Here is a 72089-nt window from a genome sequence, read left to right as displayed (position 1 = left end):
TAGTGAAGGACTCTTTCCTCAAAGAAAGATTGCATGTAAAGGAATGAAAATGCAACTATGAGCAGAAAACCCCAAAATAAAAATTGTGTATCTATGTTTTAGCTCCAAGTTGTGGGTTAAAATAGTCTCTCCTAAGATTTTGTAATGAAGGTCTATATCACTTGAGGTTTTAATTTGTAGTATCCACAAGGTTAGAAGACCTCTATCTAAGAATTAAATTATCTAAGAATTAAAATATCTAAGAATCAAATTAAAATGTTATTTGGTACACATAGAGAAAAGATTAAATATTTTCTGATGAAAACTTCTTCAAATAAAGATCCTTGAGCTAATGCTTATGCAAAATGAAATCGAATACAAGAATTAAAAACATATAAAAAATCAATATGAGTGAATACAGAAAAAAACTTGAGAATTTTGGAAAAAATATAAAAGATAAAAGAAAATTAATTATAAATGAATTTAAAAATAAGTAATGAACTTGAAATAAAATAGTTATGAATTAAAAGGCCCCCTACCATTTCCCAGAGGAAATGTTACTTGGAAAAACTGCTGATTTGAAAGAGAAAAAAGGATTACTTCGTTCTTTGTGACTTTTCGAAATAGAAAATATTCCTTCTCTTTTTGCAGAGTGTGTATTTGTGTCCAAGATGCATAAAGTGTTCATGTCTGAATTTCAGTCCTTTGTATTTTGACCATAGTGTCTGCTTACAGGCAGTCTGCCCATGTCACTCTGTGCTGCCCACGTGCCTGGCCACACACAGCCCAGCATACACTGAGCCCACAGTCAGGTGATTCAGGGAAGGGGCTTCTTGGCAAAATAACTTTTCAAACTACAGAGAATACTCCACCATTTACCTACACCTATCAACTCATAGGGATAGGTAATGCATAGAGTATTGACAGTAAAAACGTACCAGCAATCTTTTAAAAACACCTGATGAATGAAACAGATGTGCAGAAATGACCAAAAAGAATGTTATTTTGAAAGAAACAGTTTATTGATTAGATGAAAATACAAGAATAATTAGGAACCATAGAGAACTGTGATGATCATTGCATCCATCAAACAACAGAAAGCTAATAAAAAAGCTTTCTGCTTTTCATGAATTGCTTATTCATTTTCTTAATCTCTGCGAATTTTGTATTAAATATCATAATATTTCATTTTGAGTGGGGAAATGATTCACATATTCTCTTTAATGGGTTGCCTTCTTTTTACTGAATTGTAAGAGCTCATTTTATGTTCTAAATACAAGCCCCATTGACAGGCATAGGTTTTAGGAGTATTTACTCCTGGTGTGGCTTGCTGTTTGTATTTCATGATAGTGACTGTGGAAGACTAAAACTGCACATTTTGATGAAATCCAATTTACTAAATGCTTCCTTTTAAAGTTTTTCTTTTTGTGTCCTATTTAAATTCTCTTTGCCAAACCCAATGTCATAAGACTTTCTCCTATGTTTTCTTCTACAAGATTTACAGTTAGGCCCTTACGATAGGTCTATTCGAATTATTTCTTACATATGGTATGAGATACATTGTGTAGTATCTCATTGTAGTTTTACTTTATAAAATAATATTATTTTTCCTGTGCTTTACGTGAACTCATATCTGTCTCTTTCTCCTACTCTTGCTCTTTTTTTAAATGCCTATCAAATCTTTTGCCCACTATTTTTTTTTCAATTCAGTGGTTTATATTATTATTGAGTTGTAGAGCTCCTTATAAATTCAGGAGACAAGATTTTGGTCATATACTTGCTTTATGAATGTTTTTTCCAGCTGTGGCTTGCATATTTGTTTTCTTTCATAATTAATTAATTAATACTTTCTTTGAGACAAGGTCTCACTCTATACCCCAGGTTGGAGTGCAGTGGTGCGATCACAGCTCACTGCTGCCTTGACTTCCTGGGCTCAAGTGATTCTCCTGCCTCAGTCTCCTCAGTAGCTCGGACTACAGGTATGTACCAGCACACCTGACTAATTTTTAAAAATAGTAATTTTTTAATTGACAAATAAAAGTTGTATATATTTATTGTGTACAACATGATGTTTTGAAATATGGATACATTGTGGAATGGCTAAATCAAGCTAATTAGTATATGCATCATCTCGAATACTTATTTTTTGTGTGTGGTGAGAACACTTAAAATCTACTCTCTTGAACAGTTTTCAGGTATACAATACATTTTTATTAACTACAGTCATCATGTTGTAAAATAGATCTCTTGAACTTAGTCCTTATGTCTAACTGAAACGTTTTATCCTTTGACCAATCTTCCTTAACTCCCACCCCACTTCCAGTGCCTGGTAACCGCCACTCTCTGTTTCTATGAGTTCAGCATTTTTAGATTTCATATATAAGTGAGAATATGCCATACTGTGTTTGTCTTATTTCACTTAACATAACGTTCTCCAGGCTTATCCATGTTGTTACAAGTGACAGAATTTCCTTCTTTCTTAGGTCTGAATAGTATTCCATTGTGTAAATATATATTTTCTTTATTCATTCATCTGTTGATGGACACTTAGGTTGGTTCCATATCTTAGCTGTTATGAATATTGCTGAAATCAACATCAGAGGGCAGATATCCTTTGACATAGTGATTTCATTTCCTTTGTATATATACCCAGTAGTGGAATTGCTGGATCATATGGTAATTCTATTTTTAATTTTTCAAGGAACTTCCATACTATTTTTATTAATACCTATACTAATTTTCATTCCTACCAACAGGGCGTAAGTGTTCTATTTTATCTACATCCTCAAAAACACTTGTCTTTTTTTTTGATCAAAGCCATTTCAACAGGTATGAAATATCTCATTGTTGTCTTAATTTGTGTTTCCCTGATGACCAGTGATGTTGAACCTTTTTTCATATATCTCTTGGCTATTTGTATGTCTTTTTTTGAGAAATATGTGTTCAGGTCCTTCACCTATTTTTTAAAGTGGCTTATTTTTATTCTTACAATGCAGTTGAGTTCTTTATATATTTTGGATATTAATGCCTTATCGGATGTATGTAAATATTTTTCCTGTTCTGTAGGTTGTCTCTTCACTCTGCTGATTGTTTTCTTTGCTCTCCAGCACTTACACGTTGATTTTATGATATTTTTAATGAGTACATTTTTTTGACAAAGTGATTTATTATCATATATATTATTCAAAAGTTATTGCTTTCTGCGAATTGGTGAAAAAGCTTGCCTCCCAAGTCATAAAAAATATTTCCTTCTTCTTTTCTCTAAAAGTCCTATACTCATTGCTTTTATCTTTTAGTGTACATTCTATATCTAAACAATTGATTTGCTTAATGTAAGGTAAGAGTCAAACTTCTCTTTTTCTTGTTTCCCCATGACTATACATTTTTCTATAGCACAACATGTTGAAAGAAAAACCTTTTCTTTCTCCCTTTAGTTAATTTGATTGTCTGTTCATAAGTCAAATGATACTATATAAATATTTATCTATGTATGACATAGATAATTTATCTATTTATTTATCTATAAATGCGTATGTATGTTTTAACTTTATATTTTGTTACATCAAACTTTTGTGCCAATACTTATGCCTCTATTGCATTGTCTTAATTGGTGTAGCTTTATATTACCTCATGATGTCATAAGGTAATCTCCCAATTTTGGTTTATTTTTCAAGATAGCTTTGGTTATTTTAGATCTTGCATTTCCACATAAAGCATAGATTTAGCTTGTCAATTTCTATAAAAACTCTTCTAGCATTTGGATTTATATTGAATTTGTATTGAATATATGGATCAGTTTGTGTAAAGTTGATGTTTTACCAATACTGAGTTTTCCATCCCATGAATCTTGTAAAACTCATTCTTTAGATACTTACATAGATGGCCTTTAATTTAGTGCAGCAATGTTTTGTATGTTTTAATGCAGAAGTTTTGCATATCTATTATTAAATTTATTCAAAAACATTTTATGTGTAAGGACAGTATTTTAAATGGCATTTTCTTCATTTTGTTTGCTGGTGCTATATATTAACCTTGTATCATGCAACCTCATTAAATAAATATATTAGTTCCATAGTTTTGTTGTAGATTACTCAAGATTTGCTATGTAACTAATCATGACATTTGCAAATATAAATGGTTTGCTTCTTCCTTTTATATCTTTATTGTTTTTAAATCTATCTGTTTTTATTTTCCTTTCCTGATTTCACTGGAGAAGAGCTCCAGTGCAGTGCAGAATAGAAGTGGTAGAAATGTACATCACTTCCTTTTTCAATATTCAAATATTTATTATTTAGCTGTAGGCCTTTTGTAGCTGCCTTATATTAGGTTGAGGAAGTCTCCTTTTATTTTTTAGTTTGCTGAGAGTTTGTATCTGTTAAATTTTGTTATATGCATTTTTAGCATCTATTGAAATGAGAACAGTTTTTGTCTTTTATTCTCTTTTTATGGTAAAATGCAATGGTTGATTTTCAAATGTAAAACCAATCCCAAATTACTCAGATTAATGTTGATTGTTCACAGTATACTAAAATTTTTAATACTACTGTATTTGTTGGCTAGTATCTGCGAAGTAATTTTGTGTCTATATTAATTTAGAGATATTGGTGTATGTTTTAAACTCCATCTTTGGTATATTTTGGTACAGGTTGAGTATCCCTACTTTGAAATGCTTGCAACCAGAAGTGTTTTGACTTTCAAATGTTTTCAGATTTTGGAATATTTGCATTATCCTTGGGTTAAGCATCCTTACTCCAAAAATCTGAAATCCAAAATGTTCCAATGAACAGCTCCTTTGAGCATCATGTTGGTGCTCAAAAAGATTAAAATTTTGGAGAATTTTGGAGTTTGGATTTTCAAATTAGGATACTCAACCTCTATTAGGGTGATGCTGATTTCATAAAATGATTCTAGGAGGGCTCCTTCCTCTTCAGTTTCTTGGAATAGTTCACGTGATATTGGTATTTTCTTCTTGAATGTTTGGCAGAGATATTATTGAAGCCATAAGGACATGACATTTGCTTTATTTTAATTTTATGTTTTCAAATATACGTTTCAGTTTTTCATTGATACATAATATTTGCACAGATTTATGAGGTACATGTGATATTTTGTTACATGCATATAATGTGTAATGATCAAGTCAGGGTCCTTCGGGTATTCATCACTTTGAATTTCATTTCCACATGTTGGGAACATTTCAAGTCCTCTCTTTTAGCTATTTTAAAATATACAAGATATAGGTGTTAACTATAGTTCCCTCCTCTGATATTGAACATTAAAATATATTTTATCTAACTCTATGCTTGTACCCATTAACCAACCTCTATTCACCTCCGCTCCAGAAACTCACACATCCTCGTCAACCTCTAGTATCTATCATTTTACTATCTACCTTTATAAGACCAACTTTTTCTAGCTCCTATATATGAGTGAGAATATGTGATACTTGTTTTTCTATGCCTGGCTTATTTCACTTAACATAATGACTTCCAGTTTCATTCATGTTGCTGCAAATGACATAATTTTAGTCTTTTTTGTGGACACTGTGTGTATATACCACACTTTCTTCAACACTTAGGTTGAATCTATGTATTTGCTATTATGAATTGTGTTGCAATAAACATGAGGATGGAATTATCTTTTTGAAATATTCATTACTCTTTTTTGGATAAATACCCAATAGCGGGATTGCTGGATTATATGAAAGTTCTATGAATAGTTTCTGAGAAATCTGCATACTGCTTTCTTTAGTGGATGTACTAATTTACGTTCCCACCAACAGTGTATAAGAGTTCCTTTTTCTGCACATCCTCACTGGCACCCATTATTTTTGTCTTTTAAGTAATAGCCATTCTAACTGGGATAATACAATATCTTATTATGGTTTTGATTTGCATTTCCCTAATAATTACCGATGTTGAATATTTTTTATATACCTGTTGGCCATTTGTATGTCTTCTTTTAAGAAATGCCTGTTCATGTCCTTTACCCATTTCTGATGAGATAACTTCTTTTTTCTGTTGAGTTGTTGGGTCCCTTTTATACTCTGAATATTAGTCCTATGTTGGATGAATAGTTTGCAAATATTTTCTTCCATTCAACAGGTTGTCTCTCCACTCTGTTGATTGTTTTCTTAGCTGTGTAGAAGTTTTTTACTTTAATATAGTCTGTATATTTGTATGATTTTGGATTTTTGCCTGTGCTTTTGATGTTTTAGCCATAGAATCTTTGCCTAGACCAATGTCATAAAGTGTTTCCTCTTATTTCCTCTAGTGGTTTTATATAATTCAGATCTTATGTTTAAGTCTTTAATCCATCTTGAGTTGATTTTTGTATATAGTGAGATATATGGGTCTAATTTCTTTCTTCTGCATGTGGATATCTCATTTTCCCACATTTACTAAAGAGGGTATCCTTTCCGTACTGTATGTTTTTGGCACTTTTGTCAAAAATCAGTTCACTGTAAATATGTGAATTTATTTTTGGTTTCTCTGTTCTGTTACAGTCTATGTGTCTGTTTTTATGTGAACACTAAGCTTTTTTGGTTACTATAGATCTGTAATATATTTTGAAGTCAATAAGATCCTTCCAGCTTTGTTCTTTTTGGTCAGGATTTCTTTGGCTACTTGGACTCTTTTTTTTTTTTTTGGTTCCATACAAATTTCAAGGTAGTTCTTTCTATTTCTGGGAAAAATGACATTGGTATTTTGATATGGAGTGTACTAAATCTGTAGCTTTCATTGTTAGTATTGTCATTTTAATAACGTTAATTCCTCTGATCCATGAGTACAGGGTGTCTTTGCATTTGTGTCCTCTTCAACTTTTTTTTATTTTTCAGACTTTTGCAGTTTTTCTTATAGAGACCTTTCACTCCTTTAGTTAAATTTATTCCTAGGTATTTGTATATGTGTGTCGATTGTAAATGGAATTGCTTTCTTGATATTTTTTCTCAGCTATTTCATTAAGGTATATAGAAACAATACTAAATTTTGTTTAAGCTTCTTTTTTATTTTATTTTATTTTATTTTTAGCTTGTAAGTTCAGGGGTATATGTGCACGTTTGTTGCATAGGTAAACTTGTGTCATGGGAGTTTTTTGTACAGATTATTTCATTATCCAGGTATTAAGCCTAGCATCCATTAGTTATTTTTCCTGATCCTCTCCTTCCTCCCACCCTTCGCCCTCTGACAGGCCCCAGTGTGTGTTGCTCCCCTCTATGAGAAACAGTATTGAGTTTTCTATGTTGATTTTTGTATCATGAAACCTTACCAAATTTGTTTATCAAATCTAGGAGTTTTTTGGTGGAGTCTTTAGATTTTTCTAGGTATGAGATTTTTGTCACCTGCAAAGAGGGACAATTTGACTTCCCATTTTCCAATTCAGATGCCTTTTGTTTTCTTGCCTGATTGCTCCAGCTAGGATTTTCAGTGCTGTGTTGAGTGGAAGTGGTGAAAATGGGCATCTTTATCTTGTTTGAGTTCTGAAGTGAGAGACTTTCAGCTGGCTGGGCGCGGTGGCTCATGCCTGGAATCCCAGCACTTTGGGAGGCCGAGGAGGGCTGATCACGAGGTCAGGAGATCAAGACCATCCTAGCTAACACGGTGAAACCCCATCTCTACTACAAAATACAAAAAAGTAGCCAGGCGTGGTGGCGGGCGCCTGTAGTCCCAGCTACTCAGGAGGCTGAGGCAGGAGAATGGCGTGAACCCGGGAGGCGGAGATTGCAGTGAGCCAAGATCGCACCACTGCACTCCAGCCTGGGTGACAGAGTGAGACTCGGTCTAAAAAAAAAAAAAAAAAAAAAAAAAAGAAAAGAAAAAGAGACTTTCAGCTTTTCCCCATTCAGTATGATGTTAGCAGTGGATTTATCATATACAGTCTTAATTATGTTGAAGTATGTTTCTTCTAGTTTCTTGATAGTTTTTAATGTGAAAGGATGTTAAATTTTGTCAAATGCTTTCTCTGGGCATGTTGATATGTTCATATGATTTATGTCCTTCATTCTGTTGTTGTGATGTATCATGTTTATTGATTTACATGGGTCGAACCATCCTTGTATCCCTGGGATAAATTCTGCGTGATCATATTGTGCTATCTTTTTGATGTGCTGCTGGATTTGGCTTTCTCATATTTTATTGAGGATTTTCGTGTCTATATTGATCCAGGAATATTAGCCTGTAATTTTTGTTGTTGTTGTATTTTTGTCTGGTTTTGGTATCAGGGTAATGCTGGCCTCTTAGAATAAGTTAGGGAGAATTCCATCCTCTATACGTTTTCAAAAATACTTTGAGGAGAATTGGTGTTAGTTTTTCTTTGAAAGTTTGGTAGAATTTGGCAATGAAGCCATTCGATCCTGGACTTTTATTTGTCAGAGCACTTTTATAGCTGATTCAATATCATTACTCATAATTCTGTCCAGGTTTTCTGTTTCTTCTTGCTTTAATCTTGGTAGGTTGTATATATCCAGGAATTTATCAATTTCCTATAGCTTTTTCAGTTTGTTAATGTGTAGTTGTTCATAATAGTCCCTGATAATCTTTTGTATTTCTGTGGCATCAGTTATAATGTTTCATTTTTCATTTCTGATATTGTTTATTTGAGTCTTTAGTTTTGGTTAGTATAGCTAGCAGTTTATTGACTTTATGTAATTTTTTTAAAAACCCCAACTTTTCATTTGTTGATAATTTGTGTTGTTTCTTAGTCTCTATTGCATTTAGTTCTGCTCTCGTCTTTACTATTTCTTTCCTTCTTTTAACTTTGACTTTGTTGTTTTCTTGTTTTGTAGTTTCTTGAGAAGAACTGTAAGATTATGTAAAACCTTTCTACTTTTTTGATGTAGGCATTTATTGCTATAAGCATTACTGTAACTGCTACTTTTTGCTGTATCGTATTGGGTTTGGTATGTTGTATTTTGGGTTTTCATTTGTTTCAAAAATGTTTTAAAAATTTTCTCCCTAATTTCTTCCTTGACCCAATGGTCATGTAGGAAGACGTTGTTTAATTTCCATATACTCATACAGTTTCCAAAGTTTCCCTTGTCATTGATGTCTTGTTATTGATGTCCTCTTGTTATTGATGTTTTATTATATTGTGGTCTGAAAAGATACTTGTGATTTTGATTTTTAAAAATTTGTTAAGACTTGTTTTGTCTTCTAAAATGTAAACTATCTGAAGAATATTCCATGTGATGATGAGAATAACATGTATTATGTAGCTGTTAAACGAAGTGCTCTGTATCTGTTAGATCCTTTGGGGCAGTTTAAATCCAATATTTCTTTGTTAATTTTCGGTCTAAATGATCTGTCTAATGCTGAGAGTTGTGTGGTGAAGCCCCCAAATACATACAGTATGAGAGTCTATCACTCCCTTTAGATCTAATATTTGCTTTACATATCTGGGTGCTCCAGTGTTGGGTTCACGTATGGTTAGAATTGTATCCTCTTGCTGAACTGATGTCTTTAACATTATATATGATCTTCTTTGTCTCTTTTTACTGTTTTTGACTTAAAGTCTGTTTTGTCTGATATAAGTGTAGCTACTCCTACTCACTTTTGGTTTCTCTTAGCATGGAATATCTTTCTTCATTCCTTTAATTTTATTCTACATGTGTCTTTGCAGGCATGATGAGTGTCTTATAGGCAGCATACAGTTGGGTCATATTATTTTCTTTTATCCATTCAGCCAGTCTATATCTTCAAAGTGGGCAGTTTAATCCATTTACATTCAAGGTTCTTATTGATATGTGAAGGCTTATTCTTATCATTTCATTAATTGATACCTGGTTGTTTTCTTCACCCCTGGTTGTTTGTCCTTTTGTTCCTTTCTGTTTTATTGTGTTTTTTTTTTTTTTGGTGTGGTGTTTTTCTGTGCTGGTAACATTTGAGACCTTTCTCTTCCTCATTTGTGTGTTTTTTTCTACCAGTGGGGTTTTATACTTTCATGTGTTTTTGTGATACAGATATACTCCTTTTACTTCCACATGTACAGATCCCTCAAGCATTTCTTGTGGGTCAAGTCCAGTGGTGATGAATTACTTCAGCTTTTGCTTGTCAGAGAAAAACTTTATTTGTCCTTCATTTATAAAAAGTAGCTTTGCTGGGGCTAGTATCCCTTGCTGGCAGTTTTCTTCTTTCAGCACTTTGAATATATTATTTAATTCTCCCCTGGCCTATAAAGTTTCTACTGAGAAACTCACTTAGTCTGATGGGGGTTCCATTACAAGCGACTATATACTTTTTCTGGTAGAATTTACAAAAGAATTCTCGCTTTGTCTTTCACTTTTGATAGTTTGACTACAATGTGTTGTAAATAACAACTTTTTATATTATTATCAGTTTGGGGATCTCTGAGCTTCCTGTATCTGAATGTCTAAATCTCTTGTTAGACTTGAGAAATGTTAAAATTAATGTTTTCTCCAACTTTTGTTTCCTTTCTGCCTTCTGGGACTCTGAAAATTTAAATATTTGGTTACTTTATGTTGTTCCTTATGTCACATAGACACTGTTTCTCCTTTTTTATTCCTTCTAATATTTGTCTAATTCAGTTATTTCAAAAGAATGTGTGCTCCTTCTCTGGAGTAATGCTGTTGCACAGTCTTCAGGCAGTGCTCCATCTTAATTTCAAAACCTATGTGGATCATAAGTTGAGGAGATCTTCCATGGCTAGGATTGCAGGGTTCTGTGGTGGGAATGTAGACTGTCATGGGAGTCACTCATTTATCCTTTCTGCACACTGGTGAGTCTTTTCAGTCTCCCAGCCAATGCAGCTAGAGTAGACTGGCTCATTTCCCTCTCCTTTTTCACCTTAGGTGTTTCCTGTCATTCCTTTGTTGAATTCCAGCATTTTTTTTAGGTGATGTATTCAAAGTGTTATTATCTATTCATTATTTGGTTTGTCTTTGTAGAGGCTACTACCAGATGTCTGTAGTCAGCCATCTTGAAGCGCCTCTCCTCTCAAGTTTACTTTATTGAAAGGACTTTTATAGCATTCAATTTCCTTAAGAGACATAGGGATGTTTTCATTTTCTCATTAATATTGTGTCAGTTTTGCATGTTGTGTTTTCTAAGAATTTTTTTCATCTAAGTTGTTAAATTCATTGTCCAATAATTAGTTTTCAAATTTTTTAATCATTTTAATGTCTGTGCTATTTTTTATAATGTTCCCTCTTTTCATTAATAAAACTGGTAATTTGTGATCTATCCAGCTATGAGTTTATCAATTTTATTGTTCTTTCATGGAACCACATTTCTTAATTTTGTTTATTCTTATTTTATTTTTTCTATGTATTTAGGGTTTGCTTTGCATTTAAGTGTTTAAATCTATCTACATTTATTACAAAGCACTGCTTTGTTGTACTATAGAAACTTTGAGATTACATTTTTAATATTATTTAATTAAAAATATTTTCTAGTTTCTCTTGTGCTTCACTTATTTCCTTATGTTATTTAGAAATATCTTGTTTACTTTTGATATTAAATTTCTTAATTAAAAAAATCTTTTCTCCACCAGCCGCAGTGGCTTATGCCTGTAATACCAGCGCTTTGGGAGGCTGAGGCAGGCGGATCACTTGAGGTCAGGAGTTTGAGACCAGCCTGGCCAACATAGTAAAACCCTGTCTCTACTACAATCACAAAAATTAGCTGGGTGTGGTGGCACACATCTGTAGTCCCAGCTACTTGAGAGGCTAAGGTAGAAGAATCTCTTGAACCTGGGAGGTGAAGATTAAAGTGAGCCAAGATTGTATCACTGCACTCCAGCCTGAGTGACAGAATGAGACTCGACTCAAAAAAAAAAAAAAAAAAAAAAAAAAGACTTTTCTAGCTTCTTAACTTGAATATATAATTTATTTTTTATTTTTAATGGTTAATAAGTAATTGCCTTAGAATTTAATAATAAATTATTCTTGAAAACATTGGCTAGTTTAGAAATTACACTTGAAACCAACATATATTGCAGTCATTTTATAGCTCTTGATCATATCTAGTACTGACCTCTCATGAAAACCTTAAAGGAATTTGGCATAATTATGTACAAAACCTATTATTTTGAAATAATAAAATTACAAATTCAGTATATTATCCACTGGGTAAAAAAGAGAAGCAGTAATAATTAATTATATGCACAATATTGTAAGCATCACTCGTCATGCTATTTTATAGAAAATGTTCATTAAAGCTACTGGCTTGCCCTAGTTATAAACTCTCTGCTGTCTATGATTTATTTTTTCTCTCCCGCCCACCCCCCCTTTTAATTTGCTTCTCAGCCTTCACATCACTTAAATACTCAGTGATTACTGCCACCATCAACTCCTTTTCTTCCAATATGTTGATTTAATTTAGCTTGTGCAGTTCCCAGCTGCATGGTTATTGATAAAATTTTGAAAAAAGCAAGGATAGGTTTATTTTGGTACTATACAACTGGTAGACACTTTGGAATTTTAAGTTTTTTTGACAACGAACTGCCAAAAATCTTATTTTTCAACAAGCATTCACATTTCTTCTTCCAAGAATATCTTTAATATTCTAAAACTCACATAGCTGGTAGTTTTTCTGGAAAATTTACTTTTAGGGTTAAAAAAATCATTAAAAACTCTGCTGGATCATATACATTATTTAATAGCAGCAGATATTTGTCAGCTATACAACAGAATAACTTATTAACTTTTAATGTGTTAATTGCTTCTATTTTCATATTTTCTTGGAGTATTACTAGCAACAACTTACTAATTTATGGGCTTTAAATTACATATGGATTATTTCATCATTCCACTAATCCAAAGAGGTAACCAAGGGAGGATATTATTTATGCCTTATAGGTGAAGAAAAAAATAGCAAGCTTAACAGAATTAGTTGTTGAATTAAAAAAACCTAATTTTTCTGATTTATATGATATTAGAAATATCATTCATCAATATTAAAATAAAATAATTATTTGGTATTGATTGCTTTTTAAAGTACATTTTATGGTGTTCAAGGCTTGGAGGCAGTTAAAAGATTAGAAGAAACGATCACATAAACTGCGAATTCAGAAATCCTTAGATTTCACTCTAATCACCATTTTAATCTCGCTGAAAAGTTTTTCTTTTTATTCAAACAAATAAGAAAGTGTGTCAGCCAAGTGAGTCATGCATAACATTTTATGTTACCTTCATTTACTAGCAGAAAGCCACATTTGGACAAGCTTTGCCAGCATCAATAATAGAAAGCCCACACAAAAGTATATAATAGACAAACACTAAAATCAAGATCTTATGTAGAATCCTGAAGTGTAAGCATTTTACATTTTCTCAAATATTTAAAAATGTAAAATACATTTTAAAATATTTCTTATTTAAAAATGTAAAGTACATTTTTAAATATTTCTTATCTCTGTTGTGGTACCAGTACCATGCTGTTTTGGTTACTGTAGCCTTGTAGTATAGTTTGAAGTCAGGTAGCGTGATGCCTCCAGCTTTGTTCTTTTGGCTTAGGATTGACTTGGCAATGCGGGCTCTTTTTTGGTTCCATATGAACTTTAAAGTAGTTTTTTCCAATTCTGTGAAGAAAGTCATTGGTAGCTTGATGGGGATGGCATTGAATCTATAAATTACTTTGGGCAGTATGGCCATTTTCACGATATTGATTCTTCCAACCCATGAGCATGGAATGTTCTTCCATTTGTTTGTATCCTCTTTGATTTCACTGAGCAGTGGTTTGTAGTTCTCCTTGAAGAGGTCCTTCACATCCCTTGTAAGTTGGATTCCTAGGTATTTTATTCTCTTTGAAGCAATTGTGAATGGGAGTTCACTCATGATTTGGCTCTCTGTTTGTCTGTGATTGGTGTACAAGAATGCTTGTGATTTTTGTACATTGATTTTGTATCCTGAGACTTTGCTGAAGTTGCTAATCAGCTTAAGGAGATTTTGGGCTGAGACAATGGGATTTTCTATATATACAATCATGTCATCTGCAAACAGGGACAATTTGACTTCCTCTTTTCCTAATTGAATACCCTTTATTTCCTTCTCCTGCCTGATTGCTCTGGCCAGAACTTCCAGCACTATGTTGAATAGGAGTGGTGAGAGAGGGCATCCCTGTCTTGTGCCAGTTTTCAGAGGGAATGCTTCCAGTTTTTGCCCATTCAGTATGATATTGGCTGTGGGTTTGTCGTATATAGCTCTTATTATTTTGAGATACGTCCCATCAATACCTAATTTATTGAGAGTTTTTAGCATGAAGGGTTGTTGAATTTTGTCAAAAGCCTTTTCTGCATCTATTGAGATAATCATGTGGTTTTTGTCTTTGGTTCAATGGAACAGAACAGAGCCCTCAGAAATGATGCCGCATATCTACAACTATTTGATCTTTGACAAACCTGACAAAAACAAGAAATGGGGAAAGGATTCCCTATTTAATAAATGGTGCTGGGAAAACTGGCTAGCCATATGTAGAAAGCTGAAACTGGATCCCTTCCTTACACCTTATACAAAAATTAATTCAAGATGGATTAAAGACTTACATGTTAGACCTAAAACCATTAAAATCCTACAAGAAAACCTAGGCAATACCATTCAGGCCATAGGCGTGGGCAAGGACTTCATGTCTAAAACACCAAAAGCAATGGCAACAAAAGCCAAAATTGACAAATGGGATCTCATTAAACTAAAGAGCTTCTGCACAGCAAAAGAAACTACCATCAGAGTGAACAGGCAACCTACAGAATGGGAGAAAATTTTTGCAACCTACTCATCTGACAAAAGGCTAATATCCAGAATCTACAATGAACTCAAATTTACAAGAAAAAAACAAACAACCCCATCAAAAAGTGGGCAAAGGACATGAACAGACACTTCTCAAAAGAAGACATTTATGCAGCCAGAAAACACATGAAGAAATGCTCATCATCACTGGCCATCAGAGAAATGCAAATCAAAACCACAGTGAGATACCATCTCACATCAGTTAGAATGGCCATCATTAAAAAATCAGGAAACAACAGGTGCTGGAGAGGATGTGGAAGTCAGTGTGGCGATTCCTCAGGGATCTAGAACTAGAAATACCATTTGACCCAGCCATCCCATTACTGGGTATATACCCAAAGGATTATAAATCATGCTGCTATAAAGACACATGCACACGTATGTTTATTGCGGCACTATTCACAATAGCAAAGACTTGGAACCAACCCAAATGTCCAACAACAATAGACTGGATTAAGAAAATGTGGCACATATACACCATGGAATACTATGCAGCCATAAAAAATGATGAGTTTGTGTCCTTTGTAGGGACATGGATGAAACTGGAAAACGTCATTCTCAGTAAACTATCGCAAGGACAGAAAACCAAACACCGCATGTTCTCACTCATAGGTGGGAATTGAACAATGAGAACTCATGGACACAGGAAGGGGAACATCACATTCCGGGTACTGTTGTGGGGTGGGGGGTGGGGGGGGCGGGGACAGCATAAAGATGACGGGGGCAGAATCAACAGGCACATGGATACATATGTAAAAAACTTCACATTGTCACATGTACCTAAAACCTAATAATTTCTTAAATGTACTTTACATTTTTAAATATTTCTTATTTAAAAATAAATAAAAATACATATAGAAAATAGAAATGATAAAAAGAAAAAAATGAAAGTTACCATTGTACAATCACCTTGTATTTTCCTGGCATATTATTAAAATCATAGTAATTAAATAATAAACAATAATTAAATCTTTACTTAATCCTGGTAAAACCAACACATGGTTACATGCTTACTTTATAGTTGATGATAAAACAAAATTTCCTGGAGTTTAAGTAAAGGTCACATTATTAATAAGTGATAGAATCATGATTTAAAACAAATTATTTTTGTCTCCAACACCGATGATGGTTACACTATAGGGTATGGGAAAGAGAAGAGGAGGAATGAAATGGAAAGAAAGACAAAGGATGTAACTAAAACCTCAGGTGCAGTGCTAGCCAACTTCACATATATTATCTCGTTAGTTATCTGTTCCATTTATTTTTAAGAGTATAAAACTGAGATTCAGAAATGAATAACCATGTTCTAGATCAAACAGTTGGCAAACGGTAGAGCTAGTACTTCTACTCTTACACCTTAAGTCTTTTTCTCCTAAGTTCAAGACCCACTATCCAACTATTAAAACTCTCTACAATGCCTCAGGTGGTGCAAAATAAATATGTCCTTAATCATCTCATTATCTGTAATTGTTTTCCATCATGGTTGTTTGCTCTTGCTTAATGAATATTATCTATCCAATAATAATAAATATGAGGCCTAGGTAGATTATTTGCCTATACATTTTAGTAGCACATTTTCAGAATGCCATATTGCATGAGATGATATAAATATATAAATCCATGTTTCTCGTCTCATAAAATATGCCTTATTTATCTATTAACAGAAGAAAATTTAAAAAATCTATAATCAGTATACTTTAAAGTAGTAACAGTAAAATCAATAGCTAGAATTTACAACTAGTTTGCTATGTGTCAGATACTGTTGTATGCACTTTAAGATACTTTTATTTTTAATTTTTGTGTGTCCATAGTAAGCATATATATTTATGGGATACATGAGATATTTTGATACAGGTATGCAATGTGTCATCATCACATCATGGAAAATGGGTACCTATCCCTTCAAGCATTTATCCTTTGCATTACAAACAATCCCATTAAACTCTTTTAGTTATTTTTTAATATACAATTTAATATTGACTACAGTCATCGTGTTTTGCTATCAAATCTTAGGTTTCATTCATTCTTCCTATTTTTTTTTTTTGTACCCATCAACCATCCCTACCACCTCCCAAACCCCCTACTATCCTTCTCAGCCTCTGGACACCATCCTTCTACTCTTTATGTCCATAGGTTCAATTGCTTTGATTTTTGCATCCCAAAATAAGTGAGAACATGTGATGTTTGTCTTCCTGTGCCTGGCTTATTTCATTTAACATAATGATCTCTAGTTACATCCATGTTGTTACGAATGACTGGATCTCATTATTTTTTGTGGCGAACTAGTCCTCCGCTGTGTATATGTACCACATTTTCTTTATATGTTCATCTGTCGATGGACACTTAGGTTGCTTCCAAATCTTAGCTATTGTAAACAGTGCTAAAACAAACATGGGAGTGCAGATACCTCTGTGATATACTGATTTTTCTTTTGGGTATATACCCAACAGTGGGATTGTTGGATCATACGGCAGCTCTATATTTAGTTTTTTGAGGAACCTCCAAACTATTCTCCATAGTGGTTGTTTTAATTTACCTTCCCACCAACAGTGTATGGGGGTTCCCTTTTCTCTCCATCCTTGCCAGCATTTGTTTTGGCTCATCTTTTGAATATAAGTCATTTTAACTGGGGTCAGATATCTCATTGTAGGTTTGATTGAATTTCTCTGATGATTAGTGAGGTTGAGCACCTTTTCATATGCCTGTTCTTAGAACACATACAAATGTGTTTTTATAAGAAAAACATTTGTATGTGTTCTTCTAAGAAATGTCTATTTGAATCTTTTGCCCATTTTTTATCTAATTATTAGATGTTTACCTATAGCATTGTTTGAGCTCTTTATATACCCTCATTATTAATCCCTTGTCAGATGGGTAGTCTGTGAATATTTTCTTCCATTCTGTGGGTTGTCTCTTCACTTCATTGATTGTATCCTTTGCTGTGCAGAAGCTTTTCAACTTGATGTGATCCCATTTGTTTATTTTTCCTTTGGTTCCCTGTGCTTGTGGGGTATTGCTCAAGAAATGTTTGCCCAGACAAATGTCCTGGAAACTTTCCTCAATGTTTTATTTTTCTTTCTTTCTCTTTTTTTTAAACATTGCTTTTCAAGGTCTTGCTCTGTTGCCCAGGCAGGAGTGCAGTGGCAAGATCATAGCTCACTGCAGCATTGACCTCCTAGGCTGAAGCAACCCTCCCTCCTCAGCCTCTCGAGTAGCTGAGGCTACAGTCACATGCCATCATGCCCAACTAATTTTTGTATTTTTTTGTAGAGACCAAATCTCACCACATTGCCCAGGCTGATCTTGAACTCCTAGGTTCAAGGAATTCTTCTTCCTCTGCCTCCCAAAGTGCTGGAATTACAGGCAGGAGCCACCGTGACTGGCCCTCCCAATGTTTTCCTGTAGTAGCTTCATAGTTTTAGGTCTCAGGTTTAAGTTTTTAATGCATTAGCGTATGATTTTTGTACATGGTGAGGGATAGGGATCTAGTGTCATTCTTTTTCTTATGGATATCAAGTTTTCCCAGCACCATTTATTGAAAAGACTGTCTTTTTCCCGGTGTATGTTCTTGGTACTCCTGTCAAAAATGAGTGTGTGGATTTGTTTCTGGGTTCTCTATCTGTTCCATTGGTCTATGTTTCTGTTTTTATGCTAGTATCATGCTGTTTTGTTTACTATAGCTCTGTAGTATAAGTTGAAGTCAGGTAATGTGACTCCTCCAGTTTTGTTCTTTCTGCTTAGCATAGCACTGGCCATCTGAGAATTTGGGATTCCATATACATTTTAGGATTTTTTTTCTATTTCTGTGAAGAATGCCATTGGTATTTTGATAGGGATTGAATTAAATCTGTAGACTGCTTTGGGTAGTATGGATATTTTAACAATATTGATGCTTCTAATCCATGAACATGGAATCTCTGTCAATTTTTTGGTGTCTTCTTCAATTTCTTTCATCACTGTTTTATAGTTTTCATTACAGAGATCTTTCACCCTTTGTTTAAAATGACTTCTAGGTATTTAATTTTAATTGTGGCTATTGTAAATGGGATTATGTTTTTATTTCTTTTTCAGATTGATCACTGTTGGCATATAGAAATGCTACTGATTTGTATATGTTGATTTTGTATCCTGCAAATTTAGTGAATATGTTTATCAGCTCCAATATGTTTCTTATGAAGTCTCTAGTTTTTCCAAATATAAGAACATATCATATCCAAACAAGGGTAATTTGACTTCTTCCTTTCCAATTTGGATGTCCTTTATTTCTTTCTCTTGTCTGATTCCTCTAGATAGAAATTCCAGTACTATGGTGAATAATAGTTGAAAGTGGGCATCTTTGTCATGTTCCAGATCTTAGAAGAAAGGCTTTCAGTTTCTGTCCATTCAGTATGATGCCAGCTATGGGTCTGTCATAAGTGAATTTTATTATGTTGAAATATTTTCCTTTTATACCCAGTTTTTGTTGGGTTTTTATCATGAAAGGATATTAAATTTTATCCGATGTTATTTCAGAATCAATTGAAATAATCATATGCTTTTTATCCTTCATTCTGGTGATATGATATATCACATTGATTGATTTATGTATGTTGAACCATCCTTGTATCATAGATATAAATCCCACTTGGTCATGATAAATGACCTAATATGTTTATGAATTCAGTTTGCTAGTATTTTGTTGAGGATTTTTGCATTAATACTTATCAGATATATTTGCCTGTAGTTTTCCTTTTTCATGTTTGTCTAGTTTTGGTATCAGGGTAATACTGGTCTTACAGAATGAATTTGGAGGTATTCCTTCCTCCTCTATTTTTCCGAATAGTTTGAGTAGGATTGCCATCAGTTCTTACAATCATGGGGAAAGTGAACAGGAAAGAGGCATGTCTTATATGGCAGTAGCAGGAGGAAGAGAGAGACACACTTTTAAACAACCAGATCTCGTGAGAACTCAGTCACTATCACAGGACAGCAATGGGGAAATCCACCCCCATGATCCAGTCACCTCCCACTAGGCCCCTCTCCCAACATTGAGGATTACAATTCAACATGAGATTTGGGTGGAGACACGAATCCAAACCATATCACAGAGTTTTAATTAAACATACTGGTCAGGTAAAAAGTACTTAAATTCAGCATGGGGCATACTGTAGAAAGTTCATCTAATCCGAAGTTCAGCTGCATAGCTGTATATCCCATTAGAATGTTAACTCCATGAAAGCAGAACATGTGTCTACATTATTTTTTACCTTCTTTCTAATGTCTAAACAGTGCTTGGTGAAAAGTGTCTTTCAAATCAATATTTCATACTTTTTTGAATAGCTGACTATTTAATTATGTAACCACTTGTAGAAGGTATTTCACACGCTATGCTCTTGTTTGTGATCAGACAAAATAAACAAAAAAAGAAGCTATTTTACAAGAATAAATTGGCCAGTTCTTTTCTAATCTCCACATTCTCTTTGAGAAAAGTTGTTCTGAAAGCAGATGGGAACAATCATTAAATGTGAAGACCTCAGTTGTATCCTACCCACTATTTCCTCTTTTCTCATTCTTTTAGTGACAGCTGGCACTGAGACAAGCTCATCAAATAATAAATACATTTGTACATAAAGTTATATACAAATTTTGGGCTACATGGTATAAACATTTAATAATGATATCTTTTTGCCTTTGTACAGCTTGCAAACGGATCTTACAGACATTGTCACAGAGATAAGAAAAGTAAAGTGCTGTCTTCTCCAATCTTTTCAAAAAATTTAAGTGACAGAAACTACTATGTACTGGTGTAATTACCTTAGAAGAAAACAACAAATTAAATATCAGTCAGAGTAGTTAGTAGTCCCAGGAGTGAAGCTGCTCAGTTCATACAGTTCTGAAAGGGTAGAGGGGAAGGATGCAGAGACCCACAAGGGAACACATAGTTCCCCTGCATTCCCATAGCATTTCCAGCTGCATTCCTGGGTACGTGGGAGATACAGCATGATATGTGTTCTTAGTTGAAATAAACCAGGTAATACCCCAGGTGCCCCATAACCTAAAGTACCAGTAGACTGGTATCTGGCCAGAGGCTCAAGTAAACTTAAGAACATGGGAGAGATGGGAGAAATTTTACTCCTTTCTCTACACATTGAAGGGTACTCAAACACTTAGATTGAAAATCAGAGATCAAATATATGAATATGTATTTGGAAACAGACATAATGGCTATTGAGAGTTTTAAAACAGAATCTATTTTGCATTAATAATTTATAGATGTTACTGTAAATATACTAGTAGTAATAATAATTATAAGCTTTAAAGTCCATATGTAAACATTGTCTTATAAACTAACACGTGATACTGCAAGATAAAGGTGGTAATTAGCTCTCTATATTCCTATATTTTATTTATATTTATTAAAAGATACTTTATTGTGGTTTTTGTTTTGTTTTGTTTTTGAGAAGAAATTTCACTCTTGTTGCCCAGGCTGGAGTGCAATGGCGCGATCTCGGCTCACTGCAACCTTCACCTCCCAGGTTCAAGCGATTCTCCTGCCTCAGCCCCCTGAGTAGCTGGGATTACAGGCATGTGCCACCAGGCCCGGCTAATTTTGTATTTTTAGTAGAGACGAGATTGCTCCATGTTGGTCAGGCTCATCTCAAACTCCCTACCCGAGGTGATCCGCCCTCCTCGGCCTTCCGGAGTGCTGGGATTACAGGCGTGAGCCACCGCGCCCGGCCCTATTGTGTTTTAATATTATTCCACAGTCCACTCTTTTCCCAGAGTCCCTCCTCCACCCCCGACCCACACACTATGTAGTTCATGGTAATTTCTATGTTGTATGTTTTGAAACAGACAGATGAGAAATCAATTTCAAACTTAATTATTATGGTCGTTTAGCTGACAAACATGCACTGTTTATGCTTTCTTTACCTGGAATTTAAATTTAACTGCTTTTAATTAAAAGTAAAAATCCAGTAACTTTAGTTTTTTATTAGGCGTATTTTATGCCCCATAAATGCATTTAAATGATATTATCACAAGTTCACTTTCCTTCTTCAATACATTTTTAAAATAAGGTGATGACAATATCTTCCACAGTAAGATTTATTTTGAACATATGATTCACAAAAATTTATAAAGGATTTTCTGTCACTTTTTTTTCCTTGTATCTAACTTCTAAGAACATCTCTATTATGTCTTCTTACAATATGGAATCAGAATGTAAGGTAATTATTTCCAAATTTTGAAGTACGTCACTACATTTCCCAGAAGTGAGATTATTAAAAATGTGATTTTCATATAGTTAAGCAGTAGGAAAAAACAGAACTAAGCAAACTTTTTAATTTAGAATATTTGTAGGCCTTCCTGTTATAACAATTATTTGATGTTTTTTCCTCATTGAGATACCTATCACTGGAATATTTTACCTAAATTTGTTCTAGTGAGATAAGTCATGCACTAAGGAATTTGGGAAGAAACAATTGATTTCCTTGCCATTTGATTTAAAATAAAACCTTGAATATGACTGAGCAATTCTGCACTAAAGAACATACGAAAAGACCAGTGAGGGGATTGTCACAAGTATCTGCATTTGCCAAGTTAGAACTATGTTAAGAATATTAACTCTATTAATTCATTTGATCTCCAAATCAGTCCTGAAAATTGAATGGATTTGCCCATTTTACAACACAAAATTAAGGCTTAGATCATTTCATACCTTCTCTAAGGTCAAGTGGTTACCAAAGTGTAGCTGTAATTCCAATACAAGTTCTGACAATCCCAGAACACTTTCTACCAGGCCATACCCATCTGCTAATATGAATTGCTAATATATCCCTGGGAACTAGGACTATTAAAGTAGAGTTGCTTAAAGTATTTTGCTTTCCAAAATTAACCAACAGGATAGAATCATTTTTGTATTAGAGTGTAAATGCAAATGTCTTTTCCAAATCATATACCACCAACAGGAAGCCTGCAGAAATTAATAATTGTGTCAGCTATCAATCTTTTCATGCATAAAATTAAAAATTTTTTACTCTGCCTACAGATGAAATGTCATTTTATAAAGAGCTAATAATATGTAGCTACAAGTTTGCCTGTCAACACCAGTGAGCCAATAGCAGTCTGCAAAAGTTAAAATTGAGTATATTAAAATCATTCGAACATAGCATGAAACTATATAGTTTATTTAAACTGTGTTAAATATCAATGCAATGTCGTTTTACAATGAACCAGTGGCTTTTGAAGTGACAAAATTATGGATAATTTGAATAGTATTAGAGCTTTTCCTGACATACCTAATTACATAGGTGAGAATACTGAAGGCCAGAGAGGGAAGCAAATTGCTCCTGCCCAGGTGGAAGTGGAGTTAATATGCAACCTCTTTTTCTTTCACTTTCAACCATGAGATATTTTAGTACTTTGTTTTTAATTCCCACTGTGTGTCTGAAGTTGTCCAAGGATTATTCATTTATTTATTTAAGTCTATTATGACTCATTCTAGAAAATAATTGATATAGCTTATAAATTTTAAAGGATGGAATGAACTTTAAAAATAGGAATAAAAGAAATAAAAACAAGGCCAGGCATGGTGGGGCACAACTATACTCCCAGCTACTGGGGAGGCTGAGGGAGGGGGATTGCTCAAGCCCAGGAGTTTGAAGCTGCAGTGAGACATGATCATGCCACTGTACTCCAGCCTGGGCTACAGAGTGAGACCCTGTCTCTGAAAACAAAACAAAACTAAAAAAATAAAACAAGGATTGAGTTAAGATCAAATAGACCTAGAAATGAGGCAACAAAAACATGAAAACATACATATATTATTTTAAATTAGCTCTTAGTTTGGCTCTAAGCTTTGTAGCACAAATACGATAAATAAAATTTGATCTAGGATGTAAGTTGCTGTTATCCACAAGGTAAAAGAAGCCATCATTGTAGAGAAGTATGCTCACTTCTGCAGGTAGTGATATTCAGGAGCTGATTTGCTCTAGCTTAAACCATGCAATGTGATACATTTGTGCGCATGTCTTCTCAACTTTGAGTCCAGCGAGGTCAAATTGATATCTTGAAATCAGCCAATGTGGAAGAATTTACACCACGGGGATTGGCAAATGCTACATACAAGGGATTTTTGTCCCCTAGAAAGCTAGTTGTCAAATGTTGACCAGCACATCCCTACTTAAAGGTCTTTCCAGAACACATACAGACACATATATTAGGCCTGTCTTATAGTAACGCTCAATGTAGGCATGATACTTCAAAGATACAATTCAGTTAAAAAAAATATGTGCCTGCCAATGAATTATAGTCTGGATAACCTGATCTTGGTTAGTAGGAGTTAATCAAATTATATATTTTATAATATATGAGAAAAATAATGGACAACATATACTTCTTTACATATTTCTTTCTCTAAGCTGAATATCAATCAATATTAGAAGCAATTAATTCAAGGTAGTAGTATCTGACAATTAGCTGGAAACTAACTACATTGTTAGATAATTTTAGATCCACATGCCTCTAATAATAATAAAGCTAAGAGAATAAAGGCACCTTAAAAGGATAAGAAATCAAGGCGTTCTTGCTCCTTACTCTTTCCTGGTTTATTTCCACTCCTTCAGATTGAATACTGAAGTCTTTGCACTCAAATAAATCAGAGCTGGGAAAGAAAAGGTGTTACTTAAACCTAGAAAACAAGCAAATAAATCCACTTTCATTTTTAGTAAATAGCTTTCTTGACTTCATAAAATTGTGTTGGTCTTGACAAAGACATCTAGTGAGAGTATCTCTAGCAGAGACATATAAGGCTTCTTGCTGTGTGTTTTTTTTTCCTTTGTCTCTTTGTGTCAGCTAATTCTCAGTTAATACTATCTGGGTCTATGGTCAACTCATATGTTTGTGTGTGTGTATGTGTGAATGTATATATATATATATATACACACACATATTTACTGTATCATATATTAATCATAAACATATACATACATTTTTAGGTTTGAAATATTATTCCACACTTTAGCCATAATGGATTATACTATATTAATTTTGAAGGTTATTACATCCATGTTCTGTGATGAATGACTATTAACTTTTGTGTTCTGACTTGAATGCCATGAAATTCTTAGTTCTCAGCTCTCAATCCTATAGGAGAAATGCAGTCTATTTCACTCCCTTAGCATCTTATATTCATACAAAGATCATATATAAAATGCAACTTGTAAAAGTAGGTGTCATCTTGTGCTCCAAAGGACACCATCCCAAAAGGGAAAAACACAAGAGAATGGGAGAAAATATTTGCAAATCCTATATCTGGTAAGGGATTTGTATCTAGAATATATAAGCAACTTACAACTCAATAAAAAAGTAGATATATAATCAAATTTTAAAATAGGAAAAATATCTGAATAAATATTTCCTCAATGAGATATACAGTCAGAAAGCAAATAAAAAAGTGCCCCACAATAGGAGTCATCAGAGTAACATAAATCAAAACCACAGTGAGATACCACTTTGCGCATACCAGAATGGCTATAATCAAAAGGACAAATAATAATAAATGTGTTGGAGATGGTGTACAAAATTGGAACTCTCATATTACTGCTGGTGGGAATATAAAATGATTCAATCACTTTGTAAATGTCTGGCAAGTCTGCAAAAATTAAAAATACGGTTACCTTATATATCAGTCATTCCACTTCTAAATACCTATTCTCAATAGGAATAGAAACACTAGTTCTCACAAAAACTTGTGTATAAATATTCATAACAGCATTACTTATAATAGTCAAAAAGTGGAAACAACTCAGATATTTATCAACTGAACAACTGATTAAAAATGTGGTCTATCCATACAATGGAATATTATTCAATAAAAGGAAATGAAGTACTCATGCATGTTACAAGATAGATGAAGCTTGAAAACATTATGTTAAGTGAAAGAAGCCGGTCGCAAAAGAGCATATATTGTAAGATTCTACTTATATGAAATATCCAGAAAGGAAAAATATAAGACAGGAAGTAGATTTGCTCTTGCCTAGCACTGGGGCTGATGTTGAGTGTTAAATGGGGAGTCACTGCTAATGGGTAGAAGGTTTAGTTTTTGGGCGATGAAATGTGCTAAAATTGATTTTGTTTGTACATCTCTGAGAATGTACTCGCGCCTGCAATCCCAGCACTTTGGGAGGCCAAGGCAGGCGTTTGAGCTCAGGAGTTCAAGAACAGCCTGGGCAACACAGTGAAAACCCTGTATCTACTTAAAAAAAAAAAAAAAAATTGCCAGGTGTGGCTGCACATGCCTGTATTCCCAGCTACTTGAGAGGTCGAGGCAGGAGAATTGCTTGAACCCACGAGGCAGAGGCTGCAGTGAGCAGAGATCATGCCACTGCACTCCAGCCTGGGTGACAGACTGAGACTCCATCTCAAAAAAGTAAATAAATAAAACAATAAAAGTTTATAGATACTAAAAACTACTGAATAGTACCATTTAAATATATGAACTGTATGGTATGTGGATTATATCTCAATAAGCTGTGTGTGTGTATATGCACACTATATATACATATATATACTCTCTCTCTCTATATATATATACACACACACACACACACACACACCCAAATTAGAGATGGGGAAGAAAAAGTATGTGCGTATATATTACACACACACACTTTATATATAAAGTATCTCTATGTGTGTGTGTATAGTTCACACACATAGAACTTTATATATATATTAATATTACACACACACACTTTATGTATGTGTCTATATATAGTTCACACACACATAGAACTATATATATAAATATATATTATTATATATATTATTTTATATATATATATATAAATATATATATATATATATATATAAAGTTCCATGGATGATTGGTAGTACTACACACACACACACACATATAGTACTACCAATATATAGTACATGTAGTAGTAATAGTATCTGTAGTATACATGTATGTACATATATATATATACACATATGTAGTACTACCAATCATCCAAGGAACTTATCTTCACTATCATGGCTATTCAACTTAATTTGAATCATTATGTTTCTGAGTCAATCCAATATCTCCAAGTTAGACAACATGACTTAGAAACAGCAATATTCATCTGAGATAGAGTAGATTTGCGTTTTTCTCCTGGCCTTGCTGCTCACTACTTGTATTGACTTTATATTTATCTTCGGCAAACTCCTTCACCTCTCTCCCTCAGTCTATGCAGATGGACAATTAGTAGAGTTAACTTGATGGTTACTAAGATCACTTCAAGAAGTGTGCTATATCATAGAGAATGTGGCATATGACCAGATGTAAATAATGAGCATTTCATATCCTTTTGGTGATAGATCTATTATTCAAGAATTAATGTGAAGCCAACGTAGATACCTCATTAAAATCTGATCCGCACGTTAACATCTAGAGTTGCCAGAATCTAAGCTGAAATCACTCTAACTCCTCCTTTCCAGTTGTCTACCGCATATGATCAACTTTAGTATATTAACAGAATTTCTCTGTATGAGTCCCCAGAAGCCATTTGGATATGTGTATTTATTTATCGATTATTCATTAATTTCATGTGAATCAAAACTATGCCATATTGCAAAAACTTTATATACTCCCTTGAAACATTTTTAACAATTAGTCATAACTTCAGATAACACTTAAATTAGTTTTGAAAGAACTAAAGAAATGTAAAATGTGTTATGCAGTCAAGTGTAACTGGAACTATTAAATAATAGTTCATTCATAAGAATATAAAATTATGGTTACAGGTAGATATTCTGAAAATCTCCTTCTTCAACTCAGTATTATTGCAACTTTCACATAAATGGTCTGTTTATAAATCAGTTTTATAAAATTTTGTGTGATATTTAATTTTTAATTGTTTTGTTTCCCTCAATGAAGCATAAGGCCTTGTAAGTCAGTTTGCATGTTTTAGTTTTCGCTGGAATCTAGGATATATTTAATTATTAAATACATTTATATTTAACATATATTTAATGTGCATGTTCTGAGTCCTAATTACTTTGGCACATATTGGTTATATAATAGATTAAAATAAAAGGCAAACATGACTCTGTCCTTTTACAGTTTCTAATATATTTGCATAGAAAGTATTTGTGAAATGCTTAGTTTATTACAGACAAGTAACTAAAATCTATCAGAATAAAACAATATAATTGATTAATATAGCAAAATGTTCAAAGTTATTTCATAGGTAAGAGAAAGTAATTTGATTTATTAAAATGAAAGGGATTGGGACATGACCCTTTTATACTGATTTGATATTTAAAGTAAACAACAAAGTCAATGAGGTTAGTAGAAATGAGTCTTAGCTTTGATTTTTATCACTACTTAGCTGTGTAATGTTGAACTGATAAAAATCTCAGCTTCATTATGTGTAAAATGAGAAAATTAGACAAATTTCAATATTCATCCTGCCTGTAAAATTTTGATTATTCAATGTAAATACTTTTTTTTATTATATTTCAAGTTTTAGGGTACATGTGCACAACGTGCAGATTTGTTACATATGTATACATGTGCCATGTTGGTGTGCTGCACCTCGTCATTTAACATGAGATATATCTCCTAATGCTATCCCTCCCCCCTTCCCCCACCCCACAACAGGCCCCGGTGTGTGATGTTCCCCTTCCTCTGTCCGTCCATGAGTTCTCATTGTTCAATTCCCACCTATGAGTGAGAACATGCAGTGTTTGGTTTTCTGTCCTTGCGATAAGTTTGCTGAGAATGATGGTTTCCAGCTTCATCCTTGTCCCTACAAAGGACATGAACTCATCCTTTTTTATGGCTGCATAGTATTCCATGGTGTATAGGTGCCACATTTTCTTAATCCAGTCTATCATTGTTGGACATTTGGGTTGGTTCCAAGTCTTTGCTATTGTGAATAGTGCCACAATAAACATACGTGTGCATGTGTCTTTATAGCAGCATGATTTATAATCCTTTGGGTATATACCCAGTAATGGGATGGCTGGGTCAAATGGTATTTCTAGTTCTAGATCCCTGAGGGATCACCACACCAACTTCCACAATGGTTGAACTAGTTTACAGTCCCACCAACAGTGTAAACGTGTTCCTATTGCTCCATATCCTCTCCAGCACCTGTTGTTTCCTGACTGTTTAATGATGGCCATTCTAACTGGTGTGAGATGGTATCTCACTGTGGTTTTGATTTGCATTTCTCTGATGGCCAGTGATGATGAGCATTTTTTCATGTGTCTTTTGGCTGCATAAATGTCCTCTTTTGAGAAGTGTCTGTTCATATCCTTCACCCACTTTTTGATGGGGTTGTTTTTTTCTTGTAAATTTGTTTGAGTTCATTGTAGATTCTGGATATTAGCCCTTTGTCAGATGTGTAGATTGCAAAAATTTTCTCCCATTCTGTAGGTTGCCTGTTCACTCTGATGGTAGTTTCTTTTGCTGTGCAGAAGCTGTTTAGTTTAATTAGATCCCATTTGTCAATTTTGGCTTTTGTTGCCATTGCTTTTGGTGTTTTAGATATGAAGTCCTTGCCCATGCCTATGTCCTGAATGGTATTGCCTAGGTTTTCTTCTAGGGTTGTTATAGTTTTAGGTCTACCATGTAAGTCTTTAATCCATCTTGTATTAATTTTTGTATAGGGTGTAAGGAAGGGATCTAGTTTCAGCTTTCTACATATGGCTAGCCAGTTTTCCCAGCACCATTTATTAAATAGGGAATCCTTTCCCCCCATTTCTTGTTTTTGTCAGGTTTGTCAAAGATCAGATGGTTGTAGATATGCGGCATTATTTCCTAGGGTTCTGTTCTGTTCCATTGGTCTATATCTCTGTTTTGGTACCAGTACCATGCTGTTTTGGTTAAGGTAGCCTTGTAGTATAGTTTGAGGTCAGGTAGCCTGACCATTTTCATGATATTGATTCTTCCTAACCATGAGCATGGAATGTTCTTCCATTTGTTTGTATCCTCTTTTATTTCATTGAGCAGTGGTTTGTAGTTCTCCTTGAAGAGGTCCTTCACATCCCTTGTAAGTTGGATTCCTAGGTATTTTATTCTCTTTGAAGCAATTGTGAATGAGAGTTCACTCATGATTTGGCTCTCTGTTTGTCTGTTATTGGTGTATAAGAATGCTTCTGATTTTTGCACAGTGATTTTGTATCCTGAGACTTTGCTGAAGTTGCCTATCAGCTTAAGGAAATTTTGGGCTGAGACAATGGGGTTTTCTAGATATACAATCATGTCACCTGCAAACAGGGACAATTTGACTTCCTCTTTTCCTAATTGAATACCGTTTATTTCCTTCTCCTGCCTGATTGCCCTGGCCAGAAGTTCCAACACTATGTTGAATAGGAGTGGTGAGAGAGGGCATCCCTGTCTTGTGCCAGTTTTCAAAGGGAATGCTTCCAGTTTTTGCCCATTCAGTAGGATATTGGCTGTGGGTTTGTCATAGATAGCTGTTATTATTTTGAGATATGTCCTAGCAATTCCTAATTTATTGAGAGTTTTTAGCATGAAGTGTTGTTGAATTTTGTCAAAGGACTTTTCTGCATCTATTGAGATAATCATATGGTTTTTGTCTTTGGTTCTGTTTATATGCTGGATTACATTTATTGATTTGCATATGTTGAACCAGCCTTGCATCCCAGGGATGAAGCCCACTTGATCATGGTGGATAAGCTTTTTGATGTGCTGCTGGATTCAGTTTGCCAGTATTTTATTGAGGATTTTTGCATCGCTTTTCATCAGGGATATTGGTCTAAAATTCTCTTTTTTGGTTGTGTCTCTGCCAGGCTTTGGTATCAGGATGATGCTGGTCTCATAAAATGAGTTAGGGAGGATTCCCTCTTTTTCTATTGATTGGAATAGTTTCAGAAGGAATGGTACCAGCTCCTCCTTGTACCTCTGGTAGAATTCGGCTGTGAATCCATCTGGTCTTAGACTTTTTTTGGTTGCTAAGCTATTAATTATTGCCTCAATTTCAGAGCCTGTTATTGGTCTATTCAGATATTCAACTTCTTCCTGGTTTAGTCTTAGGAGGGTGTATGTGTTCAGGAATTTATCCATTTCTTCTAGATTTTCTAGTTTATATACATAGAGGTGTTTATAGTATTCTCTGATGGTAGTTTGTATTTGTGTGGGATCGGCGGTTATATCCCCTTTCTCATTTTTTTATTGTGTCTATTTGATTCTTCTCTCTTTACTTCTTTATTAGTCTTGCTAGCAGTCTATCAATTTTGTTGATCTTTTCAAAAAACCAGCTCCTGGATTCATTAATTTTTTGAATGGTTTTTTGGTGTCTCTATCTCCTTCAGTTCTGCTCTGATCTTATTTATTTCTTGCCTTCTGCTAGCTTTTGAATGTGTTTGCTCTTGCTTCTCTAGTTCTTTTAATTGTGATGTTAGGGTGTCAATTTTAGATCTTTCCTCCTTTCTCTTGTGGGCATTTAGTGCTATAAATTTCCCTCTACACACTGCTTTGAATGTGTCCCAGAGATTCTGGTATGTTGTGTCTTTGTCTCGTTGCTTTCAAAGAACATCTTTATTTGAGCTTTCATTTCGTTATGTACCCAGTAGTCATTCAGGAGCAGGTTATTCAGTTTCCATGTAGTTGATTGGTTTTGAGTGAGTTTCTTAATCCTGAGTTCTAGTTTGATTGCACTGTGGTCTGAGAGACTGTTTGTTATAATTTCTGTTCTTTTGTATTTGCTGAGGAGTGCTTTACTTCCAACTATGTGGTCAATTTTGGAATAGGTGTGGTGTGGTGCTGAAAAGAATGTATATTCTATTGATTTGGGGTGGAAAGTTCTGTAGATGTCTATTAGGTCCACTTTGTGCAGAGCTGAGTTCAATTCCTGGATTAACTTTCTGTCTCATTGATCTGTCTAATGTTGACAGTGGGGTGTTAAAGTCTTCCATTATTATTGTGTGGTAGTCTAAGTCTCTTTGTAGTTCTGTAAGGACTTGCTTTATCAATCTGGGTGCTCCTGTATTGGGTGCATATATATTTAGGATAGTTAGCTCTTCCTGTTGAATTGATCCCTTTACTGTTATATAATGGCCTTCTTTGTCTCTTTTGATCTTTGTTGGTTTAAAGTCTGTTTTATCAGAGACTAGGATTGCAACCCCTGCCTTTTTTTTGCTTTCCATTTGCTTGGTAGATCTTCCTCCATCCCTTTATTTTGAGCCTGTGTGTGTCTCTGCACGTGAGATGGGTTTCCTGAATACAGCACACTGAGGGGTCTTGACTCTTTATCCAATTTGCCAGTCTGTGTCTTTTAATTGGAGCATTTAGCCCATTTACATTTAAGGTTAATATTGTTATGTGTAAATTTGATTCTGTCATTGTGATGTTAGCTGGTTATTTTGCTTGTTAGTTGATGCAGTTTCTTCCTAGCCTCGATGGTCTTTACAATTTGGCATGTTTTTGCAGTGGCTGGTACTGGTTGTTCCTTTCCATGTTTAGTGCTTCCATCAGGAGCTCTTTTAGGGCCTGACTGGTGGTGACAAAATCACTCAGCATTTGCTTGTCTGTAAAGGATTTTATTTCTCCTTCATTTATGAAGCTTAGTTTGGCTGGATATGAAATTCTGAGTTGAAAATTCTTTTCTTTAAGAATGTTGAATACTGGCCCCCACTCTCTTCTGGCTTGTAGAGTTTCTGCTGAGAGATCAACTGTTAGTCTGATGGGCTTCCCTTTGTGGGTAACCCGACCTTTCTCTCTGGCTGCCCTTAACATTTTTTCCTTCATTTCAACTTTGGTGAATCTGACAATTATGTGTCTTGGAGTTGCTCTTCTCAAGGAGTATCTCTGTGGCGTTCTCTGTATTTCCTGAATTTGGATGTTGGCCTGCCTTGCTAGATTGGGGAAGTTCTCCTGGATAATATCCTGCAGAGTGTTTTCCAACTTGGTTCCATTCTCCCCATCACTTTCAGGTACACCAATCAGACGTAGATTTGGTCTTTTCACATAGTCCCATGTTTCTTGGAGGCTTTGTACTTTTCTTAAAATATCCTTTTTTAGTTTCTTACAATTAACCTTCCTTTTATTTCCTACTGTACTACTTACATTTTCAATAACTTTAGACCTTTCATTAAGAAAGGGAAAACTAAATGAAAATTATTTGTTAAAATATGAACAGGGGCTGCAGAACTCTATGACAGGTGGCATTTTCCTTCCAGAAAAATAAAAAGCAGCTCTTTTTTTCCTTGTTTATAAAAGGTGGCATGCCACAGCTGCAAAGCCAATTTTTGAACATTGAAATCTCTTCATTTTGTAAGCCCCCACCAAAAAATACAGCAGTCTTCTCCAGGAGATATAGCAGCAGGATTGTTTCAACTCACCAACATAGAATGGAAATAATAAGTGTGCATGTGATTATGCACACACAGACTGACGTGTATTGTACTGCCTCATGTACTCTGCTGCTATAAAGAGAATCTATAATTTCAGGTGGTGGAAAAGGGATAGAAGACATGCATATTTTAAAGAAATCTTTAAATTCAATCCAAAAATATATTTTTGTTTGTAAATCAAGCTTTAGACAAATTTAAATTTGCCCTATCACTATCTCCACCTTAAGTACACTGATATAGTACATATCCAATAATCTTCACGCTGAAAAGTCCCAATTTAAAATTAAGGGTTAGGAAATTTAGGTTTTGAATCATCAGTCTGAAGCCTGAGTTTAGATTATTTTCTAGCTCATTTATGCCTCCAGGAGAAAAAAAAACGAGTCAAAAATATCTTATTGAAGATATTCTTGTCATTAGGATAAAATACAAAGTTTGCAGTACTGCAAAGAAAAAATGAAAAAAAAAAAAACTAGTTCATAATTGAGGAGGTAACTCCATTTATTAAAAACAAGCCTCAATCCCTTACAACTGCAGGCTTTCTTCTTGTGGAAGATTCCTGAAGCAGCATTCTGGAACTCCTGCTTAGATTGGGGGCCAGAGATTCAAAAGAACGTCACCTATAAAATCTAGTTTAATAGTAACCTTTGGGGATCTTCTGCTTAGCTAATTTTCTGAAGTTAGCTGATTAATCATAAAGCCTTGTATTCCCTACCTTAATGTCTCTGTGTGTTTTGTGTGTCTCTGTCTCTATCTCTCTTTCACACACACACACCACAAACACACAGACACAGACACAAAACATCTGTTAAATATAAGCAGTTTGCAGATTAAAAAGAGTGCTATAATGAACATTTAAAAACATACATGTTTTAGTATTTTATTCATTACTAACTAGATATGATATTATACACAAGCAAACTAGCTCCTTTGAGTTTCCTTTTCTCCCTTCAAAATAGAAACACATTTTCTATTTCTTCATCAGAGTGTTGTAGGGTAATGTCTGATAATACTCAGTGGTGAGAGTAAAAATCCTGGGTTGATGGATGCATGCCTTAGAGGAGAAAAAGATTCATGTTCTCAGTATCCTAATACAAAGATGGTTACTTTTTAAAAATATATTTTACTTTAAAGACTTTCTCTAATACAGTATCAGTGAGATGCATGTATAGTTTAATAAGTATAATCTACTAGATATTATTTAATTGTATTAAAGATTTATATGACCTTAGAGTCATAGTTCTGAATTTTAATCTCTCATATAATTCTCAAGATATAAAAATAAGTGGAGATTGGATTGAATATATTAAAAGCCCAAGTCAGATGCCAAAGAATGTTTTATTAGCATTATATATTGTGTGCTTTTTTATTTTTTGTATTTATCCATTTCCCTTGAACACCATTTTTTTTTCTAGGAATATATATATATATATATATATACACACACATATGTATATATATACATACACACATATGTATATATATACATACACACATATGTATATATATATACATACACACATATGTATGTGTATATATATATACATACACACATATGTGTGTGTGTGTGTATATATATATATACACACATGTTATTATACTTTAAGTTCTGGGATACATGTGCAGAACATGCAAGTTTGTTACATACTTATACACGTGCCATGATGGTTTGCTGCACCCATCAACCCATCATCACATTAGGTATTTCTCCTAATGCTATCCCTCCGCTAGCCTCTGACCCCCCAACAGGCTCTGGTGTGTGATGTTCCCCACCCTGTGTCCATGTGTTCTCATTGTTCAACTCCCACTTATGAGTGAGAACATGCAAACACCATATTTTTTTCAAACCATATAAGATTAAGATTTTAAATAGTGTCAGTTAAAGTAAATGGCTTGGATATAAGAAAATTTTCCTTAATGATATAACAGCTAAAATATACACAATGACTGCAGGCATTGGAAGGCAACCAATGTGGATTATGGTCTTTGAAAGAAGGAAACATAGAAAGTTAAGATCACACATATTCCAGCTTTCCCCCAAGAGCATTTACCAATTACTAAGCTGCTACATAGAACCCAAGATGAATGTCAATTTCACTAGGCAGGGGAGACAGAGATTAGAGCTTAACGGGGTTGACATGGTTGAATCAAGAGGCAGGATTCCACAAAGAAGGAGCCATAAAGTGTCCCCAAAATTTTTCTTGGGTTTTTGGCCAACTACTGAGATTCGTATACATACAAAAAGATGCTAGAAGGCCAAGCATGGAATAGCAGCTAGAAGCTGGAGATCATAGAAGAAATCACAGCGGCGACACAGTATTAGGAAGATAGACAGAAGGTGACACTGGTTCCAGCTATAGTGGAGACAATTTGATGAATAGTGAGATTTAGCTAGAGATTCCAGTAGAAACACACTGTAAGGGTAAGACCTAGTTCCTAGGAGTAAGGGTCATGTCTCTTCTAGGTGTAAGGGGAAAGCTGAAATAATGTACCTTTAAAAAGTCTGAAACTAACTCTTGAAAAAATTAAGATGCACCTGGCTGGATGCAATGGCTCACGCCTGCAATCCCAGCACTTTGGGAGGCTGGGGTGGGCAGATCATTTCAGTCCAGGAGTTCGAGACCAGGGTGGGCAACATGGCAAAACATCATCTCTGCAAAAAATACAGTAATTAGCAGGGTGGTGTGTGAGCCTGTAGCCCCAGCTACTCAGGAGGCTGAGAGGCAGGAGGACCATTGAGCCTGGGAGGTCAAGACTGCAGTGAGCAGTGATCACACCACTGCACTCCAGCCTGGGTGACAGAACAAGATCTCATCTAAAAATAAATAAATAAATAAATAAAAGATGTGCCTGAATTTAAGGACTTACCAGAGAATAATTAACAATCTTTGAGGGAAGATAGTACAATTCAGATAATCTTTAACGTATCTTCCACATCTTCCACCGTAGGCATAGAAAAAAATAAATAAAGATGAGCTCCTTCTAAGATGACTGACTAGAAGCAGCTTGTGTGTGCTGCTCTCACAAAGAGAAGAAAGAGTGGTGAGTGGACCATTTGGTGGACACATTGGGATTCATCAAGGAAACAACTCAACACACAGAAAACAGAAGAATGAGACAGGACAATCATTCACCCAGAAGTGGCACAGAGCCGGGAGATGGCACTCACCATGGTTAGTAAGTGGGAGTCCCCAGGGAGCCACACTTCTGCCATAGACCTTTGCAACTCTGGGCCCAGGAGATCCCCCATGACACCCGTGCCCCACCAGGGTCTCTGGACTGACATAGCTGCATGGAGTGTGGGCAGAGCTGCTGCTCAGGCACACATGAAATCCTTGGAGCTTTTGATCCCCAGGCACCCTGGTACCAATGGCTGCAGCTGCGGCAATGGAGGAGGACAGGCTCCCTTGCATGCCCTCAGAATAGGAACAGAATCCATGGGGCTAAGCAGTGGATGGACTGTGGGGCTCTTCTACACTGCCCATTGCCAGCCTGGCCTGGGACCCTAGCATGGTCACAAGAGCCCCACCTGGACTCTAGAGCAACAGCTCTGCACTTTCCTGGCATGGAACTCCTAGAGGGGACAGGCAGGCTGCTATTTTTGCTGCTCCACAGCCCTCGCTCCTGTTGCCCTCAGGCTTGGGAGTGAGCACAGTGACTGGGGACTAACACAGACCCCCAGCACAGTGTACAGACTTGCAGAAAAGCAGCCAGACTGTTTTCCACATGGGTCCTCACCCCTGCTACTCCTCACTGGGCAGCACCTCTTGACCTTGGCCCCCAGTACAACCACCCTGCCCCCACATGAACGCTTTGTCAGTGATGGCTCTGTGTTTCTCTGAGGAGAAAAATCCAAAAGACAATCCATAAGCCTTCTGCTATTGCAGCTGCAGTGGTATGGCCCTTACTGCCTTCAGGCTGGGGGAAAGAACAAAGGACTTGGTCCTTACATTGGCCCCTCCAGCACACCGCTGCCACCATATGGAGAAGAGCCCAGTCTCTCTTCCCTGTAAGCCCCACTCACCACTGTTCGCCAGGCAAGGCCCCTGGCTGGGGATGGCAGAGCAATTTTCCTACCCCCTGGGTGAGAATTCCCACTGCTATTGGCTCTATATTTTCCTGAGGTGGGGCTCCCAGAAGCAATTGACATCCCCTCTGCCACGTCATGGCAGCAGTTCTGCCTTTACTGCACTCAGACTGGGGAAAGCACAAACAGCCTGAGGTCTTCACTCACACTCCTAGCACAACACAGCCATGATATGGAGAGGAGCCCAGTTGTTCCTCCTGGTGAGCCCTTGACCTCCTACTTTTCAGCAAGTGAAGCCTCCAGCTTGGGCTAGCAGTGTAGCCACCCCACCCACTGGCTGAACATTCTCAGTAGCAATGGCTTGCGTTTCTCTGAGGTAGAGCTCCCAGGGACAATTGAAAGCCTATCTGCCACTGCCACGGCAGCGGTACTGCCTTGCTGCCCTTGGACTGGGGAAGGGGCAGAGACCTTAAGTGCTTAACCCACCTGTCCAGGAAGTGGCAGCTGCCCTAAGGAGAGGAGGCCAGTCTGTCTCCTCTGCGAGAGCCCTGCCACCCTTGCTCATCACCAGGAAGGGCCTCCAGGCATGGGTTCACAGTGCAGCTGCCCCAGTCCCAAGCCCATCTCTCCAATTAGCAGTGGCTCTGCATTTCTCTAGGGTGGAGCCCCAAGAGGCAAGTGAAAGGCCCTCTGCCACAGCCACTGCCAAGGTCCCTTCCCCTGTTGCCTTCAAGCTGGGGAGGGAAAATAAACCTTAGCTCGCCCCCAGCAGCAGTGTGCAGCCCAGGAGTGCCAAGGCCAGACCTTTAGCCAGCACTGGAGTGGGAAAGGGAGCCCGCACTTTCAGAGCACTGAGAGGGAGCATGGCTGCAATCATGACGAGATACAGAGGAACCACGTGGTGGAGCAAGAGCCCACCTACTGGCCATTCCACTTCAGTGCCATCTACTGGATCATAGCCCAAACTCCAACTCCAAGAATACTTGCTAATATACCCCCCTCTGTGAAAACAAGGACAAGATTTCAACAACACAGACCCTGCACAACACCTCGGCCCTCAAAAAACATTCAGAAAAGGAGTCTGCACTCAATTACACCACAGTTAAAGGAGCATCAGCCCACACAGATGGGAAGGAACTGGTGCGAGATCTCTGACAACTAAAAAAGCCAGTGTTTTCTTTCCTCCAAATAACTGTACTAGTTCCCAAGGAAGGGTTCTTAACCAGGCTGAAAGGGTGGAAATGACAGAGAGAGAATTCAAAATATGGATAGGAATGAAGGTCATCAAGATTCAGGAGAAAGTCAAAACCCAATCCAAGGAATCTAACAATTACAATAAAACAATACAGGAGTTGAAAGACAAAATGGCCATTATAAGAAAGAACCAAACTGATCTGTTAGAGCTAAAAAACACACTAAGGAATTCCTTAATATAATTACAAGTATTAACAGCAGAATAGACCAAGCTGAAGAAAGAATCTCAGAGCTCAAAGGCAACATCTCTGAACTCAATCAGACAAAAATAAGAATAAAAAAGAATGAACAAAACCTCCAAGAAATATGAGATTATCTAGAGACCAAATCTGTGACTCATTGGCATCCCTGAAAGAGAGGAGGAGAAAGCAAGCAACTTGGAAAACGTATTTCAGGATATCATCTATGAAGACTTCCCCAACATCACTACAGAGGACAACATTCAAATTCATGAAATGCAGAAAAACCCTGTGAGATTCTGTACAAGAAGACCGTCCACAAGATACACGGTCATCAGATTCTTCAAGGTCAAAACAAAAGAAAAAATGTTAAAAGAAGCTAGAGACAAGAGGCAGATCACCTACAAAGGAAACCCCATTAGGCTAACAGCAGATCATTCAGCAGAAATCCTAGAAGCCAGAAGAGATTAGGAGTGTGTATTCAGCATTCTTAAGGAAAAGAAATTTCAACCAAGAATCTCATATCTAGCATCTAGCCAAGCTTAGTTTCATTAGCGAAGGAGAAATAAGATCCTATTCAGACAAGCAAATGCTAAGGGAATTCATTGCCACCAGACATGCTCTATAAGAGATCCTGAAGCAAGTGCCAAATATAGAAAAGAAAGACTGTTACTGGCCACTGCAAAAGCACACTAAAAATATAGACCATTGACACTGTAAAGCAACCACACATAAAGCTGCATAATAACCAGCTAACAGCACAATGACAGGATCAAATCAGCAAATACCAATATTAACCTTGAAAGTGAAGGGGCTAAGTGCTCCAGTGAAAAGTCACAGAGTGGCAAGTTGGATAAAGAGCACGACCCTGGCCAGGCAGGTGGCTCATGCCTGTAATCCCGGCACTTTGGGAAGCCAATGCAGGTGAATCAAGAATTCGAAACCAGCCTGGCCAACATGGTGAAACCCCATCTCTATTAAAACACAAAAATTAGCCCTGGACATGGTGGTGCTCATCTATAGTCCCAGCTACTAGGGAGGCTGAGGTGGGAGGATCACTTGAACCCAGGAGGCAGAGGTTGCAGTGAGCTGAGATCATGCCACTGCGCTTCAGCCTAAAAAAAAAAAAAAAAAAAGGAAGCATGATCCAACTGTATGCTGTCTTCAACAGACATATCTCACATGGATCCATAGGCTTAAAGTAAAGGGATGAAGAAAAATCTACCAAGCCAATGGAAAACAGAAAATAGCAGGGGTTGATAGTCTAATTTCAGTCAAAACAGACTTTTAAACCAACAATGATCAAGAAAGACAAAGGAAGACATTACGTAATAGTAAAGGGTTCAATACAACAAAAAGATGTTACTGTTGTAAATATATATGCATCCAACACAGGAGAATCCAGATTCATAAAGCAAATTCTTAAAGACCTATGAAGAGACTTAGATAACTGGACAATAATAGTGGTAGACTTCAACACCCCACTGACAGTATCACACAGACCACTGAGGCAGAAAACTCACAAAAATATCCAGGGTTCAAACTCAACATTGACCAAATGGACCCAATACACATCTGTAGAACTCTCCACCAAACACCACCAGAATATATATTCTACTCATCTGCACAGAGCACACACTGCAAAATGGAAAACACAATTAGCCATAAAACAATCCTCAGGAAATCAAAAACAAACAAACAAAAACAAAGTCATACAAATCACACTCTCAAACCACAGCACAATAAAAATAGAAATTATTACTTAAAAAACCCTCAAAACCATAAAATTACATGGAAATTTTTAAAAGCCCTGCCTTTGAATGACCTTTGGATAAACAAAGTCAAAGCAGAAATCAAGAAATTTTTTGAAATTAAGAAGAATAAAGATACAACGTACCAGAATCTCTGAGACACAGTAAAAGCAGTGTTAAGAGGGGTGTTTATAGTGCTAAATGCTACATAAAAAACTTAGAAAGACCTCCAATTAACAATCTCACAGCATACTTAGAAGAACTAGAGAAATAAGAGCAAGCAACCTCAAAGCTAAGGAGTAACAAAAATCAGAGCTGAATGGAAGAATATTGAGAAGCAGAAAACTGTACAAAAGTTCAACAAATATAGGAATTGATCCTTTGAAGGAATAGATTAGACAGATAGACCCCTAGTCAGAATAATAAAGAAAAAAAGGAAGATCCAAATAAAATCAGAAATGACAAAGGGAACACTACCATTAACCCTACAAAAATACAAAAAGCCCCCAGAAACTACTATGAACACCTAAATGCACACCAGATAGAAAACCTAGAAGAAACTGATAAATTCCTGAAAACATACAACCTCCCAAGATTGTACCAAGAAGAAATTAAAACCCTGAACAGACCAATAATGAGTTCTGAAATTTAATCAGTAATAAAAAGCCTACCAACCAGAAAAATCCTAGGACCAGATGGATTCACAGCTGAATTCTACCAGACATATTAAGAAGACCTGGTATAATCCCTACTGAGAAGATTCCAAAACATTGAGGAGGAAGAATTCCTCTCTAATTCATTCTATAAGCTCAGCATCCTTCTGATACCAAAACTTGGCAGACAAATAAAGAAAACTACAAGCCAATATTCTTGATGAACAAAGATGTAAAAATCCTCAACAAAATATTATCAAACTGAATCCAGCAGCACATTGAAAATCTAAAGGACCACAATCTCTCAAGCTTTATTCTTGGGAGGCAAGGTTGGTTCAATATAGGCAAATCAGTCAATGTAATTCATTATATAAACAAAACTAGAAACAAAAATCACATGATCATCTCAATAGATGCAGAAAGGGCTTTTGATAAAATTCAATGTCCCTTCATGTTAAAAAACTCTCAACAAAGTAAGCATCAAAGTCACATACTCAAATAGTAAGAACTACTTATGAAAAATTCACAGCCAACATCGTTCTGAATGGGCAAAAGCTGGAAGCATTCCCCTTGAAGACTAAAACAAGACGAGAATGTCCTCTCTTATTATTTTTATTAAACATACTACTGGAAGTCCTAAGCAGAATAATCGGCCAAAAGACGAGGAAAAAAGGCATCCAAATAGGATAACAGAAAGTCAAATAATCCCCTTTTGCAGACGATATGATTCTATACCTAGAAAACCACATAGTCCCTACCCAAAACCTCCTTGATTTGATAAACAATTTCAGCAATGTTTCAGGATTCAAAATTAGTGTACAAAAAGTGGCATTCCTATATAGCAACAATATCCAAGCTGAGAGCCAAATCAAGAACACAATCGCATTCACAATGGCCATAAAAAGAATAAAATACCCAGGAATACAGCTAACCAGGGAGGTGAAAGGTGTTTACAATGAGAATTACAAAACACTATTCAAATAAATCAGAGATGATGCAAACAAATGGAAAATCAACTCATGCTTATGGATAAGAAGAATCAGTATTGTTAAAATGGCCATAATGTCCAGAGCAATTTACAGACTCAATGCTATTCCTATCAAACTACTAATGACAGAACTAGAAAAAAAAAACTATTTTACAGAACTATTTCACATTATTTTCTAGTTCTATTTCACAGAACTAGAAAAAAAAACTATTTTAAAATTCATGTAGAACTAAAAAAGATCCCAAACAGCAAAGGCAATAGTAAGAAAAAAGAAAAAAGCTGGAAGCATCCTGTTACCCAACTTTAAACTATACTACAAGGCTACAGTAACCAAACAGCATGGGTTTGGTACAAAAACAGACATGTAGATCAATGGAACAGAATGGAGAGCTCAGAAATAATGTCACATGCCTACAACCATTTAGATTACCTTTGACAAAGTTGACAAAAACAAACAATGGGGAACAGAGTCCCTATGCGATAAATGGTGTGGGATAACTCACTAGCCATATGTAGAAGATTGAAACTGGATCCCTTCCTTACACCATATACAAAAATCAATTCAAGATGGATTGAAGACTTAAATGTAAAACATAAGACTATTAAAATGCTGGAAGATAATCTAGGAAATACCATTCTGGGCATAGGCCCTAGCAAAGATTTCATGACAAAGATACAAAAAGCAATTGTAAAAACAACAACAAAAAATGGACACATGAGACCTAGTTAAAGAGTTTCAGCACAGCAAAAGAAACTATCAACAGAATGATATGGTTTGACTCTATGTCCCCACCCAATTCTCATGTCAAATTATAGTTTTCTCAATGTTGGAGGAAGGGAGGTGATTGGATCATAGGGGCAAACATCCCCCTTGCTGTTCTCATGACAGTGAGTTCTTACGAGATCTGGTAGTTTGAAAGTGTGTAGCACTTATCCCTTCACTCTCTTCTTCCTGCTTCTGCCATGTAAGATGTGCCTTCTTCCTCTTCACTTTCCACCATGATTGTAAGTTTCCTGAGACCTCCCCAGCCATGTTTCCTCTACAGCCTACAGAACTATAAGTCAATTAAACCTCTTTTCTTTATAAATTACTCAGTCTCAGGTAGTTCTTTACAGCAAAGCAAGGATAGACAAATACAGAGAGTAAACACACAACCTATAAAATGGTGAAAAAAAATTTGCAAACTATGCATTCAAAAAAGGTGTAATATCTAGAATCAATAAGAAACTTAAACAAATTAACAAGCAAAAAACAACCCCATTAAAGAGTGGGCAAAGAGACTACTCAAAAGAAGACACACATGTGACCAACAAGCATATAAAAAATTCTTAACATCACTAATCATTAGAGAAATGCAAATCAAAACCACAGCGAGATACCATCTCACACCTGTCAGAAGGACTATTATTAAAAAGTCAAAAAATAACAGATGCAGCTAAGGTTGTGGAGAAAAGGGAGCACTTAGACACTGCTGCTGGGAACGTAAATTAGTTTAGCCATTGCAGAAAGCAGTTCGGAGATCTCTCAAAGAACTTAACACAGAATTACCAATTGATCCAACAATTCCATTATTGAGTATATACTGAAAGGAATATAAATCATTCTACCATGAAGACACATTTATGCATATGTTCATTGCAGCACTAATCACAATAGCAAAGACATGGAATCAACCTAGATGACCATTAATAGTGCACTGGATAAAGAAAAAGTGATAAATATACACCATGGAATAGTACGCAGTTATAAAAAAGAATGAAATCATGTCCTTTTCAGAAACATGTATGCTGCAGGAGACCATTAACCTAAGCAAACTAATGTAGGAACAGAGAACAAAATACCACATGTTCTCATTTATAAGTGGAAGCTAACCATGCAGAGAGAACACAAGGGCACAAAGAAGAGAATGTTAGACACCAAGGCTTACTTGAGTGAGGACAGTGGGATGAGGGAGAGGATTGAAAAACAGCGTATTGGGTACTATGCTTATTACCTGGGTGACAAAATAATCTGTACCTCAAACCTTCATGACATGCTATTTACCTAGATAACAAACCTGTTCATGTACCCTTGAATCTAAAATAAAAGTTTAAAATAATCCTGAAAGTAGGTAACTAAAGTTTAGAGAAAAACTATAAAGTAAAGGAGATCAGGAGCTTAGTTAATGGAATTAAAATAAAAAGTATTCAAAATAACTCCACTTATATATTAATAAAATTTAAAATATCCAAATCATATCAAATATTATTTAATAAAAATAACATTAAAATATTAAATGATATTATTTAATAAAAATAACATTAAAATAATATTAAAAGTTTAATACTAATTATTTTAATAATATTAAAATTAAAAAATTAAATTAAAAAATTTAATAATATTAAAAATTAGGTACAACAGAATAAAGAATTAGTGACCCCAAAGATAGGTCAATAAAAATTTTATATACTGAAGCAGGGGAGAAAACAGTAACAAAAAGAAAGTAAGAGATATTTGGAACATGATAAAATAATCTGAATTATAGTTATTGCTCAGAAAGAGAAGAGCATGGAATAGGAACAATATTTGATAAAGTATTTGTCTAGAATTTTTCAAATCAGATAAAATTATCAATTCACGTTTATAAAGCGCAGTGAAACCCATTTGGACAAATAAAGATGACCACACCTAGATATGTCCTAGTCAAATTGCTGAATATCAAAGACAAAGGGAAACATTTTAAAGCAGTTAGAAAAAAGTCATAGTACCTTCAAAGGAAAATCAAGACTGATGTTTAAATTTTTGTCAAAAACGATGGAAGCTAGAAGATAAGAGAATGATACCTTTAAAATATTAAAAGTAAACATAAACCCCTCAAAATCTATACTCTGTGAAAATATCCTTCAAAATGAAAAAACATATTCTTTTATTTATTCTATCATATTCTTTTAGCATATGGATAGAAACAATCACATGCTAAAAGAATTCACAACTTGCAGATCTTCTCTAAAATGAACACTAATTGACTAAAACAAAGGAATCCCAGGTGAAAGTACGGATGTGTGTAGGTATATGTAAATCAATACTAGGGAAAAAATACATGTAGTATGGGATTTGTAAAATGTATAGTAAAATGCAAGACAATGGGATGCTGAAAAATAGTACTAAATTGCTTTTGCATTTGGGGAAAAGTGGTAAAATACTGAAATTAGATAATAATAAATCAAGATTTCATTTTTTCTTATTTTGAGTTGCCATGTAATATTGTACATATTTATAGGATACAGAGTGATGTTTTGATGCATGTGTGCAATGTGTAATAATCAACTCAGAGTGGTGAGAATGTCCAGCACTTCAAACATTCAAAGTTCTCTCTTCCTGCTATTGGAAAATATGGTAGATTATGGTTAACTATAGTCACCCTACAGTGCTACGGCACACTGGAACTTTCTCTCCATCTAGACAATTTTATGTCTGTTAACCAACTTCTAGCTATCTTCTTCTCCTCCCTACCATTCCAAACCTCTAATACTAAACAATTCTACCCTCTACTTTTATAAGCTGAGCTGCTTTTAGCGCTCACATATAAGTGAGAACAGGTGGTATTTATCTTTCTGTGCCTGACTTATTTCACTGAACATAATGCCCCCCCGGGCTCACCCATGTTGCTGTGAATGACAAGATTTCCTTCATTTTTAGGCTTAATGGTATCCCACTGTGTATATAACACATTTTCTTTATCCATTTCTGTGTTGATGCTCACAGGTCGATTCTATTAATCATTTTCAATGATGAATTTTTAAATCTCTGTGATAGCCATAGACACAAAAAGTAAAAAGTTACAATTAAGAAGAAAACAACGGTGCCTTGCATGTTGATATTTTTCTTTTTCTCCAATTGCTTATTGCCACCATCTTCAAAGTTTACCTCAACAAATTAATATGATGTGTTCCCAGTAGATATGCCTCATATTCACAAAAGATATCTGGATTTTAGCATCTGCTGTCTTAGCATCTCTCCAAAGTATCACCATCATTTGTAGTGTTTGGAGTATGCTTCTCCAAGGTCCATGAAGTTCCATTCTACTAGCACAAAATGAACAGGGAAGTTGTTGTCTGATAGGAACCGCTGCTACTGAACAGATAGTTATGTCTGGAATTTCAATGTACTAAATAACCCTGTGTTTCCACATAGAGGTGGGTAACATTGCTCAAGTTACTCTCCTCGTAAGCAGAACATATGTCTCAATGACTATCCACTCTCCCTTTAAAAAAAAAAAAATGAAAACAGAGCTATTAGTTTTAACTTGCATACTCTTCTCTTTCTAGGATTCATGCAAATACACAGGGTATATTGGTATGAAAACACATTAGATAGAGTGGTTTTAAACCAGGAGCAATTTTACCCCTAGGATATTGTTACCGTAATCAAATGTGTAGAGGCCAGGAATTCTGCTAAGCATTCTACAATGCACAGGACAGCTTCCCTCAACAAAGTGTTACTGGTCCAAAATGTTAATAGTGCCCAGGTTGAGAAACTCTGTAATTACAACAATATCATGTTTTACCATGAAATCCTTCTGGTCTAGGCTTCAGTGGATTAGTTCCACTCTTAGAGGTTGCTTTGGATTAGTTCCAATCTTATAGGTTCATCATTCTCTTAATACAAAGACATACCTAAATGAGCCATTCACACTAGGATTTAACTAGTTCTGCTTTATCACTTGTAAGTATAAAAATATCTATATGTTTTACTTATGCTTAGCAGCATTGTCATTGAGATATCCTTGTTAAATATACTATGTGAAATTAATACAATATAATAATTCAGCTAAAATTGTGTGCCCTACTTTCAACAAGCACTTATACTTCTTTTTGTCTATAAGCAATGGTTGATTAATTAAAGTAACATTTTGTTGAAAAACTATAATTCATTTTCAGCTGTCTAAATCAATGTTTCAAAAAAGAAAAGTAAGAAAAGTTGATAATAGGAAAATAATAGCGTGTAGTAGGTTAGTGTGCAGAATTATGGAGGGCAATAGACACTCTACATGACCTTGGAAAACTTTGTTTACACTCTAAATTATTATTTCTTTTTTGTAGAGTAAAACTATCTATTCCTTACAGCAGAGTAGGGATGGAGTTGTCTTTTAAAATAATCATTTCATAATAAAGAGACAATAAAAGCACAAGATCCCTGGGAGGAAATTGCAGTTTCAGTTATCTTCAGTTGCCAGGATGAGCAAGAGGCTCACTCTTAACCCAAGGCAACTTTGAGTCATGAACTATTAGGCTTATGTGAGACATTTACTTTTGGGATTTGATTATTCTTTGTGTATATTCTCTTTTTTAATCTATTTCCAACTGTTTTTCTCATTTACTGTTTATCCATCCTATAACTCTTATTCACTGCTGGTTTAAACTTTTACCTTGCTTTGGATTATATACAACATAACATAGGTTTTCCAATTTTTCTCATGACTATTGAGCTACTGATCTCAGTATGAACTTTTTCTGTCTTAATAGTTTATGGTTCAATTTTTGAGCAAAGAAATGTGACTATTCCAGCTTATATTTTAGCAAAATGTAGCATCATTGGTGACTTGCTAGTGTTTGACTGAATGTCTTCGAGTCACAAATCCACAATTGAGCCAACCGACAGAGGCCTGGGTGTGGGTACGTGGGAAGATGTGCTCATAGAACACCATTGTCTTCTCTAGCTGCCACTTGAGTGGGAAGTGGGGGGTTGTGGGTTATTGGTAGGATCACATTTTCTTGGAATTGTCTTATTAGGTATCTTTGATTATTCACAGGTATCTGGAATGACTGTTAAATGAAATAATCTATTAAGTTATAAATCCAGTCATACTAGTCACCCAATCAATATTCTTTTTTTCTTATTATTACTATTATTATGATGATAATAATTGTTTCTGGATACATATTTTATTAGAAGCTATTATAAAAAATACTTATTATGACAAATGTATAGTTTCTTATAAAGGAGTTGGCATGTTCTTTAATGCCTAAGAATGAACTTAAGAGTACATTTTATATCCTCATGTATTTTATATCCATTGCAAATTAGAAAACTTAACAGTGTGATTATTCCGTGTATTTTTTTTTTCTTTTTTGAGATGGAGTCTCACTCTGTCACCCAGGCTACAGTGCAGTGATGCGATCTCTGCTCACTGCAACCCCTGCTTCCTGGGTTCAAGCGATTCTCCTGCCTCAGCCTCCCAAGTAGTGGGGACTAAAGGTGCGTGCCACCATGCCTGGCTAATTTTTTGTATTTTTAGTAGAGATGGGATTTCACTGTGTTAGCCAGGATGGTCTCAATCTCCTGAACTCGTAATCCGCCCACCTTGGCCTCCCAAAGTGTTGGGATTACAGGCATGAGCCACCGCATCGGGCCTATTCCATGTATTTCTTTACTTATCCATAAGAAGTTGTGCCTACCCCTTGACACATATGATTTGTAGTAGGTGTTATTAGTTTTTGATGCATTTTTAGAAATACTTCTCTCTAGGTTAGTTCATAAATATATATGAAGAAAAGCTTTTGTCAAACGATTCTTCCAGGAAAAAAAAATCATTTCTAATTATAGAATAAAAACACAAAGGATAACTGACAGAGGAAAGAAGGCATAGCATGCTCATGTTGGTGAATAAATATTTTCATATACGTAAGTCAGCCAGCTCAAAGTTGAACTGAATCCTGTGGACAGTGGAAGCAACTCCCTACAGCTATGTCTATACTTAGGAAATCCTGCTTTTATACCTACAAATCCCTATGTTTTCCTTACTCTGCCCCTCAAAACTACTGATAGTCTGACAACCTTCTGTGGAATGTTTGCAACTTCCCTACATTGTTCTACCCACCAATCAGCCATTAGACATATAATATATAATGCAAGAGAAAATCTACTTACGGAGATCCTTCAGTAGTTTATTGGCAGTCTGCAGTTCATTGAAGGAAGCTTGGGCTCTGAAGCTAGAAGACTTCTCCTTCCTTCTTATTTAGGTGTGTGACACTGGCAAAGCTATGTAATCTCTCTGAGATTCAGGGCTTTTTTAAACCTATGAAATAATTTATGTTTTATAAAAACCAAATAAATAAACATATAAAATTTCCAGCCTTCAGTAGGTTTCCTTCTTTTTACTTTTTAAGTATTTGTCTAAGAAGAAAACGTAAAACTGATATTTTTCAAAGAATGTCTTGCCTGTTAAAAGCTGGGGGGTTCCTACCAAATGACTGTAGAAACTATCAGAGGTGAGGGTAGGTAATAGTTTGGACACAATGGCCCAACTTTATAAGTTGATAATAGGAAAATAATAGTGTGTAGTAGGTTAGTGTGCAGAATTATGGAGGGCAATAGACACTCTACATGACCTTGGAAAACTTTGTTTACACTCTAAATTATTATTTCTTTTTTGTAGAGTAAAACAGTAATGTCTTTATGATCAAAAAATTGACATTTTAAATATTTCCCAGGATTTTTTCAGATAGCCTCAAATCTTTTCACTTTAGTAATAAAGCTTTGTTGTTCTATTGCATTTGAAGTCCAGCTAAAGCACCAACATGAGCTAAGTGCATCACTCTTTTCATTCTCTTTTAAACAATGATGGCTCTGAGTAGCTATTACTATATTGATATGACTATCTTCTGAGTTTTATCATGATCTTTGATGTGTTTTGCTTTAAACAGATCCTCTAGATATCAACTCAAAAATAAAAAGTATAACTCATAAAGGAAAAATCTACTCTTTTCAGAGAGACTTTATCATTGCTTCATTAGCTATCCTGCATTCCTAGTGTATCAAAAACGTAACATAGTTTGTGAAAAAAATTAAGCTATTTAACATTTTAAGAAAATATGTATGATATAAAGTGGGTTACATGTTTACTTTAAATGATTATAATTCATCATACATTTCAATGATACGAAGAGAAGGAATGGCAGAATGGCATCCTACACAGACTCTTGAGTCCTATCTAATGGGTTTGAAACCAGACTTCCACCACATACTAGCATGTTGGACAAGTCAGTTTAACCCTGCTGTTCCAATTGCTTCATCTGTAAAATAGGAGCAGTTATAAGATCCATTTAATATTATCATGAGGATCAAATGAGGTAATAATATAAGGTACTTAGCAAAGTGCTTAGAACATGGTAAGTGCTCATTAATTTCTGTTACTTTTATAATTTCTGTTAATATTAACACTAGTACTACCAGTATGCTAAATATGAGAAGTTTTTCCGAAGAACAGAAACTCAATGTATTCTAACTATGAAAGGTAAAGATTTTTCCATATCTTTAAAATGATGTCACTTTCTTCTAGCATTATGTAGAGTAGAATTATTTGAAAATATGCTGAGATTTTAGGTGTTTTGTATGAATGAATATTAATCTTTCACTAAGTGCTTTATTTTTTCCAAATAATTTTTTAACTCCAAGTTTAATTTTTCACTATAGCTCATATATCCTGAGAAAATATGAATACTAATATGTCACATTATTTTTAAAATTATGACATGCTAAATAAAAAATTTCAAATTATGACAGAATATGCACTTGATCTCAATGCCATTTTGAAATAAATGCCCAGAATTTCATTTAATGAATCCAGTGTATTATCACTCTTTTTCACAATTTCTTTCTTGTGTCTCAACATTTTGTATGATTCATGAAAATGTAGGTGTATTTCTACTATAAAAAATAAGGCACGTATACATGTGCTGGTTTATACTTAGCCAAGGCCTTGAAAAAAAAAAGATCAAGGAGGTAACATCAATCTCACACACACACACACACACACACACACACACACACACACAAACACAAACACAAACACACACCTGTGTGAATAAAAAGGCATTCATTTGCTTGTTTGCTTTGCATTTTTTCAAGAATTGCCTTAAGGCTTCATTTTTCTTTCTATGCAATTGATTTATCTATCCAAATTACTAGATCACTAAGCTTTTAATTTTCTAAGAATCTCTGGATTTGGCTGTATATATGCATTTGACTTCAAACATTTAATTAATGAAGACAATTAGAAACACACATATAAATTGGACTTCTAGCACTTATGTTACCTGACTTGTAATAATAGTTTTAAGTAATGTAAGAAACAAGATAGGTTATTTTAAAATTTCTTTTTTTCACTATTTATTAATACAATATAAAGCAATTAAAGATATGTTAAAGTATTAGCCACCTCTAATTTGCAGCAGTTTTGTAAAGTCTGCTACCTAATTCACATGTTTGGCAGGTTTATGTATTACACATGTACAGTTTTCTCTCATGCACAATATATGTTCTAGGTGGTGTTTTTGTTGACTTTAATATCTATCTGGGAGACTTTACTCAGATAAATATTTTAATACGAATTTCAAATAATTACTAAAAATCAACATTTGATTAACATTTTATGATCCACCGAAGTAAGCAACTAAGTCTTAGGTCTGGCGGTTGCCTCATATGTCACCACAGTCCTATATATATATAGCACTTATAGGGAGCTTAACTAGCATATGTGTACAATTGCCTGCATTCTATATTTTTACCCTTCAATATACACTCTACCTTTTGACATTGTGTCCAAATTTTCATATATGTTAGTATCTTTATAACTGACAGATTAAATATATTTGTTGTTTGTAACAGAAACTTTGTAAAATTATGTTCCCTTAGAGGTAAACATGCCATAAATATTCACTGCATGTTCTTGTCATCTTATCTCCTTTTCAATCATTTTTTTTAACGTCACTCTTTTCCTTCTTACCTTCCTGCCACTCCTGGGGTTTATAGGTGTGTCAGCCTCAAAGCCCAGCACCGGTAGTGAGGGGAGAAGGGCAACACAATATCCCAGTACAGCATAAGGTTGGATGCTGAGGGGAAAGTTGTGCTGTACAGGACTTGGAGGCAATGCTCTGAAGCCAAGGAAGCAGACAGGTGCATGGACAAGATGGGGCCTGTGAAGGATATGGCCAAAGAGATGCCAAAATATTTGAGTATACATAAGTATTCACAATGTATACTTATTGTACTTTGTACTTATTATAAGTATATTGATGGTGTGGGAATCAGGCTTATTGTTGTCTGAGAATAGATTCATAATTATGGCAAAGGAAGATGGTTGAAAAGAACCCCAATGTGTTCCATTGAAATTATAAATATTGATATGAACTCATGAGCTTTATGTATACATACACAGACACGAATACACACAGATAAATAGAAATGGTTATATATGTATGTGTATAAAAGTCTATACATAATAGACTTTTATTATTTGAAGTATTATGTTCTATAAAAATTGCTGTGAATATGGAATTAGCAGAAACTAAAACCATTGTTTTTAGGGAAAATATAGAGTTAGGTTCCTGTGAGGCTCTGGTCACATTTTTGTCAACTGATCATTACATAACCTTGTTTTAGGTGTCTTTCTGCTTAAAGACACTTTATTGAATATATATTGTTGATTCATAGTCAACAACAGCACTGTAGCTTGTACCTCAATGGAGTTTATCTAACACGTTTTCTCTGTATGTTGTATCACAGGCTTCTTGTGATTAGGAACATTAGACAGCACTTCAGCACTACCCTGGGGTCCATTTTAAATAGCAAAATCACCAAAAAATCATGATATGAAAAATGTAGCACTAAACAGATCACAAAGGGGACACTTGTTTATAGTATGGAAAGAAGAAGGGAGAAAATTGCCTTAGTTGATCTCAACTGGAAACAGCTTCATGGGGTGTCTCAAATTTTTTGTCACTTTGAGCATGTCCATGAATAAAGCAAAAGCATCATGAGTATTGATTTGGGGGTTTCAAATAAATTTTAGCAAGGCAGTGGATTCACAAATACAACACCCAAGAGTAGTAAGAATCAAACTGTATGTCTGCATATCTAGCTATTTGTACATATTTCTCAGTTCTGTCTACTGGGAGGGCATAGAAGCACTGAGCACATCTAGTTTCTGGGTATTGTTATCTAAATACCATCCTCTACTAAAAGGAGCAGGCAGCCTTGCAGAAATGGCTGATTTCAAAATGGGGACAAGAAAAGTACAAGATAAGCTTGCAGATTGTATTGAGTCAAAAAATAAGGCAATGCTCAAAGAGTAATGGAACATGAAGAGAATACAGGAGCCAGCTTGACATGGCTCTTATTGGCTAAATTTAGAACAGTGTTAACATTCAAATAAGCAATGAGAGTGTCAGACTAGAACCCAATGAATAAAACAGAAATCCATTAAACTAAATGTTTTTGTGTATATGTGTATATATGTGTGTATATATTTTATACATACTACTTTTCTTAGTGAAAAAGAAAAGTAGCAAATGTAGGAAAAAATGTAGGAAGGATGATATAATTACTATTTGGCAGTCACTATAGTGGTAGTAAATAGAGATGGGAGTCATCAGTGGATTAGTGGATTCTATCAATGGTGGGTAGATGTATGAGAGAGAAGAGAATATTAGCATAATATCTCAATATTTATCCACAAAGTATTAACCAAAAGTTAATAAAAATAAAATCATGATATAGGATTTTTAAAAACTTGAACTTTTTACACTTAATATAATTTCTTTGAATTTTAACCTTATTTGGGAATGTCTCCATGGTTATTTTATTCCATGTATTTAAATCAATATTCTTGCACTAAAAAATATGGAGACATTATGTAATATTTTCATATATTTTTGCCTCCCACTAGGTTTTAACTACCTTGAGGTAGTTAGGAACAAATTCTTCCAGGGTATTTTTCTCAATAACAATCATAATAACATGAACTAAATGTTGCTCTATTACCACCATTACTGTCATCAGTGTTAATTCACAATAGAAAATCATTGCTTTGTCAGCCCAGTGACCCTATTCTTGTATTGGGAAGTGCAGTTCTCATCTTTTTAGACATTTTTTTAAACTGAGACAGAGTTTCGCTCTTGTTGCCCAGGCTTCTTGTCACTCGTGTTGCAATGGCACGATCTCGGCTCACCGCAACCTCTGCCTCCCAGGTTCAAGTGATTCTCCTGCCTCAGCCTCCCAAGTAGCTAGGATTACAGGCATGAGCCACCACGCCTGGCTAATTTTTTGTATTTTTAGTAGAGACGGGGTTTTACCATGTTGGTCAGGCTGGTCTCCAACTCCTGACCTCAGGTGATCTGCTCGCCTTGGCCTCCCAAAGTGCTGGGATTACAGGCGTGAGCCACTGTGCCCAGCCTAGACATTCCTTATTATAGCATTCCAGTCCTATGGTTCTCATGGGCTCTCCCATGTTAACACATGACGTCGTTACATGAGTTCATTGCCCAAAGCCGAGCAGCAGACCCAGGTAGGAACATCATATAGATTTTCTGAGTATTTTAAAACTGAAATGAGGTGCTTCCAAAGTAGCAAATGCTGTGAGTCATGAGGTCTGAGAGTTCTTAGTTATATGATCCTTAACATGTGGAAAACACATGCCAGAATTAGAGATTTCTAAACAATATCAAAGACATAGGTAGATGAAAGATAGAGGTAGATTCCTATGGTGTCTGAAATTCTTGTCCCGTTGATGCTAAGGCTTAGCTGCATCCTTACTCTTCCCAAAATTTGGTTACTTAATTCCCCCATTTACCTTGTAAGCTAATAAATTTCTGCTTTGCCAAAGCCAATGAAGTTTCTGTCATCTGCAAAAAAAAAAAAAAAAAAAGTTTTGTTTAATAAAATTATCATCATCTTCATCATTCTACTTATCATAAAGAGCAAGCCTGTCAAATATTTTTGAGGTAATGAAATCTTCAGAAACTATTTTCTTGGTTAAAATTCAGGCATATCGAGAGAATAGCTATAAAATGTAGCATTTTTGTAAATATTATGTGAAAATGTAAAATAATATTATTACTTTTCAAAAGAAACAACAATTTAGAGATATTTCAGAGAAAAGAAGTAAAAATTGAATGATCTGCAAATTTTATTCCCACTGGAGTCTAAAAATTAATGAGACTACGTGAACCTGTTACAAACAGCTTTTATTTGGCAACGGTAAAATGTAAAATACTTTAATAAATTCTCTCTTTGTTGTATGTGTAGCAGAAAGATTTGTGAGCTGTTATTCTACTGCTTATGGAATTTGCATTACTTTAGTGAAGGTATAAAATATTCAAAAATACAAAAAGTTACACAAAGTCATTTCCAATTTCCTTTTCAGTGAGCCAAAATTTAAACTACCATTGTTAATATAATTATTAATATTCAAAATTCATGATATATTAGTGAACAGATTGCAAATGAAACAAGATGAGAAAATAAATACAGAGCAATAAAACAGAATTAACTCTAAAATGCAGATAGTAAATGCTAATTAATGTAAAACATATTGCCAAAATTTGTGCAGTGGGTTCGTTTGTAAATGCAATGATCTTGGACAGATTATGAAACTTCTCTGCCTCAACACTGTTATCTGTAAAACAGAAAATGTAATGTGACCAACTTCATAGTATGATTGTATTAAATAAATTAATACATATAAAGCTCTTAGAACAGCGTCTTGCATCCATTACATTCACATATTATTAGTATTTTTCACTAAGATCATTTTTATTACGCTAATGTTTTAAAACACATTCTTGATTATTAAAATGCTCTGGGAGTTTTAAGGTTGTTTAATCACATAAAAAATTGGTTCTCAGATGCCTAAATCTGCTCTAATGCTATTGCATCTTATAGTAGAACACAGAACTTGATTAAGATGGGTTATAAAATGAATTTTACAGACTAATATGTATTTGTCTATTGCTGTGCCAAAAATGTGTGTATCTAACACTTACGTGGTAGAATTAATTATCTAAATTAGCTTCTGCATAAACCCACTATCATTTAGTAGTCACCAAAGGGCAATTTATTGCTCTGTAATAAAGGATTCCACTGATCTTAAGAAATGAATTCACAGTTTTAATATACTCTGCCTATTGACTGGTTTTAGTTTTCTTGGGGAGAGGCACATATCATTTCCCCCACTGAAAATGTTGAGAAACTTCATTTATTATTGGCCAGTTAGGGATTTCCTTTTGTGAAGTGCCTGATCACATTTTCGTTCGTGTTTCTATTGGCTTGTCTGTCTCTACATTTTTTTTTTTTTAGTGTGCTGCCATTTAATGATGGGAAAAATCAAACAAAAGAATATGTTATTAATCACATAGACCACATCAGGAAAGACTGTGTGAAAAAGTAGGGACAAAATTATCTCCAGGGAATATTTTTTACATATAGGAATCTGTCTCCCTAGGTAGTATGTATCTGTCTGTTTTGCTGTCTGTCTATAAGTCTACCTATCCTACATTATCTGTCTTTTTTTATATGTATACATTGAAAATATCTTCTCCCACATAATAGTTCTTTATTCACTCATGTAATGGTTTGTTTTAAGGGAAAAAAACTCAGTATTTTCCAGTTTATCATTTTTTCACTTTTAGGTAAGTACTTTTTATAGTATTTAAGAAATTGTTGTCTCCCTCAATGTCATGAAGTGTGTCTATGTTATCTTCAAAGAATGGTAGATTTACACTTTATATTTAGATCTATAGTTCATCCTAAGTTGATTTTTGTGTATGGTGTGACTGTAAAAGAGGCATTTATCTATGTACACACACATACATATATAAAAACTACATTGTACTTCCATTTAAATATCAAATTTCCACAGCATCATTAATTGAAAATATCATGCTATCTCCTTTGTACTTCTGTATCACCTCTGTCTTAAACTGACTGTATTTAAAGGGTATGTTTCTGGATATTACTACGTTCCATTTGGTAGCATGTCTAGTTTGCGTTACTACCACATTATATTAACAACTATAGCTTTAAAAATCTTGTACCCGTATTGTAATGCCTGCAGATTCATTCTTCTTTATTATTGTCATAACTATTCTTGCCTTTAAGTTTCCATATGATTTTTAAGATCCATTTGTCATTTCCAGCCAAAGAACACATGCTATGAATCTAATTGTAAGTGATTAAATGCATAGAAGGATTTTGGAAGCAGCAATACATTTAAAATGTTGAATCCTGCTGGGTTTGGTGGCTCATGCCTATAATCCCAGCACTTTGTGAGGCCAAGGTGGGAGGCCAGGAATTTGAGACCAGCCTGAGCAATATAGTGAGATCCTGTCTCTACCAAAAAAAAAAAAAATAGCTGGGTATGGTGGCACACACCTATAGTCCTAGTTACTTGGGAGGCCAGGGTGGGAGGATAACTTGAGCCCAGAAGGGTGAGGCTGCTGTGAGCCATGACAATGCCTCTGCACTTCAGCCGGGGCAACAGAACAAGACCATCTCTCAAAAAAAGTTGAATCTTCCAAACAATGAACATGACGTAGCCCTCTATTAGGTAGTACTTCTTTTGCGTTTTTTAATAGAGAGGTCTCACTGATCACTTATTAAATTTATTCCTAGCTGTTTATGCTTATTGGTGCAGGTATAAGTTATACCAATTGTAATTTTCAATTTTTTTTCAGATATACTACATTTCTAATTTTAATCATGCTATAATGAAAATTTATTTATCTCTAACAGTTTATCCATAAAATTTTTTGGATTACTACACACACCATCAACCTTCCGTGAATAATGCCAATTTATTTTCTTACATTCTGGTTTCTGACAAGGCTGTCCATTGAAATGTGAAATGAAGACAATTACAGCCTTTCCTCATTCCCTATCTTTAGGGAAGTGCTCTAATTCATCAAGAATAATGATTTCAGAATAATTTTTGTACATAATCCTATTCACATGAATGAAGTGCCTATTCCTGGTTTGTTTATAGTTTCATTTTCATTATTTTTGTAACACAAATGGTTGTTATTGAGTGTTTAATTCAGTCAAATCCCTAATGTCTAATGTTTTAGAGCATAGTAGTTAGACTTAACCAGTTTAGCAATATTTCTCTTAAAGTATTTTGTCTATTTCCATTTGAAATGAGTTCAATATTGTGGTTATATCTCTTATCTTTCTATTTGTTTTCTATTTGATACATCTGCTATTATATGTATTTTGTCTCTTCGTTTCCTCTTTTGATTTAATCAAATATATTTATTTCTTTCCTCTATTAATATGTTGATTAAACATTCCTGTACCTTTTTTAGTCCAGAAGTTAAACTAGATATTGCATCACATATTCCTGAATAATTAGAACCTAATAGAAATCATTACTTCAACAACTCCTTGATTTTTCTGTAACCTTAGAATTCTTAATGCTTTCTCTTGTGTCATTACTCTGCATTTTAATCATATGTAAATATTTAAAGCCAAAGCCATTCATTATCTTATTATAATTATCACTATTCTTTTGAATTGATATTTACTCAATTTTATCCACATATTTAACCTTTTGGATACTTGATGGGTTTATCTAAAATACTTTTTCTTTTTTTCAAAGAATCATTTTAGTATTTCTTTTAGTATTGGTGTATTAGCAATGAATTCTTTGTTTTTGTTGTCAATTTTTTCTCCAAGCCCTTTAAAGATCTTGTTCCATTAATTTTGAGCTTCCATTATTGCTATTAAAAATTTATTTGTTGTGGCCAGGTGTGGCGGCTCACGCCTGTAATCCCAGTACTTTGGGAGGTCAAGGTAGGTGGATCACCTAAGGTCAGGAGTTCAAGATCAGTATGACTAACATGGTGAAACCCTGTCTCTACTAAAAATACCAAATTAGCCCAGTGTGGTGGTGGGTGCCTGTAGTCCCAGCTACTCGGGAGGCTGAAGCAGAAGAAATGCTTGAACTTGGGAGGTGGAGGTTGCAGCAAGCTGAGATCACGCCAGTGCATGCCAGCCTGGGCAACAAGAGCAAAACTCTCTCAAAAACAAACAAACAAAAAATAGTTTGTCATTATTATTGTTGCTTTGAAGGAAATGATTTTTTTTTTCTGGCTGCTGCTTTTGCTTTAAGTTGTTGGTTGTGTTTATCCTGATATGCCTTAGTGTGGTTTACTTTGTGCATATTCCAACTAAGATTTATTGAAGTTCTCATATCTGTACTTTAGTAACTTTCTTCGGCTTTGGAGAATTCTTGGTGACTTTCCATATTTCTTCTGTCATATTATTTTCCTCTTTTCTCATTTTAGAACTTAATTAACATATATTAAATTTTCTCATTGTATCTTATATAAGCTCTTACACTCTGTTCTAAACAAGCTATGGAATTTTTCTCTATAAGGATTCTGGATTTTTTTGACTTTCTTGTCTTCCAGTTTATTAATCAATTAGTCAACACTTCTATTTCATTTAATCTTCTATTAAAAACAACTATTAATTGAAATTAAGGTTATCTACTTAGATTCTTAGAATCCCACCTTATATTTCAAATAATGGCAAAAAAAAAAAAAAAGGGAAAATCAACTGTGAGTCATACTAATTATGCTTTGTAAATTTTTTGTATTTTTAATGTTTTCACATATTAAGGTCTTGCTGATCCTGGACAGACTGCTTCTCCCAAGATTTATCAATTCCCAAAGGTACAAAGAACTCACATGCAAACATGCTTTTCATAGGCAAACTAAACTAACCCAGAACCCATATCCCCAACCACATTTTAAAATCATGCTCTCACAGTCTGGGCCATGATTTCCTTGCCCTAATTACCCCAGAGCCAGATTCCAGACAACTAGGAAGAGCTCTTACACAATGGAGCCTGCAGAAATTGCTCCAACTAGCCAATTCTAAGCCTGCTTACACTACCTTGCCCATTTCTTCCTGCAAAAACCACAATAAAAGCTCTTGCCTGCATTTTCAGCACAGTCCATCATCTTCCTCCTGACCAACCTTGCTGCTTCTCCATGTGTCTCCCCGATGGTGTCACGTGTCCCTTTCCCTTTGGATCTGGAGTTGTAATAACCTTCAGCAGTTGTCTCCTGGTCTTTTGGTCTCATCATACCTGAGCAAATAAATAAAACTCCCATTTTCATACATGTGTTGAGGTCATTTATCCACACATCTCTTCACATTAGAATCCCAACCTCTAGAGACTTCAATTTCTCTGGCTCCACCCTGTGAAGATAACAAAAGCTCTGATATTGTCTATGCCCTCTAGAAGCAGGCTTCTGTCAGAGTACTTCACACAAAAGTTCATCCACTTTCTGCTTTCTCTTATTTGGAAAATGTGTCAAGAAAACAGTAGCTAGAAAAATTTTGTCTATCTCTACAGTCACTTTCCAATGTTCTGCATTGTCATCTAATTTTTTTCCATGTACCTAAGTCAAACATGTAAGTCTATTACCATTTCTCCCATACATTTTAAATACTTGCCAGTTGCATAATCCAGGGTGTCGTCTTCCATATAACCCCATTCCCATCTACCACATACGAAAATGTTAGTAAATTCAGGTTTTCAGGGGTTCTTAGGACCCACGATTATCACTAGCATTGGGATCCTTGTTGCTGTCTGATAGGTGAGTAGTGCAACTTCTGGATCCTATTCTCAGGATATATTATCTAGTCCTGTTTCAGCTTTGAGTTTACAGTATATATTTTCTCCTAATAAATGGCAATAGTTTGTTCCATTTGTATTAATAATTGATGGTATCACAGTTTTTCTGCTAAGAGAAATATACAGATCCCTAATATTCACAGGTATGCTTGAGAAATTAATATGGAAGTCTTGTACATCTCATTCTTATGACATACTCCTGCAATTTTCTTTATCCCTGTGGCATCATGTTGATATTTTTTACTATGTGCGACTAATATTGAGATACATTTTGGCATTCTATCACAGTTTGCTGCACCAGGCAATTCATTAGCACTGGAAATTTGGTGTTCCTGAACATATTCAGTAGCCACTTTAAAATTAACATTTAAAATGTCTCCTTGCTACAGACAGGAAATATTATTCATTACATGATACTTTGCCTTGATTGCACGTCTTAACTTAAAGGGTGAGATTCTCCTGATAGATTACGGAAATGGATCCTTGAAGTCTCAGCTTAAGAGCTAGGAAATGACACTGGTATTTAGCCATTATTCTGCAAAATGTAACCTATACTTGGAACAAAGAGACATCATATGATGCTGTGTTCCTGGTTGCTGGAATTCCAAGAAATTGCCCTTCTCAGAAAGATTTCCATTGACATATGTGGCTAATATATGCTTCTTGTCTCCACAGCTTAATGCCCTTCGGCTTCAAGTTTCTGGCTCCTGGTGGGAGATAATACCATGATATGACATACTGTTTCACTAAACATAAAGCTGCAGTTGCTATATCTTTCCATGTTAACAGGCTGGTAGGCAAATAAATGAGTTATTTCACTGGAATAAATAATTTACTCAGTATGAGGGCATAAATTACAGTTTGATAACGGGACAAGGCTGAGTATTCTGGAACGCAAAGTATTCATTGGGGTGAGTCTTGCTTCTTACATGACCACTGAAAAGTATAAATAGAAAATTGAGAAATTTTGCCCCCAAAAATCATGGTAACCAGGGATGTGGATCATCCAGGGAAGAAAATCTGAATTGTTAATTCACAAGTCAGACCTTTTAGATGAACTAAAATTCTGGCTATCGTTGAGTAGAGAATGGGTGACATAAAAGGGGCATAAATATTTATTATTAGTTCTGTTAAGGTTGCTATATTTGCTGCCCATAATATATTAATAATTATTAGTGGAAACAAATGCTTTTAAATTCAGAGAAAAAAAGGATACATAAGAACTGCAGAATAAGTATTATAATCACTTAATGAACTACAACATGCAAGACAGATGAAATGATTAACTCAGATGTGATTTAAATCTCTATTAATGCTGCCACCTAGTAAACATGATTTAAAATATCCAATAGCAGACACTTATTAAGCATCAATGTTTCTGCCAGACACTTTGCTGGTTTTTGTGGACATAAAGGTAACTTACACATCATTTCTTCTGTCACATCAAAAACTGGCTAAATTTTTTAATGAATTTTATCCTTGCTGTCACATTTATTGACAGGAATTCAAATGGCAAGGAAGCACAGAAAAGACTGTCACTACAATATTTACCTAGAACTCATGTTCTTTATGCTTTAGCAAAATGCATGATGAAAACATATTCAAGATATTTAGCCATATAATTATTTCTCATACAAACTGTTACAGCTACCACACCTGAAGCTGTCCTAGTATGAATGACATTATCATTGAAGATAAACAGAAATATTTTGGTTTACAAATACTTCATATATGAAATAAAATATATAAATAAGATGATTGTATCTAAGCATTTTGATTTCTCAAAACAAAGTCTGAGACAAAGATTTGACTACAGGTGGCTTATTTGCGATGCAATTTTAAGAAGTAACATTAAGGGAGCAGAGAGAGGAAGAAAAGGGAAAAAGCAAAAGCACTTAAAGCATTTAAAGAATATGTTATCGGCCAGGCACGGTGGCTCATGCCTGTAATCTCAGCACTTTGAGAAGCCGAGGCAGGTGGATCACCTGAGGTCAGGAGTTCAAGACCAGCCTGACCAACATGGAGAAACTCCGTCTCTACTAAAAATACAAAATTAGCCAGGCGTGGTGGCGTGTTCCTGTAGTCCCAGCTACTCGGGAGGATGAGGCAGGGGAAACGCTTGAACCCAGGAGGCAGAGATTGCAGTGAGCCAAGATCGTGCCATTGCACTCCAGCCTAGGCAACAAAAAAAAAAAAAAAAAGGAAGGAAAGAAGGAAGGAAGGATGGAATGAAGGAAGGAAGTATGTTATCAAGTTGACCATTTCTGTGAAAACTCATCCACTGGGGTCCCTCCAGAACAGTGAATATGCACCCTAGAGTTGTATCTTTGAGAAGTTTGTGGATGTTTCATTCATTCACCATTTCATTCTTCATTACGGTTTGCTCTTGGACTACATATCTTACGTGTACTTCCAAACCTTGGGAAAGAATGTGAAGCAGAAAATCATTGGCATACACTGAATGTGAGACATCATCAGCATATACAGATGTGTCTACCACAGTGTGTAAAACTGAGGAGGCGGCCAGGTGCGGTGGCTCACGCCTATAGTCCCAGCATTTTGGGAGGTCAAGGCAGGCAGATCACTTGAGCTCAGGAGTTCAAGACCAGCCTGGCCAACATGGTGAAACCCTGTCTCTACTAAAAACAAAAATACAAAAATTAGCTGGGTGTGGTGGCGTGTGCCTGTAATCCCAGCTACTTGGGAAGCTAAAGCAGCAGAATCACTTGACCCTGGGAGATGGAGGTTGCAGTGAGCCAAGATCATGCCACTGCACTCCAGCCTGGGCAACAGAGAGAGACTCCATCTCAAAAAAAAAAAAAAAAAAAAAAAAAAAAAGAGAAAACCTAAGAAGGAAAAAGAAAAAATGACACAAAGTACAAGAACTATTTTCAACACATTGTTTACATTTTTAACTTTCACTGAAGTCTCACAGACGGATTTGATGCATTATTTATTTGTTTATTTTCCTCTTGGAAACCAATGATTCACTAGGTAAGGATGTATAGTGTAGGGATTTCTTTATAACTTAGTGAAGCTAATGTATTTTGTCCTCAAGACTAATTAATATTTTATAAATATTATAACAATACCAGTCAACTAACAAATTATATAATTGTATAACTAATCAATTATATCATTCAGTTAACAAAAAGCTGTATTTAACTAACTGTAACAAGATTAGTAGTTGTTTTGTGCCAGGTACCGTTACAGATATTGGAGATAATGCTATGAAAAGCTAAAACCCCTTGGATCATATATAAAACCAACATAAGAAGACTCCTGCACGTAAGCAGAAGAAGGTAGACTGGCTATGGACCACAAGGTCCAAGACACAACACCTTGGTGAATTCTCTAGGATTTATTTTTGATTCATATATCCCAAACTTGCAGTCAAAAAAACTGGCAGCCCAGAAACACCAACAGGCAAAGACAAGAAGACAAAAATCCCTGCTTTCTCTAGAGAAAGGGCAGGCTATCAAGGCCACAAACTTTTAGTCAATAACCTCACTATTACAGCCTGATAACCACAGAAAAAGAAAAACATGAGCCCACCCCTATCACTACCTACACTGCTAAAGGTTGTGTGGGGAGGTTACACATCTACAATTTAGAGGCTGTGACGAGGTGCTCTAACCCCAATAGAAGATTCTTAGAGAAAGCCAAGTAGAAAGCCAGGACATACATTGCTACTGGCCAATAGTGAGCCAGCAACCCCATTCCCCGTGTTAGTTGATACGACTGACATGAGCTTCTACCTTCACTCAGCAGCAAAGAGAATCTCTCACCTCTTTCTGAAAGGGGGCTGACAGCACAGGCCAGGTGGAGAGTTAATATTTTCACCACTAACAGTAAAGAGGTCACCCCAACCACACTGTTAGCGCAGGCTTCATGGTGAGTAGGAACTTCTACCTCCACCTAGCAGTAAGGAGGAGACCCCACTCCCCTTCATGTGATTGCAGCAGCCAGCAGGGAAGATGGATTTCTACCTCTAGCTGGTGGTAACAAGGTGGCATCCCCAGCTTCATATGCAAGAATGGTGTCATAGAAAGTTATATCACAGAAAGAGCCACTGAAGAGATAGAGAAAACAATCCCGAATCTCTGACACCACCCCTCTCCCACCCCCAGTAGCAGCAGCATGGTGCAAAGAATGTCTCTGGACACTGAGGAGGGAGAGAGAACACAGCAGTTGTGAGGCATTGAACTCAGTGCTGTCCTGTTTGTTAGAAAGAAAGGAAAATCAGACCAATCTCAGCTGATGCCCACCCATAGTGCAAGTATTTAAACCAGCCCTAGCCAGGGGAATCACTTATCCCAGCAGTCTGAACTTGAGTTCCCACAAACCTCACCACAGAGGGCTGTGTTACTCTACTCTCAGCATTAAGTCCTCAGAACAGAGAGAGAGAGACTCTATTTGTTTGTGAGAAAGTAAAGGAAGAGAATAAGAGTCTCTGCGAGTAATCCAGAGAATTCTCCCAGATCTTGTCCAACACTATCAACACAGTATCTCTATGAGTCTGAAGAAGCCACAGCATGACTGGGCTTGCTTGGGTGCCCCCTGAAGCAAATACAGCTTAGAATACAATACCCAAGTGCTTTCAAATATCTGGAAAGCCTTCCTATGAAGGATGGCTACAAATAAGTGCAGACAGTGATGACTACAATAAATACCTAACTCTTCAGTGCCCAGACATCAAAGAACATGTACTAGCATCAACACCATCCAGAAAAACCTAACTTCACCAAATGAACTTAAGGAGGCACCAGAGACCAATCCTGGAGAAACAGAGATATGTCACCTTTCTGAAAGAGAATTAAAAATAGCTGTATTGAGGAAACTCAAAGAAATCAATGTAACGAAGAGAAGGAATTCAGAATTCTATCAGATAAATTTAATATAAGAATCAAAATAATTAAAAAGAATCAGAAATTCTGGAGCTGAAAAATGTAATTGGTATACTGAAGAATGCTCCAGAGTCTTTTGACAGCAGAATTGATTGAGCAGAAGACAGGATTAGTGAACTTCAAGAAAGACTATTTGAATATGAACAGTAATAGGAAACAAAAGAAAAAAATAAAAAACAATGAAGCACACCTACTGGATCTAGAAAACAGCCTCAAAAGGGCAAATCTAAGAGTTATTGGCCTCAGAGAGGAGGTGGAGAAAGAGAGAGGGATGGAAAATTTATTCAAAGGGATAATAACAGAGGATGTACCAAACCTAAAGAAAGATACTAACATTCAAGTACAAGAAGGTTATAGAATACCAGCATATTTAATCCAATGAAGACCCCTCAAGGCATTTAATAATAAAACACTCAAAGTCAAGGATAAAGAATGCGTCCTAAAGGCAGCAGGAGGAAAGTAACAACATACAATGGAACTCCCATACATCTGGCACCAGACTTTTCAGTGGAAATCTTATAGGCCAAGAGACAGTGGCATGACATACTTGAAGTGCTGAAGGAAAAAACTGTTATCCTAGAAGAGTATATCTGGCAAAAATATCCCTCAAACATGAAGGAGAAATAAAGACTTTTCCACACAAATAAAAGCTGAGAGTTTTCATCAACACCACACCTTTTGAACAAGAAATGGTAAAGGGAGGACTTCCATCAGAAAGAAAAGGACATTAATGAGCAGTAAGTAATCACCTGAAGGTACACAGGAAAACACAGAATATTATAACATTGGAACTGTGGTTTTATCCTTATCCTAAGTAGACAGACTAAATGATGAACCAATTGAAAATAATAATTGTAACAAATTTGCAAGACATGGTCAGTAGAGTACAATGTAAATAGAAACAACAAACAGTTAAAAAGCAAAGGGATGAAATTAAGGTATAGAATTCTTGTTAGTTTTTTTTTTTTTTTTTGGCTTGTTTCTTTGTTTCTTTAAGCAAACAGTGCTAAGTTGTTATCAGGTTAAAAAAAATGGATTATAAGGTAGTATTTGCAAGCCTCACAGTACCCTCAAACCAAAAAACATACAATAGAGACACAAAAAATAAAAAGCAAGAAACTAAATTATATCCCCAGAGAAAAATTATGTTCACTAGAGGAAAGAAATAAAAAAGTAAAAAATGTATAAAACAACCAGAATACAAGTAACAAAATGGCAGAAGTAAGTCTCTACTTATCAATAATAATATTGAATATAAATGGACTGAACTCTCCAATCAAAGGCACAGACTGGCTGAATAGAAGAAAAACAAGACTTATTGATCTGTTGCCTACAAGAAACACACTTCACCTATAATGACACACTAAACTGAAAATAGAGAAATCAAAAAAAGATTTCATGACAACAGAAACTGAACAAGAGCAGAAGTCACTATTTTTATAGCAGACAAAATAATTTTCAAGATAAAAACTGTAAGAGACAAAAAAGGTCACAATATAATAATAAAGGGGATTACTTAGTAAGAAGATATAACAATTTTAAATATATATGCACCCAACACTGGAGCACCTACATATATAAAGAAAATAGTATTAGAGCTAAATAGAGAGACAGGACCGAAAACAATAGTAGCTGGAGACTTCAACACCCCACTTTCAGCACTGGACAGATCTTCCAGATAGATAGAAAATCAACAAAGAAACATCAGACTTAATCTGCACTGTAGACCAAATGGATCTAATAGATTATTTACAGAACATTTCATTCCACATGCTTTTCCTCAGCACATGGATCATTCTAACAGATGATAGACTACCTGTTAGGTCACAAAACAAGTCTTAAAAGATACAAAAATTGAAATAATATCAAACATCTTCTCTGACCACAATGGAATAAAACTAGAAATTAATAACAAGAAGGATTTTGGAAACTATACAAACACATAGAAATTAAGTAACATGCTCCTGAGTGACCAGTGGGTCAATAAAGAAATTTAAAATTTAAAAACATTATGAAGAAAATGATAATAGAAACACAATCTAACAACCTATGGAATACAACAAAAGCAGCACTAACAGGGAAGTTTGTAACTATTAGTGTCAACATTAAAAATAAGGAAAAATTTCAAATGAACAATCCAATGATTCATATTAAAGAATTAGAAAAGCAAGAGCAAACCAAACCCCAAATTAGTAAAAGAAATAATAAAGATCACAGCAGAAATAAATCAAATTAAAATTTGAAAAATACTTTTTTGAAAAGTTAAACAAAATTGACAAACCTTTAGCCAGACTAAGAAAAAGAGGGATGATCCAAATAAATAAAATTGAAAATGATAAAGGAGACATTACAACGGATACTACAAAAATTCAAAAGATCATTAGTGGTTAGTATGAGCAACTATATGCCAATATACTGGAAAATCTAGAAGAAACTGACAAATTCCTGGACACACACAACCTACTAATATTGAACCATGAAGAAATTCAAAACCTAAATAGACAAATAGTAAGTAATGGGATCTCAGCTGCAGTAAAAAATATCTCCCAGTAAAGGAAAGCCTGGGACCTGATGGCTTCACCATTGAATTGTACCAAACGTTTGAAGAATAACTAATACCAATGCTACTCAAAGCATTCCAGAAAATAGAGGAGGAGAGAATACTTCCAAACGCATTATGAGGCCTGTGTTACCCTGATACCAAAACAAGACAGAGACACATCAGGAAAAGGAAAACTTCAGCAAACTGACACGAGAATAGAAAACCAAACACAGCATGTTCTCACTTATAAGTGGGAGCTGAACAATGGGAACACATGGACACAGGGAGGGGAACAACACACACTGGGGCCTGTTGGGGGATGGGATGAGAGAAGGGATTGCATTAGTAAAAACAGCCAATGAATGGTGGGCTTAATACCTAGGTGATGGGTTGATAGGTGCAGCAAACCAGTAATGGCACACGTTTACCTATGTAACAAACCTGTACATCTTGCACATATACCCCAGAACTTAAAATAAAAATCAAAATAAAGAAAAAAATGAAACTACAGGCCAATAGTTTTGATAAATCTTAATGCAAAAATCCTCAACCAAATAGTAGCAAACTGAATTCAGCAAAACATTAGAAAGGTCATTCATTATGACCAAGTAAGATTTACTCCCTGTGATACAAGGATGGTTCAACAAATAGAAATCAATCAATGTGATACATCACATCAACAGAATGAAGAATAAAAACCATATGATTATTTCATTGATGCTAAAAAAGCAATGAATAAAATCTAACACCCCTTCATGATAAAATCCCTTAAAAAATGGGGATAGAAAAACATACTTCAACGTAATAAAAACCACATAATATCATACTGAATGGGAAAAATTCAAAAGCCTTTCTTCTAAGATCTGCGGTTGTCACCACTGTTATTCAACATAGCACTGGAAGCCCTAGTATGAGCAATCAGAAAAGAGAAAGATATAAACAACATCCAAATTTGAAAGAAAAATGTTCAATTATTCTTGTTTGCAGATGATATAATCATGTATTTGGAAAAACCTAATGATGCAATAAAAAACTATTAGAACGGATAAAAAAATTAGTAAAGTTGCAGGGCACAAAATTAACATACAAAAATCCGTAGCATTTCTATATGGCAACAGTTAACAATATAAAAAATCAAAAAAGCAATTATATTTACATTAGCCACACAAATCCAGACTACCCAAGGCTATCTCAAACAAAAAGAATAAAATTGAAAGAGTCACATTCCCTGACTTTACATTATACCACAGAGCTTTTGCAACCAAAACAGCATGGTACTGGTATAAAAGCAGACTGATGGCACAGAATATAGAACACAGAAACAAATCCACACACCTATAGTGAACTCATTTTTGACAAAGGTGCCAAGAACATATGCCCAAGAAAAGACTCTCTTAAATCTCTTAAATAAATGGTGCTGGAAAAACTGGACATCCATATGAAGAATAAAACTAGACAGACAAAAATCAAACCCAAACATATACAAAAATCAAACCAAAATTGAATAAAAACTTAAATCTAAGACCTCAAACTATGAAACTACTACAAGAAAACATTGGGGGAAAACATCCAGGACATTGACCTGGATGCTTTTTGGATGTTCTTCAAAAACATTTCTTCAGGAATACCCTACAAACACAGGCAGCCAAAGCAAAAATGAACAAATGGGATCACATCAAGTTAAAACACCCTGGAACAGCAAGGATACAGTCCACAAAGTGGGGAGACAACCCACAGGATGGAGGAAAATATTTGCAAACTACACATCTGACAAAGGATGAATAACCAGCATATATAAGGGGCTCAAACAATTACATGGGAAAAAATCTAATAATCTGAGAAAAAAATTGGGGAAAAGGTTTGAATAGACATTTCTCAGAAAACGATCTACAAATGGCAAACAGGCATATGAAAAGGTGCTCAACATCATTGATCATTAGAGAAATGCAAATCAAAACTGCAATGAAATATCATCTGACCCCAGTTAAAATGGTTTATATCCAAAAGATGGGCAATAATAAATGCTGGCAATGATGTGGAAAAAAGGGAACCCCCATATATTGTTGGAATGTAAATTGGTACAACCACTATGGGAAACAGTTTGGAGGTTTTTCAAAAAACTAAAAATGGAGCTACTCTACAATCTAGCAATCATTCTGCTGGGAATATATGCAAAAGAAAGGAAATCAGTATATTAAAGAGATATCTACTTTCCACTTTGTTGCAGCATGGTTTACAATAGTTAATATTTGGTAGCAACCTAAGCTGTCGTTATCAGATGAAGGGATAAAAAATGTGGTACATATACACAATGGAGTATTATATAGCCATAAAAAAGAATAAGATCCAATCATTTGCAGCAACATTGATGGAACTGGAGATTATTATATAAAGAAAAATAAGCCAGACACAGAAAGAATATTATCACATGTTCTCACTTATTGGTAGGATCTAAAAATCAAAACAACTAAACTCATGAACATAGAGAGTTGAAGGATGGTTATGAGAGGCTGGGAAAGATAGTAGGGACCTAGTGGGAAGGTGGGGACGGTTAATGGGTACAAAACAAAATAGTTAAAAAGAATGAATAAGACCCACGGATTGATAGTACAACAGGGAGATAATAGTCTATAATGACTGTATTCTACATTTTAAAATAACTTTAAGAGTATAATTGGATTATTTGTAACTGAAAGAATAAATGCTTAAGGGAATGGATACATCCCCCCAAAAAGGAACAGAAACATCTCAAACTGAATGAAAGTCAATAGATATCAACACTGAGACGACAGAAATATAAAAATTTTACAGCAGTGATTATATAAATGCTTCAATTAGCAATTATAAACACACTTGCAACAAAGATACTCAGCAAAGAAATGAAAACACTAAAGAAAAAAATGAAAGTTATAAAGGAGGGCCAAATGAATAATTAGATCTGAAAAATATAATATTGAAATAAAAACTCAGTAGATGAACCAAAAAGCAGAATGGAGGCTACACACAAAAAAAAGAATCAGTGACCTAGATGATTAAACAATAAAAATTACATAGTCTGGATATCACAACAAAAACAGACTAAAATTTAAAAATTAACAGAGCCTCAGTAATCTGTGGGACTATAATAAAAGACATAACACTCATGTCATTTGAGTCACAAATGGAGACAAAATGGAAGGTGGGGCTGAAAAAGTACTTTAAAAAATGAAGAGAAATTTTTCAAACTGTTAAGATAAATAAATTTATAATTTCAAGAAACTGAACAAACTCCCAATAGGATAAACCTCCCAAATTCATCTAAGACACATAATAATTAAACTTCTGAAAATAAAACCAACAAAAATACTTGAAAGTAGCCAAAAAATGACACATTAGCTATCAGAGAAAAATAAATCAAGTGACAGTGGATCTTGCCTCAAATTGTTGTAGATAGAAGAAGTGGAATTGTATTTTCAAGTACTGAAATAAAAGACCTGCCAATTCAAAATCCTATATGCTGTGAATATGTCCTTTTGGAAAAAAAGTAAAGGTATTCTTTTATAAAGGATAGCTAGTAATATTTACCTTCAAAAAGTCTATCCTAAAAGAATAGCTAAATGTCTCTAAATAGAAATAAAACGATAAAATATGAAACCCCAGAAAATCTGGAAGAAAGAAAAAAAGTCGTAAGTAAAAATATGGCAAATACAATAGCTTTTTCTCTCCTCTTGAGTTTTCTCAATTATATTACTCTTGAAGCAAAAATTATAATGTCTTTAAAGGTTCTAAATGTGTGTAAAATAAATATTTAGGATAATTATATTTTAAATGGGATATAGTAAAGGAAAAAAAGGGAGATAAGTGTTCTATACTTCACTGAAACTGGTAAAATACATACACACACGCACACACATACATAGAGCACAACCTGTATACAATAATATATATATAATATATATTTAGAGAGAGACCTATATATAAGTTATACAAAGAGATGCATTCAAAAACAGTATCAATAAGTAAAACTGGAGTTAAAAAAAGATGAACAAGTAACCCACAAGGATATGGAAAAAAGAAGACATTGAAAGAAAAACAACTGGAAAAAAATACTGAAGTGGTAGACTAAAGCTGTAACATATCAGTAATTGCATTTTAAAAAGAATATCACACCTCATATAAAAATTAACACAAAACAGATCACCAACTTACATGTAAAATGTAAAACTGTAAAACTCAGAAAATAGGCACAAGATAATCGTTGGGCTCTAGGGCTAGGCAAATAAT

Source organism: Hylobates moloch, unplaced genomic scaffold, assembly GCF_009828535.3.
Source record: "Hylobates moloch isolate HMO894 unplaced genomic scaffold, HMol_V3 SCAFFOLD_4, whole genome shotgun sequence".
Lineage (NCBI taxonomy): Eukaryota > Metazoa > Chordata > Mammalia > Primates > Hylobatidae > Hylobates > Hylobates moloch.
This window is presented reverse-complemented; position numbering follows the sequence as displayed.